General features: G+C 39.7%; 2 protein-coding genes across 2 annotated transcripts; one reads left to right on the plus strand and one right to left on the minus strand.

Moving 5' to 3' along the window:
• The first annotated feature begins 1,775 nt into the window (after positions 1-1,775).
• On the plus strand, positions 1,776-10,987 carry PTGER4 (prostaglandin E receptor 4). Its single transcript, XM_059834267.1, has 2 exons — positions 1,776-2,621; positions 10,394-10,987. Exons 1-2 carry the CDS (start codon positions 1,791-1,793, stop codon positions 10,985-10,987), a joined length of 1,425 nt encoding a protein of 474 aa, XP_059690250.1. The 5' UTR covers positions 1,776-1,790.
• Positions 10,988-16,165: 5,178 nt separating this feature from the next.
• Positions 16,166-60,642, minus strand: TTC33 (tetratricopeptide repeat domain 33). The gene is made up of 5 exons (XM_059833720.1): positions 60,609-60,642; positions 59,659-59,887; positions 39,562-39,643; positions 28,369-28,500; positions 16,166-18,980 (listed from the first exon to the last, which is right to left on the minus strand). The coding sequence occupies exons 2-5, from the start codon at positions 59,877-59,879 to the stop codon at positions 18,630-18,632; spliced, it is 786 nt and encodes a 261-aa protein (XP_059689703.1). The 5' UTR covers positions 59,880-59,887; positions 60,609-60,642; the 3' UTR covers positions 16,166-18,629.
• Between the last annotated feature and the right edge of the window lie 1,347 nt (positions 60,643-61,989).

Consider the following 61,989-nt stretch of genomic DNA (forward strand, 5'->3'; position numbering starts at 1 on the left):
TTTGTGTCCTTTCCAGCAACTGGTGTCACCTCATGTACGAGGAAGGGCATTAGACCAGCTGGATCTGAGTGTCTGATCCAGCATGGCAGCGTGAAGCTTCATCCCTGACCCAACAGCATTAGCACAGGTCACAAGTACCTTCCCCTCCAGCAGAAACACCCATGCGTGTACCTGTTGCGGTGGTAGGTTTTTGTGGACATTTCTGGATGAGGGACTCCACCACCTCTTGGGTGAAAGCCGCCACGCAGGCATCACATGAAAGCGACTGCTGTCCCTCCATCAGCCCAGCTGAAGACTGAACTATAATCTTGAGGGTTTGCTGGCAAGTGTAACCCTATTTCCAATTCATACCTGATCGTCTCACGGTCAAGACAAAACAAGTTCTTGAAGCAAGCACATAAACACTTCCCTTGAACGCACACACACCCCTCGAGTGTTCAGTAACCCCACTAACAGAGGCCAGATATAGGCAGTACACCAGGAGAGCTCCTCTTCAGCAGCAGGAGACACGGAGCATGCTTGCCTGATGCTGCCAGCCGTCACGGTCTGTGGTATCACCTTGCTGCATCCGCGCTTATCTTCGTGATAAATGGCCTGGCCGCAGCCTCTCCCAGCTGCCTCTAATGCATCAACAGCCGGTGAAAGGCGCCGGGGCACCAGCCCCTTCCTTCCCCAGGGCGCGGAGCTGACGCGAGCTCACCCCCTGTGCGAGGCCGCGTCCGGCGGGGCCCGGTTCCCCTTCCAGGGCTCCGCGTTGGAATATGGCGGGCCTGACGCGCGTCAAGCCAGCTCCTCGGTAAGCACGGCTCCCTCAGGGTGCCCGTCCAGCAGCTCTGCCCTGTAGTGGAAGGTGCGAGAAGCCCTCGCTCCCATCCACTACAACCGAGGGACGGGCCCACGGGGGGCGCACGGGGCCTCTCGGCCGCGGAGAAGGAGACGACCAAGCGGGGGCTGCGCGGACAAGTGCCCCTGGCCCGGCCGGTGCCCGCCGTCCCCTCACAGACAGCCCCCACCCCCCCGCCATCAACGGCCGCCCGCCTCCCCCTGCCAGCGCCCCGCCTCGCCCCGCTGGCAGCCCCGGGCGGAGGTGCCCGCGCCCGGCCCCGCGCAACCTGCCCTCCCCGGCGCGGCCAATGGGGCGAGAGGGCGGGGAGGAGCAGCAGGAGCTGCCCTCGCCGCCTCCGCCCTCCGCGGCGAAACTCGGCGGGAGCGCCGCGGGGAGTTAGACGGCGCCCGCGCCCCACAACGCAGCGCACCGTACCGCCGCGCCGGCCGGCGGGAGGGGATGAGCGGCGGCCACCGCGCTCCGGCACCTTCCTGCGCCGCCCCCGGGGGCACCTGGAGCCGCCGCCCGCCCGCCCAGGGCCGCCCCAGCGCTGCGCTGAGCCCTCCCCGGCGCCGGTGCGAGAGGCCGTGAGGCGGCTCCGCTCCGCTCCGCTCCGCTCCGCTCAGCTCCGCTCCGCTCGGCTTCGCGTTCGGGCCGCCCCGATCCCCCTCCGGGCTGGGCGGCGGAGCGCTGCGGTCTGCGCGGGGAGAGCAGCGGCAGGAAGAGGCAACCTCGGCTCCCGCGGCTGCAGTCGGTTGCTGCGGACGGCACCCCGCTTCAGCTCCTTTTTAGGACTTTTTTTTCTTTTTTTAACTAAAATACATCACTTTTTTTTTTCCCCTCCTTCTCCCCCATTTGAATTTTTATTTCCACGCTAGACTACCCCCTCCCTTCCCTTACTCTGCCTTTGCTTTTCGGACCCGCTCTTGCCTTCGCTTGACTCCCCAGCGGCAGCGTGGGCATCATGTCATTCGACCCCACCATCATGCCACCTGCAAACGGCTCTGCTAACGGGACCGCCAGTGGGGCTGAGGGCGGGAAGCCCCCCACCATCCCCACCGTCATGTTCATCTTCGGTGTGGTGGGCAACCTCATAGCCATCGTGGTGCTCTGCAAGTCCAGGAAGGAGCAGAAGGAGACCACTTTCTACACACTGGTCTGTGGACTAGCAGTCACCGATCTCTTGGGGACCTGTCTGGTGAGTCCAGTCACTATCGCCACTTACCTGCAGAACCGCTGGCCGGGAGGACCGGCGCTGTGTGAGTACAGCTCCTTCATCCTCCTCTTCTTCGGACTCTCTGGCCTCAGCATTATCTGTGCCATGTCTATAGAGAGGTACCTGGCCATCAACCATGCCTATTTCTACAACCATTATGTAGACAAGAAGCTGGCAGGTCTCACGCTCTTTGCCATCTATGCTTCCAACGTGCTGTTCTGTGCCCTCCCCAGCATGGGGCTCGGCAAATCTACCTTGCAGTACCCTTACACTTGGTGTTTCATAGACTGGCGAGCAAAGGAGGCCACCCATGCGGCATATTCCTACATGTACGCTGGCTTCAGCTCCTTCCTAATCATGGTCACCGTGATCTGCAACATTCTGGTGTGTGTGGCCCTCATTCGCATGCACCGCCAGTTCATGCGACGCACGTCCTTGGGGACAGACACCACCTCCAGCCGTTTATCTGACTTTCGCAGACGCCGGAGCTTCCGTCGGATGGCCGGAGCAGAGATCCAGATGGTTATTCTGCTCATTGCCACTTCCCTGGTGGTGGTCATCTGCTCCATTCCTCTGGTGGTGAGTAACGTTGTGCAATCCTTCTTCTTTTCCATCACTCACACCACTGGGTCTTTTCTCCTCCTAGTCTGTGCTTGTAGGACAGATTCCTATTTAGCTGGTGCTGCAAACTGGTACAATAACTTAAAGGCTGTTAGCATACATGCATGGTGAAAGAAAGTTGTGTTGATTTATATTTACAAGAAAAGAAACATGCTTTTCCCAAGTCCTGGGCTCCTTTGACTGGTTAAAATACAGCGCCAAAAATTCTCAATAATTTTTCCACTGTTTAACTGGAATTCACACAGCAAAAATCTTACAGAGAGCTAAAGGCACTTTAAAGTTCACTTCCACAATTAATTTGTGATGAGTGAGGTTTGGGTCTGGCCTGCATTTCTGGATGTTTATTGTGTTTTAAAAATGTGCATGCTGTTTCTGAAGGGTACAGCAGTCCCTGATGTGCGGAAGGAGGAGAGATCTCTGTTCACTTGGCACCGGCAATGCGCAGAGTGCTTCACACCCAAAACCTGAGCTGAGCTTTCCCTCCTGAGGGATTCACCCACTGTCTCTGGGGTAGATTCCACACTCTTAAAACCCTCCAGCAGCTTCCCCACTGTGAGAAGAGTAAACTCAGTGGAACCACCTGTCGGTGTAATTCTCAGTTAAATGAGAGTTGGAGGAATCTGGTGCACATAAACCTAGCGATGGTACCGAAATGTCAGAAAACATTACTGCTACCCATTTGCTAATTTTCTGAAACGGCTGATACAATTATCGTCATTGAATTGAACATGCAGGATCCACTTATTTCTATTCCTCCACCTTATCTCCAAGGAAGACAAAAAAAAACCCCACCAGGTGGAGTCTCAGTTCTTGTTTGCCACCCACCATAATAAAACTTCGTGAAATTCTCTCCTCTTCTGTCTCAGAGATACTAAACAAATAGCTGGCTTGCCTTATTCACCACCTTCCAAAACACAAGGTAGGGAGCCAAGCAGTGGTTGTCAGACTGAAGGCGATTTTAGAAGGATTATTTTAAGGGGGTTTATTGTCAGTAGGGTGATCGCTCTGTCATAGAGGGGATACAATGTTTGTGAAATACAGCTTGCCAGCTGGGGATGTGAAACGAATAGTGTATACCGCAGGAAGGAAGTTTAGAGAAGTACATGTGAACAGGACTCGAGAGGTCAGCAAGTCCGTCCCCCTGCTTCAGAGGAGCTGTAATCGCAAGGGTCGGGCCAGTTTTGCCACATCACTAACATAAACAGGAGCCCATGAATTGTAGCACTGGTGCCCCGGCTGTCACCGAAAGCTGTCTCCTGTCCTTTGGCGCTGTCACTTCGCGTTGCGCCATGGCATGACCAAGCACAGTGCCGCATGTTCGTTGCTCGACATCTGAAGGAAGTCAAGAGGTGCTGTCTGAGCTGCACACCGGGTGTCTCCGGGAGGTGCACGTGTGTTAGATGGAGGAACCGCGCACAACCTGCCCTGCAGTCCAGCGCCAGAAACCGCAGGGGTAAGCCAACTTGCTGCACCGGGAGGCATCAGGTCATGGAGTGGCCAAAACCCTGACAGTACCATGGGCTGACAGTACTTAATTTGATTAATTGAGTATTGTAACAGCTACTTCACAAAAGAGCAATATTGCGTTTTCAAAAGAGGTGCTGGTAAATTCAGAGAATGGGTTCTGTAATACAGTGTCGTAGCATGATACAGGGTATCAGCTGATGGACTTTGGCAGTTTCAGAAAAAAGCCAAACCTTATCCCGTGGAGGAGCAGCTAAAGGAAGGCTAAGAAGTCTGAACGCAAAATGAAATTGTTTATATCCATTTGGAGCTGGGCAGTCTTTTACAGAATATTAAAAAGCAAAAAAAGGGAAAGATCAAGAGGGAGGGGTTACCAGAAAGGGAACTGGGTTGTTGACAGTTAAAATTAATGAACCTGGGTGGGGCGAAAGGTTTATTATTTAAACAGTAGCTAGTGAGAAACTTGTATATAGCAGAAGGTATGTGAAGGTGCAGGTGATGAAGTTGTGTAGATCTCTCAGACCTTGATTTCACTACTTAAAAAAACAGTGTTACCTTGGGAGTGTTCATATAAGTTAGCTTTTCCCTGCTAAAGCAGCATGTCTTTTCTGTATCTAAAATGAGGTAAGAGACTGTCATTTCACTTAGATGGATGACTAAGAAAAAAAGGAAGCTTTCTTTCAAAAAAAAAAAAAACAACCCAAAAAAACAACACAACCACATATATACATATCGTCACAGTGTCCAGTGTGGTTAAATTTCTTCATCGTTAAGTAGCTTTTATAAGTCATTTGCCTCCCCCCTGCGGGAATAAGCTATAGCCATATATGCTTCTTTGTGCCATGATGTACTGCTGTGTATGCCACTGTATTAAGCTTTCTGGTTACATATAGACTGAGGATTGAGATACAAACTCAGAGAAGTGACACCTCTATGCTATAAATCCCTAGAAAGAGGCACTAGTAGAGATAGGTAAATAACTAACATAGGCATACATTTTCATGACTCAGAGGAGTTTTAGGGAGCTCTCGCCGAGCAAGAGGCTCATCTATAACAAGACAGTCTGGCAGTCATCAAGAACGTGCAAATGGTAAGGTGGCAGTGGCGACATGAATCAGATGCATAAAGCAAGCTCAGAAGGTGCTTTGTGACTGAAGTTTTCTGATAAGCTGACTTCCTACTGATGATTTCAGCTGAATAAACCATCACTTAAGTCAAAGCAGAGCAACTTCGAAAAGACAGACATAAACCTCTGACATTTTAGAATGAACACTTTCACAACATAATAAAATAGCAGACAGAGGCAATCCAGCAGGCTACATTTATTAGGGTTTGACAAAAAATGTTCAAGTCTTAAAATATTAAATAGCCCTGAAATACTAAGAAAGCTTGTCTTGATTTAAAAAGTGGTTAAAGAACAGCAAGCTGAGTCACACAGAACAGCAGTTTTTAATAATGAGATGCTCCAGCACTCAGTTTACAAGTAGGGTTGTTTAATGTCTTAATGATTTATCCATAAAACCAGCAAAATTTTGCAGCGACAAGTGCTATAACAAAATTATGGGGGATTGTGCAAAACGCTGAATGAACTTGACAAAACTGTAGGCTGATCAAATTTATCAAGGGAAGAAAAGTTGAATGAAAGACGTTAGTGAAAGGAGACTTTTGATATAAGCTGATGTGTTCTCAATGTGCAGAAAGTGATGTGAAGAAGAACCTGACAATAGTTTAAAAATGAAATAAGGAAAATACATAAATTGTGTGCTGACTCTTGTCTGCACTCCACACTGGTTATCTCTTTTAAAATATTGTGTTTTTTAGAAAGCAGAATTGGATAAAGTTAGAAGTAGGGAATAAGTTATATTAGGAGGGATTTTGTCAAGAATAGAGCAGAAATTATTATCCAGTCTTTAAAAAAAACCCAAACTCTTTCAAGAGTAAATAGGCACACACAACTCAAAGTCTGTAATTCACTCCAGCAGTCTGTTGGATACTCTTAAGATTTTTAGGTACGTGATCTTTTTCTGATCCTGACCACTGAACACGGTTGTTAAATTACGGTGAAGTGGAAAATAAAATACAACATTTCAAGGTATACACCTGGTTGATTGCATGAAATAATCAGGAGTTTCTAACCTAATGTTTAATTGATCTAAAAATTTGTATTTTTTTTTTGGCTTGGTTGGTTTCAAGTTTTCTCTTTAAATATCAGGGACGGACTGTCTGCAGCCAACAGCAAGGTGGCAGACATGATTTTTGAGGAATGAAGTAGACACCAGGCAGACACTAAGCCTTTGAAGGGCAAAGGTTATTGGCTTTTAGAGCTGAAAAACTTGTTCCTGCTTAGTACCGTACGGTTTTTAAATTTATCCTATCAGTATGTGGAGAGATTTTGAGGGCAGGTAGAACCTATGAAGACAATTACCAGTGTGACTGTAAGCATACAAGTTACTTTATAGTACTTCATAGGATTAGAAATCATGAATTGCATCTGTAGTTAGTAAAAAGGAAAAACAGCAAACAGCACACAGGACTCTAATCCTGCAAGTACCTATCACTTGAGCATAAACTCAATATACCTTGGAGCTATGTGTTTCTTAAGACAATTGCAAACAAACTGCTAGTACTTTTAAGATATGTTGCCTGAATTCTACAGCTACAAAGCTAACATACAGAACTCATTCTTTTGAGATCTGAATGGTTCTAGTTTGCTTCTTTCATTAATTAGGATTTCACATTGCACAAATTCAAGCATCAGATTAGCTGATTTAGTAGTGGATTCCACTTACTGGACGCTTACTTAGAAGATGCAAGGCAATAGCCTTTATCATGCTACCTCCTGCAGCAGCAGACTTGTAGCCAAAACAGGATACTACATCTCTTGCTGTTCTTGTAGATGGTACATTAGTAAATGCTGTTTCACCAGTATGTAAAGAAATTATAAAACTGACATTCCGACACAGATTATTTTTTACCTTACTGTGATTAAGATGTAATGCCAGCAAGAGGTCTGAATTAATAAATGCATTTGACATTCTGGGGGCCTTCTAATAAAGACACGGGACCTTTCTGGGAAGTAGAAACAGTTTTGTACACTCCGAAGTTTTCACTAAATAGATCCATTTTATGAATCTTTAACCTATCAGTGTCGCGTATTTGTCAAAAGGAAATAAAGCATACAGAGACAACATAAAGCAAGCTGCACTGTGCAATTAGCGATCGTCCTTTTCAGCCAGAGAGTCAGCACTTCAAGACATTTTTGCCTTTCCATAGTCTGCCAGGTAGGCAGAGAAAGGTCAAATAAGTACCTCAATTTCATAAGCTGCTTATCAAAAGAACAATCCCACTGTTGAATCACTGACGTGTAACTATAGCTCTGAGTTTAAAAAAAAAAAAAAAAGTCAGGTCTCCGAAGTTGGACTGTGTACTTCAGCTATCTTCAAAGTGTGCCTTCTGGTTCTGTGATCTGGATGAATTCATCAGCAAATACCCCTCCCTGTCACACCTCTAATCTTTCTGGTAATGACTGCATTTTGTAGCATGAGCTTCTCGAAGGGCTCCGCTCCCACAACACAGTCCTTTGGACTCCTGGCTCTCCGGGCATGTCCCTGTCCGATGATCAGCTGGTCAAATACATAGACCAGCATTTACCACGCTTCCAGGGTGTATTCCTCCGCATAAGGAAATCTCTGTACAGAAAAAGAAAAGCAGCGTTTGGAAAGAAGCGTTGTTGCGGTACAGGTTAAATCGCCTGGGGAAATTTGACCTTTGCATATTTATACATTTGCCCGCTTACCATTTTGGAGGGGAAAGAACCCTCGGACCGGGGGTCAAGTAGGTGTGTGAAGAACGGATTTTAACCCATGCCCGGCAACGTGGCGTCAACCGACTTTTCAGCCTTCCAGGTTCAGGAATCCCGACGGCTGCGTCCCAGGTGCAGCGCCGGTGTCGCGAACAGCGGCTTTACTTGCACGAGCCGATCAGCTGAGCCACAGAACCGCTCCCCGCCCGCCACGTTCGCCCGCGGCTGCCCCTCGCCCTCCGCCAGCCTCCGCCGGGGTGCGGCGGGCGGGGGGCGCTGGGGCCGCGGGACACCCGCGCCACCTAGCGGTGCGCGCAGGAGAGGTGCCGCGCCGCCGTGGGGGGGGGACTGGCTTCCCCGCGCCCCCTCCCCCGGCTACTGGCAAGCGATTGTCATTAAGGGCGTTCTCCAGGAATCGGCAATGAAGACCCGCCGAACTGTAGGCATTTAAAACCCTTGGCCGCTGGAGGGGCTGGTCTTCTCTCAGCCAGTGATACGTGGAATCGTGTAGTGATGGATATCGGATAGGAGGCTAATTAAAATAAATAATGAAAAAATATAAAGCAAGTAAGGCTTAGTAAAAGAAAAACCCATAAAAATGGGTTCAAGATGCGTAGGAGTACTCTTTGAAGTACTTGAATTGCATGTTTGGCTTAACAGAAAAATAAGGTCAGTAAATTAGTTGTCAAAAAGAGATCTGCAGTGTTAGAAATCATTAGGAAAGTAACTGAGAATAGAACTCGGATCATTATATTGCTGTAGAAATTCAAGATGTTCCCGTATTTTGAATTCTGGGGGCAGGTTCTGTTACCCATAAACCTAGAGAAGAGTACTGAGAAAGAAAATACAGGCAATGATCGATTCAACAGTCGGTTTGAGAGAGGCTACATGCATAGGACTTCCAAAGAGCGACTCTGCATTATTTTAAACATACTTCATTGATAGCTTTGGAGCCCCCCTCAGTCCCTGAATTCTGACAAGCCAAATGCCAGCCACCACATTGCCCTGCTGCAGGAAAATTTCTCCAAACAGAGTTGTGAAATTGGTCACCAGACTTGGGACGGCTTCACATGCAGAACTTCTAATAAAAGTGACTTAAGAGGGCTGTTCTAGTTTGGCTTGTTCATTTAAATGCTTGTCTGCCTCCTTGTCTATAACCTCCTAGCTAGGCAAGATTTGATTCATTTCAGGAGTCAAGGATGAGATTTTTAAAACCTCATAATTTTGCTACTAGACTTTTACTGTATCAGATAAGAAGATAATTAAGGGATTTATTTTGACTTACCTTAAGGAATCTGAAGAAAACAGCATCTTTCGTTATCAATTCTTTCCAGCGGCTTTCCTAGGCCTTCCCATAATTGGACACTGTGTAGGTCTTGCTAAAATGGAGAACAGCTATTTGAGACTGATCAACATAACAGACTCAGATGATGCCATCTCCTTAGTGACACTAGACAGATAACAATTGATTTCAAAGAATTGGACTGTACCTTACTCACAGTAGCATTTACAAAAGTGGCTTCTAAACCAGGAGGAGGACCAGGTTACTGTTTTTTTTCTTGGATTCAGAGGAAGACGCTGAAGAAGACATTTCTGTGTAGAAGACAGGATCCTTTAGTCTTAAATTTTGTGCATGATAAACTAAAATTGCTAGTTAAATAGTCACTTCATGCAGCAGCTTCAACATCTTAAATTCTTGACCGCTTCATCAGTATTTTTATGCTTTTGTAAGTAGAACCAAAATGCTGGCTCATATAGGAGAGCAGAGCATTCCAGTCCAGTGCTGCAATCATCTCACCATCTTGACCTGTTAAAAATCTCCTAGCTGGGGGACCTTTCCTTTTTTTTTTTTTTTTTAACATTTCTTTTTTCCAAACCATGCTGCAGCAAGCAAACAGCTGAGGGTATACAAACAATTCCAGTAAGGACAGGTGCCAGCAAAATGCATTTCTAAACTTGAGATCGACAGCTCTGGACTTGTTTCCAGAGTCTAGTATACTTGGATTATAGTCTGGGTTTCAGTTTGTTTCTAAACAAACAATTATTAGACCTTTGCTAGAGGAACTGATTGGCCAGGTCTCTTCAGTCAGGTATCTCTTTGCAGGTAGCGTAAGACTCAGGGTATACCAAGGAAGCACAATACATCTTTGCTCCTGAGTTCTATCAGGAAAAGAGAGTTTTTAAAAACATCTGCCAGAATTTGGAGCTTCAAGGATTCATTATGAGGGGAAAGAGAGAGAAAGAGCCATTCCTTTCCTACGTGTAACAAAGAAGGCCAATTTACAGTAGATTCATCTCTCTATTTTTTTTTTTTGCTATTTCCAAAAATAAACTCACGGCTGCCAATCTGAGATGCCTGACTTTGCCATCCTCTTCTCTTGTCATAGCTTGCAGTAGCAAATCTAGATCTCTGCTTTGAAATGTAAACTTTGATGTTTTTCTTTTCCCCCATCTCCTTGGGTAGGTCCGTGTCTTCGTGAACCAGCTGTACCAGCCGGAATCAGTGAGGGATGTGAGACAAAACCCTGACCTGCAAGCCATCCGCATTGCCTCGGTGAACCCCATTTTGGACCCGTGGGTCTATATTCTCCTCCGCAAGACTGTGCTCAGCAAAGCCATCGAGAAGATCAAGTGCCTCTTCTGCCGCATTGGAGGGGCTCGGAGGCAGCACTCGGGGGGCAATTTCAACTGCGTGGATGGCCGCAGGACCTCCTCTGCCATGTCAAGTCAGTCACCCTCCTTCATCTCCCGTGAGCTGAGGGAGATCAGCAGCACCTCACAAACGCTGCTTTATCCTCCGGAGTTAAGTGAAAGCAGTGTCGGGGGTCGCGTGCTGCTTCCAGGCCCCAGTGCCAACTTGGCTCAGTCTGACACCACGTCAGTAAGGACACTGCGTAGCTCAGAGACCTCGGAGTCTTCACAGGGGCAGGACTCCGAGAGTGTCTTCCTGGTGAATGAAATCAGGTCTGGTGGCGGGGCCAGCTCTACATCCAAGGGCAGCCCTCTCCAGGTCACCTTCCCCACAGAGACATTGAATTTATCAGAAAAGTGTATATAGATAGCCGTGAAAGGCATCAACCCTGGGGATACTTCCTGATACATTGGAAAAACTGGTGCAATAGATAGGTGTTCTGCCTGTTTGAGGGGAGAGGGGTTCAGCTGTGCTCTAAAGGGCTATTTTTCTCTTGCCATGTGATGGGTACATTTCTTTTAGACTACTGAGGACTGTGTGCAACAGACACTGCACTTGGGCCCTGCCATCAGAAATGGCACAAGGCAGGTCTAACAGGACTGGAAACATGAACTGCCTTGTCTTGTTCGGGGATACAGAAGAGCTACTGGGCCTCTGGAAATAGAAAGACCCATCACTTTCTTTTTTCTTTCTTTCCCTTTCCAAATCTGTTAAGAACTGTGTTTTCTCTCCCGATGGTTGCTCAGCTATCAAGAGTTTAAGCTTCTGGTACTAGAGCTGAATGTGAGGCAGCTGCTAGGAACTGGACACAGCTACTCTGAGAGCTGCCTGGGGCAGGATTTTAAAGTGTCTCACTAAAGCATGAAAATGTGAATTTTTACCGTTGTATATATATCAGGATTGAAAATATTTAAAAATCTATTCTTCTCTATGAGAAGGGTTTTTATTAATACAAGGTATATAGAAACGATTGCCAGCCTTCTCTTCCCCCAGTATTTCCTGCTGATAAGACGGTCTTGGTTTAGATTTTTTGTGCATGCTAGATTCACAGCTGATGAGCTAATTCTCTAGCTGAGAATACATAAGCACTTTCTGAGTGAAATGGGAATATGTACGCTATTAAGAGAAAAAAAGAAAACACATCCTTTCAGTTAAGAGTATTCTTTTTCAGTATATGTACATACTAAAAAGCCAGATTTTATTTATGTGCTGAGAATGTTTCTCTGTATAACACATCCGCGCCTCTCTGCGTACTTTGGCCCACATTCTTACACTTAGGCACACACTTAACATCGCCCATCAGAGTAGTCCCTCTGCTGCCAGGGAGACTCCTTACATGTAAAGTTAAGGACATATAGAAGTGCTTTCAGTATCAGGGCCTAAAACTTTCAACCCCTGGTTAGTAGTCTTAATATTCATTTTAGTTAAAGCATCACTGATGTAATAAAGGTATTTTTTCGTAACATTTATCATTTTACTTTAAATAGTAAATAGAATTTTATGACTGTGTAATCTGATATTCCATCAAATAAACATACAAAACCATAGAAGCAGAATCTTAATTTAAAAGTATAGGTTATATAGAAACATAACCTGGTCTTGCAGCCCTTGAAAATAATTTGTTCCTGGAGTTTTAATGTCAAACACATCACCAAAAACACATGTTAACCACTGACAAAAAGGAGTTTTCTGTTTTATGTTGTAAGGTTTAGATCTTGTTCCGGAAACACACAATTACAAAATAATTCTGTACAGCTATTTGGAGGATGTTTTGTCAAATACTAAGCATGTTATGCTGCTTAAAGTGTTCTCATGTGAAATGCTTTATTGTAATCTTGAGCCTTATGTTGGTATGTTTAAGCAGTTGTACTGACCAAAGTAATTTTGGAGATCACAATTAAATGAAAATGTTCTGCTTGATCTCAGAAGTTTATATGAGTCTGCCATTCCATGCCAATTCCTCACCTTAACAAGCCTCCCATCTTGGAACGCTTTGCGCTCAGCTGCTGTCAAAACATGCTTTGCTCTGTAAGTTTCCTAAACACCACAGAATGATCATCAGCAGGAGGCATCCATCTTCAAAAAATGTCAAGAGCACTGACACAGAGCCATGAAAATTCTTCATGCAAACAAATAAAAATAAAAAACTACACTCAATTGAACCTTGGGCCTGCTCCATTATTTTCCCTTAACATGGGAGCAGTTGAGCGTAGTTGCCTTGATATATGTAGAAAGTGAAGTTAAATTTCTACACAAGTATTTGCAGCAGTAGCCACTTTTCCACCCGGTAAGCTGGAGAACAGTATTACTCAAGTTCCTACTGCAGCTGCAGATAAAGATCTGCCTGAACTCTTTGCAATTAAACCACTTAACTATGGTCTGTTGCTTACTAGTGACCAACAAACAGAATACACTCATCGTACTTCCAAAGACAGGAAATAGTACCTGGCAGAGTGGGAAGGTGGGACTGCCACCTCCAGATACACCACCTATACCAATACTGGACCACACCTTTGCAGCTGGCCCAAAGCAGCACATCAATGTTACTGGTACTGTATGCAATGACAGAATTAAATATCTATAGTGTATAATAAGTGTTTAAGTAAGCAAGGACTTACTATTTTTGGTTTTATTATTTTATTAATATTATTCTATTATTATTCTCATAATTACTGATGAGAAATACACATAGTCTGGAAGAGCTTTAAGCAAGAACAGACCATTTTAAGCAGCCGACCTAGCTTCCCTTAGCAAATACATACGATAAGCCTGAGGTGTTCCTCCTGCCCACAGCGTTGCTGGTGTGTCAGTAGTGGACTGGACTCACAGCACACAACATCATCAACGCTAACTCCCTCAGTAATGAACTCAAGGATTTCCAATCAGCCCACAGATTACAAAGTCTCCTGACCAATACTGGAATTGCCTGCCACAACTCAATGGTAGTGCACAGACAAAATAGGAGCAGCTCTACTCCTAGTGGCAAACGCATATGGGCGTTCAGAAGTAGCCTGGCTTAAAGGGCTGAGTAAGCGTGCCTTTGTTTAGGGTGACAGACTACTGCATCTCCCTCACCTGCCCGCCCGTCCCACTCAGCTTTGGCACTCTCCTCCATGCTGACCACAAACACATTATTGAATTTCTTTCTCAGCCTCCCTGAGCATAACAAGTCTACTAAAATAAAGCTGCAAGTTTGTAGAGATTAATTTTCCATAGAGAAGTTAAAAGGTTATTTTCCTGCTAGGCATTATGAGTAGTTTCCATAAAGGGCTTCCCTTCTCACACATTATAGCTCCCTGCCACTCCTGGCCCCCCCGAGATCCATATACTGCTGAAACAGCCTGTCTTCCGCATCCACTTTCCCCAGTCCTCTGTGTTCACAGAAAATGCACTGACTTGACATTCAAAAATTTTGTCATACCAAAATTGTATCTCCCTGACTCTTACCCTTCTAGTCCAGTGACTGGCAGTCCCGATCCCTCAGTTCCAGCAGTCTGTCCTGCCCACATGTCCCAGACCACTGCTCTGGAACTTTTTCCATCCAGAAGTACCACTAGACATCCCATCCCATTACCACACCCCAAAACCCAGCCCTAACTCAATTTAAGACCCTGTCCTCTGGCACAGGCAGGATGACAGCCAGTATCTGTAGGAGACAGTGGTTTCTATGAGAATTTGTAGATTAATTTGAATCTCTGATCAATAATGTAAGTTAGCATTATGATTGGGCCCAGGTTTAGGGTGTAGGATATACTGACAGAGGGCTTGGACTGCAAGGGTGGGCTGTAGGGCCCTGTTTTAAATCAAGCTTACACATCTCTGCTGTCTGCAACACTAGTGCTGCCTAACCCAAATTGGTGCTATAGCAATATCAAAAGCACTAACGAAATGAATGTAATCCACCATCTTCAAATGGCACCAGCCATCATCCTAACCAAGAAGCTTTCTACCAAGTGTTTAGTACTGCTCCTAGACGCAACTGCAAGTCTATTCCACTTAAGGCAGATTTACTATTAAAGCTACTAAATACCCCCAGACCTTTCCACTCCTAGGCCTTGTTCTAGACCTGCCAGATGTACTGGATCTGGAAACCAACTGAAGTCTAAATCACCTGCTTTCTGAACCCAAATAGTCAACTCATTCCCCACCTCTGACCTTTCCCCTTGATCATTTACCCTCTACCACCCTCAGAGCTCCTAGAGCTGCAGCTCTTAGAAAATGAGCCCTCAAAACCAGGCCAGCACATCTGGCAGGATCCAGCAATCATCCATGCTCATAAGCTCCTCCCGCTTCTAAACTAGCCCTCTCTGGAGACACCACAAGCCAAGGACTCCAGTCCGTTCGAGAACATGATGTTAACATGATACCAACCTACAATAAACACATGGTCTCTGCAACCTGCCAATAAACCAAGCCCACGTGCTTCTGCTTTCCTGTGCCCCAGTCCTTACTACACTTAATACAGTTTTATAGCTATTATATGACCTCAAAATAAATTAAGAGAGCACCTGCCCCCAACATTATATGGGGGGCTTTTGGCTTTAGGACCTGGGGGGCACTTACCTTGTATGGCCAGGTAAGTTTCCAATGCTACCTCTCTCATCTGGATCCCCAACACCAACAGATATTCAAAGACAACTTTCAGGAACTAGAAGAGTAGAGGAAACTGTTACATTTGCTTTATTCTCCTTCATAACTACTTTTAAAATCCAATCTCTTTTGGTATTATCAAATTAGAGTCACTGTTGTGTTATCTGATCCACACTTTTTTTACCCTCTAGTATTGTCAGAAAGGATTTAACTCTCTCTCAGTATAATCTGTGTTTAATTTTTTAAAGATACTTATCTCCATCTATAAGAGTGGAATTCATCTGCCCTGTTTCAGCATTTGAAGTTAACTGCCAGTCAGTCACCTTCAGCTTCCTTTGTAGTCAATGGAAATAATTAGGCACCTTGGGAGGCTGATTCAACTCATTCTAAGATACTTATCTAACAAGGCATACAAATGGGCCTCTGAGGCTGTGTATTTATTTCCACTGGATATAAAGGGATTCAAAAGGAAAAAATATTTAAAAGTTTAATTGTAGATTTTAAATTAAGCAAAATTAATCCACCTAACCTACTGTTGTTATTGAGATTTCCTCTTTAATGATGTTGCAACACTTCAGCATTTTAATGCAGAATTCATATGGAAGGCAAACACATGGCAGCTACTGCACCCACTGCCACTAGTGATGATGAAGAAGAAGAAAAATAAATTCTTGCTGGCAAAGTGGGAGTGTGCTTCACAGATATCCTATTTTTGATAACAAAGGCTTTCTCCTTTAGGTCCCTCTCATTTGGATACCCCGAGAGGTTTAAAAGCACTGACCACTACCTTTTATTAAACATTTTTCCTGAGATGTCTTTTTTTTTTTTTTTTACTGTAATACTTAACATGTTCAGCAGAGAAAGAAGCACCCAACTGATTAAATGAGTAACATTCTAAAATGGTCAATGGTAACCCTTATTCTTGCTACAACCAAAAGAATAAACAAGCATCACTAAGGAGCAGAGAAGTCAGTATTTTATTGAAACAGACCCAAAAAATCCCATACATGCAAAACATGGCATGCTGTACAACAAACAATGTTGAAATCATCAATTTTTGAACTTCTTCCCAGTTTGAGAATAACAGTGTCTCGAGAACTCATCTGCTCTACGGTGCTCTACAAGACACTATGGTCCTGACAATACCTAGAATTCATAACCTAATCTAATCAGAAAGAAAACACATTTAGTACAGGGGATGGAAACAACCACCCCTCAAAGCCGGCATGGTCGTTCTGCCTGATGGTGTACACGCACACCCCTCCATTAGTTTGGCCCAGCAGTGCTGAAGTCAATAGGAATTTTGTGAATCATTTCAGTGGAAACAGATTCTGTGATAACATGGACCTCTGAAAGGAGGGAGGCAGTCCTTCCTGTATAAGTAAATACGTAACACTGACGCAAGTATAAAGAGCAAAGAAAGAAAAGATGTGTTGGATTATAGCCACCTCCTTCAAAATGAAAACATACCTTACAGCTTCTCGCACATTTCCTTTTCTAGCCAGAGAACATCCCTTCTTTGAAGAAATCTGTCCAAATTCTTCTCATACTACCTCTTCCTATGGCTGAATAGATTGTATTATTTAATACGTTAGGAAAAATAAGATTAAGAAATTCTTCAACAGTGACAATTTAAACCATCTGTCAAACCATATCTTAATCAAATGCCTATTCAGTAAGCATTTAAGATCTATTTCTGAATTGAATGAACAAATAAAAATGTAGCATGGTGATGTTTTACATTTCTTAATATATTTTAGTTGCTGTAATTATAATTATTTTGAATACTCAGGAGATGTTAAAAAGTGTAAATTTTTTGTGTGCAAGCACAGATCTGAAAATTCACATATATACAAAAACATATTCAGGAAGAATCTTGCAAAAATTAGTGGAAACTTAGTAAGTACAACATGGCAATCAAGTTTTTGAAAGGGATAATTAATTTCTGCAAAGACTGTGAGTGTCCTCTTAAATAAAGACACTCAACTGATCTGGGATAAAAAAATTTTCTACAATACACTTTCTATTGCAAAAATCACTATGCTTCTCAAGCAACATTATTTCCTTTAAAAATGTGTTATTTTGAAAATAGAAATCAGATAGGAAAAATACAAAGATGACTGATTTCAAAAGGTTTCACTTGTCTACAATAGTATTATTCAAATGTTTTTATCATGCAAAATGTCATCAAAATCAAGTAGAAATGACGTGTTCCCAATCCTGAATTCTCCACGAATTCCTCAGCTGACCAGTTTTTCCAGTCCAGTTAGGAGGTGACCATGTCTACCATGTCTCCAAGACAATGAAAAGAATGCAGTCTCAGCACAGAGAACATCAAAGAAACAGCCTGACTTTGTTTCTCTGAACTGCCCATGTGAGGAATCAATGGCCACCCTCCCCCTAAAGAAAGATGAACACTAAACAAATCTCCTAAGTTATGCCTCCAAGTTAACACAATGTGAATACCCACCACAGCATCCAAAACCCAAAAAGGATAAAAAGGGAGACTCAGACAATGCTGTCCTGAAAAACTGGTTCACTAAGAACATACTTTAAATGGCAGGTCGTAAGAATTAGGAAAAACAAATTGACTCTCTTTATCAGATTAGCCTCATTAGGAAAGAAAAGGCTAAATGTAATACACTTCAAAAATACCTGCTTCCAACTCCCACCATTTTACTTTTGGTCATGTCTGTAGCACAGCACTCAAGATAAGCAAAGGCCAGTTTCAGCCTCAGCTGAATGTTCTTTCTTCTGGTGAAACATTTAGTAGTAACTAGGGGGCTTGTTTGGTATAGCATTTCCTTTCAACTAATCAGAAAGTGTTTAACCCATTCACCTATGAAAGCAACACAAAGGTTTCCACTGATTTCATCTGACTACAAATCAGATTCCAGATCTATCACACACACAACATAAGAATCCATCTCTGCTTCATAGGAAATTTCCTCATAGAAAAAGTAATCTTAATGAAAATAAAGACTTCTGATAACAGAGAACAGTTCACACTTTAACTGGAAGATAAATACTGTTAATGAATAAGGATTGAAATAGATTTTTAAAAAATCCCTTTTACTTTTACAGTTTAAATAAAAGCTTATTAATTAGTGCGGAAATGTAGACATCAACTTGTAAAATTATGAAATACAGAAAGATGAAAGCAGTTGTTAGAATGTAGTTAAGCATTTTAACATTACATTCATTTGTTCATAAGATTTTTAGAATCAACTCTTGGCTTTCTTCTCCAAAAATATGGATGGAACAACAACTCACGTCATTGCTTTTTCAATTTCCAAAAAAACCCCACTCCAATCCTTTAACTTTTGTAGGCTCTCCCACTGCTTAAAGAAGAAAAGCAAGCCCAATGCAATAAATAACACTAGTTCTTGAAACAGTACTGGCAACTCATAAGGTTGCCCTATCGGGCTCTGATGAAAAGAGTTTCATCAGGAGTCGTAGGACAATTCTCCTTCTCAGTAACAGTCTCTACTGTGCCTGAAGCAGACACAATCACTACCGTTTTAGCTGCTGAAAGAGCTTTCTCTTTCTCTGCGATGGCAGCACAGACTGCCACAATTTCATCACTTTCAAAGTCATAGTCTGGGATTGATTCTTGTGCAAGCTCTTTTTCTTTTGCCAGTGCTTGCACTGCCTCAGTCTTTGTTGCCTTCTGCTGTTCATGTAGTTTTCTTGCCCAGGAAAGGTCCTCTTTCCATACTTCAGGGTTCATTGGAAAGATGTGTAAGGATACCTGGAAACTTCGGATTGCCTATAAGCAGAATAGAGAAGAAACAAGGATTGGAAACTTCAAAGACTACGTATTTCATAATATAAATTATCAACAACAACAACAAAAAATTATGTACATCATTCAAGCAAAGACAAAAGTGATTTTACTCCAGTCTGTCATTAGTGGAACAATCCTCCCGCAGCTGTAAGTTCAATAGCAGCATTATCCCCAAACAACTGCACATACAAGTGTCTGTAAGTACCAAGAATGCATGAACAAATCAGATACCTGGCAAAAAGGGCACAAATAAGAGTTCACATGTCAAAAATAACATTGTAATTAAAAAGGTAAAAGCAAAAGTATTTTTTGCTTTGATGATTTTTCCATCCCACTTTTCTCCTGTCATCAGATGTATGGGAAGGCAAAAGCAGACAGGTATGGTTTAAGAAATACAGGAAAGGGATGACTGGGATTTAAAGTATCACTAATGTTGCTGCTTTTAAATTAGCATGTAGTCATTTCACATGCAGACCTAATACTACAGTAATCCTAGCTCGATGTTAAGCAGTTTCTGTAACAGGTTTGTGGTTGCAAACACACTAACCTGAACAGGCAAAAGTAGACAAATAAACTCCCAACTTGGAGAGTTCCTCTAAGAAAGATCTCCTATAATCTTATAAACCATGTAATATTAATACAATTCAGTATAGTCAATATTGTTTCTCCTGTCTTTCAGCTCAATTGGGTAAAGTTGCACAAGTACAAACACTCAACACAGAAGTTGTTAAATACAAAAAAATGTGACCATGTAATCCAGTAGATGTGAGATTCAGCAATAAGAAGAGATTGCTACAATACTGGAAAAATGCTAGACCAAGAATTACAACTGTGCGAGATTTATAGTTGTATTAACAGTGAAAAGGTCAAGACTGACCTTATCTACTCAGACTTATGTGTATGTACACACAGGTATGTCTGTATTTCACATTTATGACTGTATGGTCAGTTATGGAAACAGCTGTCTGGGTGACCAAACTCTATGTGATGATATACAGAAGCCTTCCTGAAGTGTGGGAAAACAGTGATGATATGGATTTGGATTATATTTGGGAAGGGTTCTAGCCACTCGCATATAAAGACTTTAAAGATGTATGAACAACCATCAAATTCCATATTCTGTTGTAATTTATAAATAGGTAAAGCAAATTGATTTGAAAAATCACAACTTCTCATCTGCATTGACAGAAACTGCCAATTCATCCTTCTGCTGGCACAGGTTAATATACAAACTTTGTATGACGTGAACTCAGCAGATATGAGATACAAATCAGATTTCAGAAATGCTGATTATGCTATCAGTATAACTGCTGTTGTAATAGGCAGCCTTTCAGTTCCAGGAAAAAAAAATAATACTTTATTATTGGTCCACAGCCAGCTCTGAAGTGTAGGAGCATGCTGAACTTTAAACAGGAGGAGGAATGCAGTTTAATTCTTGCAAAACAGTGTCATTTTATTTAACTTTGCTGGCTTTTAATTTCCAGAGGCAGATGAGCTACAGGTAAACACTAAATGCTCTTTTTTTGTATTTCTGTTGAAAACAAAATATAAAAAAACCCCATCTGCTTTTAAGCTTTCCATGAAAGAGGCACCCTAATTAAAACCTCTCTATATAGTTACATTCATGCACATGAAACAACATTAAACACAGTAATCAAATATAAGGTAACATTTAATAAGCTTAGAAGATGCCTTGATGATTCATACAATACAGCATGGAACAATCATCTTTGTAAATCTATTAGAAAAACACACATTGTGTGTGACATTTTTATAAATAAATAATAATAACAGTAAAATAATAAAGTAAATTTGAAGTGCTGCAGAAGGTCAGAGGGATTTGTTTTAAAGCAGCAATGTAGTACTGGAAAATACAGAATTGTCATCCACATAAAATTTCATGTTGTCACTGCTTCTGCAGCCATTAATTTCTATTAAGACAGAAGAAAAGAAAATAATAGTGCCAGTTTTAATTCTTCCGCTGATGGAAATGTAAATCTCCCTCTCCAACTGCCTGTCTGGCATTATAAGAAAATGTGGCGGCACTAGATAAACTTGTATTTCTAGCCTCATTTTAAAGGGCAGGTGTGGTCTTGGAGACCCTGCATGTAAGGACTATAGGATTTTAAATCAGTACATATTCACATATCTGCTTTTGCTTCTGTAGGGAAGAGTACTATAAAGTCTACTGCAAGACGTTCTCGCTTGCTGAATTACAGTATTTGAAGAATTTGTATTTTTAAAATATTTTACATTTCGTCTCACTATAGGGTATTCTGTAACAATCTTTCACTTGTCCCATGAGAAGAATCTCTTCTACTGGTCTGCAGAGCCTTTAAATGTGAAGGGCAGTTTTGACAGACTACGCTTTTTATAACATATTTTTATAACACATGGATCTAGTAATTGTCACTGTACAGTGGCCTCCTAAAAAAGGTAAGGGAGCATTTTAAGCAGTTATGCACTTCGCATCTACCCCCAAGGCTTGTATTAGGCCTTTATGTTACATCTGACAGTGACCATCTGACCTATTTCAAAGGATGATCATCAGTGAAGATAAGTATACATCTATAAGTAATCTTTTTCTGTGTTTAATGATCCGTAAGTATGGATTTTTTTTACAGCATCCAACATAATACTTGGGGGTACTGGTGGATGAAAAGCTGGATATGAGCCGGCAATGTGCACTCGCAGCCCAGAAAGCCAACTGCATCCTGAGCTGTATCAAAAGAAGGGTGGCCAGCAGGTCGAGGGAGGTGATTCTGCCCCTCTACTCCACTCTGGTGAGACCCCACCTGAGTACTGCATCCAGCTCTGGAGTCCTCAGTACAGGAGAGATGTGGACCTCTTTGAGCGGGTCCAGAGGAGGGCCACAAAAATGATCAGAGGTATGGAACACCTCTCCTATGAGGACAGGCTGAGAGAGTTGGGGTTGCTTTGTTTGGAGAAAAGAAGGCTTCAGGGAGACCTCAATGCAGCCTTTCAGTACTTCAAGGGGCTTATAAGAAAGATGGGGACAGAATTTTGAGTAGGGCCTGTAGATACGACAAGAGGTAATGGTTTTAAACTAAAAGAGCGTAGATTCTGGCTACATATAAGGAAGACCTTTTTTACAATGAGGGTGGTGAGACACTGGAACAGGTTGCCCAGAGAGGTGGTAGCTGCCCCATTCCTGGAAACGTTCAAGGTCAGGGTGGACGGGGCTCTGAGCAACCTGATGCAGTTGAAGATGTCCCTGCTCATTGCAGGGGGATTGGACTATATGACCTTTAAAGGTCCCTTCCAACCCACACCACTCTATGATTCTATGATAATATTTTATTCACATTTAAGTCTTATTTCTTGTACTACTCACCGTGAACATAAATAACCAATTCTTAAAGAAACTTTTAGCATAGAGACAGTCATGATATTTTAGTATATTTAAAGACTTCTCATTACATATCTCTTCTTTAAACAAAAAAAAATCAAATTCTTTCAGCTATTTTCACTCTAGTTAATATCATATAAACTATTAATCTGAACGGTAAATGTCTTATCTATTTTAACTTTAAACTGTCACGCTCAACTTTTCTATGCAACTTTTCTGTTCAGATTATTTCTTCTTTTCAATGAAAATTTTCTCTCTGGCAATTTTTTATTCAGCAAAAATAATTCTTCTGTCTTCAAAAGTGACATGAACACTTCATATTTTGAGGTTCTTATGTTTACAAGTCCATTTTATTCAAAGGTTCTGGTGCTCTCATGTTTTGGAGAAAAGACTTGAAATGTAGTAGGCAGTTTTCCAGATGTGAAAGACTATTTTTGCCTTACACCTATTGGAATTTGGTCAAGTTCTAAACCCATAGAAGTCTTTGTTCCCACTTGGTAGATGTCTGTGAGACGATGCTAGCTTAATTCTCCTATGCTGGACGTTCTCCATGGCAGAGAATTTATGCAGCACGGATGAAGATGCATCACCCCCAGGGGTAACTCAACACAGGTCCTCCCCGGGGCGCAGTGCCTGGTACTGGCACAAGAGGCCAGAGGACATGTGCCTGAGCCTGGAGGTATGAGAAGAGAACAGGAATGTAACAGGCTGTGGCAACTGATAGAAAAAGCCCTCCTCAGTTTCTCTGGGCCCAGGCACACATCTCTGTAGAGACTAGTTTCAGAAAATCTCCTGTTAGCCACTGTGTCCACATCAAGTTTCTCTTCAAGGTGCCTCTTCCTCACTTCCACAGCTGCCTTCTTCTTCTTCTTTTGAAGAAGTTTCTATCCTCCTCTTGTACTTTCTTTTGCTTCAGTGATGTATTCCCATTTCCCAGATCTCCTTTTGAACCAAATCACTTGCTTCGTTCTTTCCTCACAAGGCTTACTGCCTGTCTGCCTCTACACCTCAGTCAGCATACCTGCAAGACACTGCTGCATGCTCTGCAGAAGTCACTGCTTCAGGCTGCTTCTACCATAGATATCTCCACTCTATGCTCTACTACATGCATGGACATAATCCAGGATGATCGCGGGAACAACAACAAAAAAAACCCTATCTCATCCTAGAAATTGACATATTTAGCCCAAGAAAGTAAAGCCTGAAGTGATATGAGTGCTCTTAACTTGTAAATCAGGAAAATCCAGGATGATGCAAAACATGTACCTCTCTATTACCAAATTATACTGCTAAAATTATTACAAGGAATTTTAAAATAGTAGTAAAACAGCTTTCTCCCAATCCCCGTTTGTCATATACTCTGCATCTGTTTTAGCTAATGCTTTTAATTACAAGGTTTAAATCTAGAGAAGATGGACTTCATCATCATGGTTAAAGCCTCAGAAGTTCTGAGCTTGAACCGCTTGAACTCTTGTCAGAGTCACTGACAACAGTAACTAACAGGAAGCACCAGCTAAGTCCGTGGGGAACGCTCGCAAGCACTCAGTACCCCTGGTAGAAATGTAGCGGAAAGGGCATTTAAACTTGCTCGCCCTTCTGCTTTCTTGACTGAAAATAAAAACCACCTCTGAGTAGAAGATACTTTTATGCATTAAAAAATCATTAGGTGGGTTATCAAAATATATTTATGACTTCCAGCAATGGTTAAAAAAAAATTATTACACTGTAGTAGTTGGAGACTGCAAGACTAACACAGGACCTCTGGAGAAGCTAGTATTACTGGGTATTACCTGTAAGTGGATAGGACCGTTTAAAGCTGTTGAAAAGAATTTAACAGAAGCCCACTTTAACTGACAATGCATTTTATTTTCTCTCTAACTTAGTACTTCTGAAATACTATGTGCTAGAATGTGTATGTGGCTGGAGTGTAGTTCGAGATGGAGTCAGCAGGACAGAAATAGGCCCTGTCACATGTTTGATTTTCAAAAGAAATGTCCTTTATCAAATCCTGATCAGGAAAGACCAAAAAAATAAAGCCCTTGAAATTGTGACACAAAAACTGTAAATGGAATAACAAGAAATTCTAGGCAAAAATTGTAAATCAAATAGCAATTTAAAAAAATTTAATTGCTTTTTTCTTTTAATTTATGCACATAAGTATCAACTATATTAATATAATGATAAACTTAACTATTCCATCACTATAAAATAATCCACACATTTTGTTGTGCTTAGAAGGAAGATTACAACAGCAGTGTAATTAAATATTTTAACCTCATATAAATCCATAAAAATAAAATCTGAGTTATTTATACCCTCAAGTTGATAGGAACACAATCTGAAGCACAGACTTGATTGCTTTTCAATGGAAAGCCAACCATCAGCCTCCTTTTGATTACCAAAATCTTTGTTTCTTCACACTGACATAAGTAAAATTTTGAAAATTTCTCTCAATTTCATAATTAGTTATGTTACTTAGCTGGATTCCAATAAAATGCAGTAATTCCTCTCTTTGCTAGTACATCACTCCCATCGTTACGTAAGAAAAGGGCTGATTTGAGGATTCATATTGTCAAGGCTTGATTGCTTTTACAAAACGTAGTATCACACTTAAAGACTGCTAAACCACTAACGACTTAGTAAAAAGATAGCAAACCACATCCTTCAAAACATCAAACAAAAAGCATGCACAATTGGTTCATATTTACATATGTGCCCAGTTAACTTTGTAATCTTCAGTACTCCAGATCTGACATGGAGGCACCACCCCACATCATGGTAAGCTTAAGTCACAGAATCACAAAACAGTTGAGGTTGGCTGAGACCTTCCGAGTTCATCTGGGCCAACCCCCTGCTCAAGCAGGGCCACCTGGAGCTGGTTGCTCATGACCATGTCCACATGGCTTGTGAATTTCTCCAAGGTGGGAGACACAGTCACTTCCAGTTGGTCTTTTTTTTTTAATGCTGCTTTTGTTTTGGGTTTTTTTGTTTGGTTGTTTAATGAAAGTGTGGGGCCTACTCTGTCTCATGGGAAGAACTGTTCTAACAAAGATACCAGTGTGCAATTATTACTGCTTAAGTTGTCATCACCAATACAGTACATATAATTTGTAAAAACAAACATTTACAATTAAATGAGAGAAATATTGCAAGCCTGGCTACATTTCTACAGTTTCTACATTCACATTGCAAAGTTTACTTGGGTGTGCTCTTGCAAATTGATTTGTACAATTTAAGGAATTTCTGCCTTTACAGAAATAAAGTGCTGCCTGCTCACGTTTAAGTATTACTGCTGAATTACCCTATCCAGAAAAAAAAGCGAACAGCTTTGTAAAAGCTAAATAAAAAGGGGCTAATTTATTTCACTCTTTCTGTCACAAGTTTGACAAAACCAAACCAAAACAAATCTTTGTTTGCAAGAAATGAATATATTATGCAGCTCACAATATAAATTAGATCTGTTTGGAAGCTGTATTTTAGACCTGGGAAACCTGAAATTAAAATACAGTAAATTGTTTTTTCATGAGAAAAAGTGCATCATTCACTGTGAAGTAATAAAAATACTTACCAACAGACCATTTGGCAGGATGTGGGTAGAGAAGACAGACATTGGTGGGGAGAAATGAAACAAAGACACAGAAGAAGCTGCTCTTGAGAAGGGCAGTAATTCCCAAATCTCAGACATTATTAAAAAACCCTGACATTTATGCTTTATTAATTTTACTTTGTAAAAAATATAAGACAGTGAAAAATTAGAAAATCATGGTAATCAAAGGCTAATGGGAAAAGGATAATTATGACTTAGATCACCTGGTCAAGAAGCCTCAATGTTCAATAATTATGAAATAATTTAACCTTTTAAGACTCCTCCGGTCTTAACCTTTTAAGAGTCCTTAAAAATTGCTTGGTTCAAAAATAAATAGTAAACATTATCTGCATTTTAGAATAAGTCCTCAAGTTCTTCTTTGTATGTGAGAACACATTCATCAGAGGGCAGCTCAATATGCTTTGAAGACAGAAAGGCAAAAAAGTAGAAACACTCAGTACTAAAGCACAGGAGACACCAACAGGAGCTTACCCACCTCTGGAGTCCCTACTCAGAGACAGACAAAAACATTCAGACGGCAAACTGCCTCATGATAACTCATCCTCCCTCTCTCTTCACAAACAGTAACATCAATACAACAATTACAGGAGCACCTCTAGTAGTGCTTTGTTTCAGATGCATAACGTGCTTTGATGCAAATCTCTCACTGTTCCCACTTAAAATGCCTTGGTTTGCATCATGGAATAGTCTCAGACTACATAAACTAGATGCCTTTCCGATTAAGCTCGACAATGCACTGCAAGAGAGCACCTGAAGTGCTCCAAACAACAGAGCTACTCTGAAGTAAAACAAAATTAATATAATGTGGACATTGGGTCCCCAGCACTATTAAGATATCCACTCCTGTTGGTGTGATGTGATTTGCCAAGGTAGACGAAGCTTATAGGATCTGGTGAGCAGACCCGGTGGTATGACTAGTATTGGTATATCAATATCTGTAATTCACATTACAGTAACTGTAGTATTTTTTATAGAATAAGCAGCATCAGTAACCTAGGATTCTTGCAGGAAATAAAATTTTGAATTTCCTGAGACTAATGCATTTAAAAATCTCAGACATAATTTACAGCAACAATTTCAGGCACTTAAAAGGAAAAAAAAAGATTTATAGACTGTAGATCCAGACAGGACAGACTGTCTACTCGTACCTTCTACACCACAAAAGCCATGGAATGTCACCAGTTATGTGATGTGATGCAGATATGCATGGATTTGTATTAAATATTTTGTATTATGATACTGCAACAACATAAGGTAGCACACTACACATCTTCAACACACAGCTTTTGTCTTATGTTATTCTCATCACTTTGGGTTTTTTGTTTTGTTTTTTTAATACTGCCCCTTACCACATTTTAAAAAGAAATTGGTTTTGCATGATCTGTTAGCCTTCCTCGAAAAAAAATCGTAATTATTTTTTTATTCTTGAAAATCTTCAGTCCAAACATTGTAACTTTGCAAAAACACTCTCAATTAATGACAAAATTATTTGTATCAAACCAGCACCCAGCTACTTCTATTAGAAATAAAGTAAAACCAGTATCTATTTTTATCTGAGAGCTCATGATGAATTATTTTTCTAATGGACTTTTGTGAACGTGTCTGAATTAAAAAGTTCATTCACTATGTTTCCACACTAACTAGCACAAAACTATGACACTATATATATTACATTATTTACAGGTGTATAGCCTATTGGCGGAGGCTGATCCGACATGGGGAAAGAGTATCCCTTTCCATCAAATCATGTAGCCAAGACAGCACCATGGCATACAGCTGCAGCTAGAGAAAAGATGCACTCCAGCTACTGGAGAGCATCCCAGCCTTTTTGCTGTGTTATTAAGAAAAGAACCAACTTCAGCCATCATTTGTGCTCAAGAAGCCAGAGGGAAGCATGAATGAGTATACATGATTTGCTGCACCTGACGCAGGAGAATAAAAGACAGTGAAAACAAGATACAAGAATTTTTTTAGCAGGCATGTACAAAACTGAGCCTAAATATCAACTAGCACTTCACAGTACCTTCATCTTTAAACTATGGCGAGCTGCGCTGTAGCAGTACAGTACCCAGAATGTAGTATGTGCAGTTATCGCAATGTAATTATTCTATTGCATAAAGCCACCACATAAATATGGTATATAACACAAAGGGCTTTGAGCCAGGCAGGTCTTCCACAAGCCCAGCAGCAAAACCACACAGGAAGCATTTGTGAAAAACAACAAAGTAGAGGGAATACCGGAGATAAATAACAACCACCTTTTTCCTAGCCTACTTTCATGTTACAGAAGGATATTCAGCTACCTTGGTATTTCTGCTACTTTCATTCTCTCACACACAGTTCAGAGGAAGTGGTTTACAAGTTTAGCATATCAATGTGGTCCATTTTCCTACCAGTGCTATCTCTCCTAATCCAAGCTGGGCACGTCCCAAAGTCTGCCAGGCATCCCAGGAACGTGGGTTTCTCTGGACAGCCATTTCTGCTGCATGCACTGCTGGGAACATTTCATGTAAAGACATTAGGACCTATGACAGAAAAAGTAAAATAAGAGGAATAAGAATAAGCAAAATTGAAAACAGATTTAAGTTTTCTGGGATTAGCCAGGCAACCACCATTGTTTCAATAACTAAGGACAGGTTCACCCTACCTAGCTTTTTCTAGTTTAAAAATTAGTTGTCTAATCTCAGATAGTCACCCAGACTCATTCCATAGCCCATGGAGAGAAACAGGCATGCTAGAGGATGATTCATCTGAACTATTTAAGCAACTCTATTAGAAGTAGATTAATTGCTTCTGAAGGTGTCCCTCCTTTTCCCTTCCTCCCTACAAACCCCACACTCTATAAAAGTGTGACAGAATACACTGAAGGACAAACACATTGAGAATTAAACACAATAAATAAGCAAGTATTGTTGAAAAACTCCTGAGTTGTATTTTTTCTTTTTAATAGAAGACTGGAATCTACCAAATACAGTTACAGCGCACATGATACAATTATAGAAACAATCCCTGTAATTCAGCATGGAAACAGCCCTTAACAATGAACGTTATATTTGGAGAGTAAGCATTCTGCAATACCAAAGCCTAACTTAGACATGAAGTCACCTACATTAAAAAAAAAAAAAAAAAGTGTTTTCCAAATGTGGAAATCTTTTACTCAGCAGCACAGGTTAGTGTCAGCCTGTTACCATAGAATTCTACTCCTTGCATTGAATCTCTGTAACTAAGCCTATAAATCATAGTTAACGATACATAACATGGCTCAAAGCTTGCCATATTTTTCCAAGACCACCATGAGACTGGCACATTACCTGAAGACCTGCATCACTCTGAGATCATGATTTCAGACACCCACATGCTATGGTGACAGATACCAGTATAAGAAACAAATGACAACTGCATTCCTACAGTATGATGAGAATGTCAACCACAAGAGTAAGACTCATGTGTGGGCAACCACTTTCATCCCAACTGACCTGCAAGCATGATGAATAATATCAGAACATATTAGGACTATTGCTGAAGTGCAAAAAGCATATATTTGACCCTACTGTTCTACGATATATTAAATAGATAAATATGAGTGTGGAGTAGAGGATTCAAATGCAATAACCTTGAGTATTTAATTAACATAAAGTACTTGCAAGCACTGGGGTGAGTACAGTACAAAAAAAAAAGCTTTCTTTACTACAGAAAGCTATCCTCCACTCAAGAAACACAGGAAGCATAGCTTCCTATAAACCCTTTGGATCCATACTCCTACTGTTTTATTAAGACTGAATTTTTCTAGAGACTACTCCCATGGCTTCTCTTTAATTCCATTTAATAGGCTGGAATTTAGAAGTACCTAGAAATCTTTTAAAAACAACCTACAGCTGTATGTCATGCCATTTTCCCTTTTTTCCTCAACAGTTCTCAATGACTGTGCTTTGTAAGCAAAGTTTGTAATGAATACTATGTATTTTTCCAAAACTTTCAGTTCAACTGCATTTTTGTGTGCAGTTTCTCTTATCTGCAGCAGATCTGTGAATTGAATCAAACTGTTACTATTGGATAGGTGCACATCCTACTAAGATTAAGTGATTCTGCATCTATCAGCTAGCTTTTACATTACTCTCTTAATGTGTTTATTCTCATAAGAGAAAACAAATCCAAGTATACACTCACCTGAACATTTTTATACATCCTGAGTGTTCAGTATTTCCTACCAGTACTTTCTACTGCAACACAATCCCAAAACATCTACATAAGTAATTAGGAAATCTTTTGTAGTTTTTAACTAATTTTACTGCTTTGTTTACTGAACCATGACCTCACTAATAAAAGACAATTATTTAACTTTCATCTATTTATGACTGTTGTGTGTACTAATTTAGACAGCTGCTTTAAAAATGCTCTTTCAGATCATGGTGGTAATCGCCGTATTCCTAGTAACTATGGCATCAGTTTCTCAAGGTACATTCAAACAAATACAAATTTGAATGTATATGCATCTTGTGCAGCACTGACTCAGCTATACTTGTTTGTCATTGTAAAAGAATAAACTTATTAATGCACACTATTTTTCTACACTTTTGTTTTCAGGGAAAGAGATCATCAAAATGAACATACAATGGCAGACCTGAATGTGTGCAGCCTTGCCTTGGGCTACTCTACCCATGGTATTATCATCACTTTAATAAAATACCTCTGCATGCTAGATACCACTGCTACTTGAAAACTGAACCAGCAAACACTCAGTTATTCTACATCTGGGAAAGTCATGCTGAAAAATTAATAAAAACCACCACTAGCATAAAGTTTTCTCCTGCACAGATTTGACAAGAGGTGCTCAGTCCTTTTACCCAGGCAGGCCACATGGACAAGCTAAAGCCAGACAGGAACCACGTGTTCTGTAGCCCCTTTTGTTGTACAATGTGCCTGTCCCATGCTCAACATGCAGCCACGTCAAGCACCAAATCTATGTGAATATACATCATCCCCCGATAACACACAGTCTAGTGTGGTCTCCACTTCACTAATATGGTTAAGTATCTAAAGGGTTATTGTCTCTCCTTACACATATTTCCCTTAGACAGGGGGTGTCCTAAAAGGGGGAAGCCAGGTAGTATATCATGGGAATTATACTGGTGGCCTTCAACAAAACATAGATTTCTCATCCTGAACTAGCTTAACATATCAGTCTAACAAAACCCCACAGCCATAGTTCTAACTCCATAGATGGCATTTCATGAACAACATATACTTCAATATTTATACATACTTGAATAATATAATCATCTTGAGTTCTGCATGACAATACAAGATGTGGGGCTTGTTTTCAAGGATGCAGCTACTCTGACATACTACTTGTCCCTTTGACTTAATAAAAAAATTATAGACACTCAATGAACGTCTTGTTCAAAGTCTTGCTCCCACTTTCTACTGCGTACAACTTGATTTTCTCCTCTTGGTTTAAGAATCTATATTATTTGTTTCCTTTTATTTACCTCTTTTTGAGTAAGTTAATCTTATTTTATTTGCACCAACAATGGCATCAGCATAATGGTTTATTTTTCTGCTTCTTACAAAGATGCCCCCAGGTCTTCTTTCATTCCAGCCCATATGCTTGAAATACTTGAGCTGATCAGAAAACTATTATGTTTTCATTCAGATGTATGACTGAAACATGAATGTGGAAGCCACTAGCAGTCCTTATACCCAATTTGAGCAGAATGCTTGCTGCTACTCTTACTTTTGCTCAATTTTACCTCATTGTCACAGTCATTTATTTTCTTTGTAAGTTTGTTTACACTTAGATATTTAACTTCCCTAACTGTTTTGAAATAGCTATTCTATAGAAAACAGAATAAACAGAACACACTCCCAAGGGCTCCCTCCAAAATAAGCATGTTCTTTGATTTGGTTGAATTCCTTTCAAACGAGTGAACTCCTCTGTGTGGGGAGGGTTTCTTCTTGGGAGCTCTATTGTGCTTAATACAACAAACTCTTGACCCTCTTTTAAACCTTTATTGACTACTTCAGTACAATGTACTCTAAACTGCAAGCCATCATCAGTATCAATCCAGACCCACATACAATTACATTACTTCATCAGTAACTTTGTACATTGTTTTGATTCAAGCTACATTCACAGAATCACAGAATGATAAGGGTTGGAAAGGACCTCTGGAGCTCATCTAGTCCAACCCCCGCCACCAGAGCAGGTTCACCCAGAGCAGATTGCACAGGAATGCGTCCAGGTGAGTTTTGAGTATCTCCAGAGAAGGAAACTCCACAACCTCTCTGGGCAGCTTGTTCCAGTGCTCTACCACCCTCAAAGCAAAGAAGCTCCTCCTCATGTTTAGATGGAACTTCCTATGACAAAGTTTGTGCCCGTTACCTCTTCTCCTGTCACTGGGCACCACTGAAAAAAGACTGGCCCCATCCTCCTGGCACCCGCCCCTTCAGTATTTATAAGCATTAGTAAGATTCCCCCCTCAGTCTTCTCAGACTAAAAAGACCCAAGTCCCTCAGCCTTTCCTCACAAGAAAGATGTTCCAGTCCCCTAATCAGCTTTGTAGCCCTTTGCTGTACCCTCTCCAGCAGTCCCCTGTCCTTTATGAACCGGGGAGCCCAGAACTGGACACAGTACTCCAGATGCGGCCTCACCAGGGCAGAGTAGAGAGGGAGAATAACCTCCCTCGACCTGCTAGCCACACTCTTCTTGATGCACCCCAGGATGACATTGGCCTTCTTGCCCACACCGGCACATTGCTGGCTCGTGGTCATCCTGCTGTCCACCAGGACTCCCAGGTCCCTTTCCACAGAGCTGCTCTCCAGCAGATCAGTCCCTAACATGTACTGATGCAAGGGGTTATTCTGCCCCAGGTGCAGTACACCAATTTCACACCTATTTCAATGTGGTTTTGGTGGGTTTTTTTTGACAGCAGAGGTAATTGTCACCCTCTGCTAGTTACTTCCTGCAAAATATTCAGATTACTAGTCAAAACAGAAACAAGCAAGCATTATTCTAGAAAGGTCACAAACCATTATAATAAAGTGGAGTAGTCAGACGTAACATTTCTTTTTTTTAAACAGATGTTTACTTTTTAGAGAAACTAATTCAGTTTCATTAGGGTATTTTTCAACAACCAGACAAATACCATAATGCTTCACAGAGGAACTATGTATCACTGAAAACTCCATTCAAATCCCTCTTCCTCAATGTTTTAGCATCAACTTAGAGTCTTTAGATGGCTATGCATTCAGAAAAATGCACAAATATAACCTTGTCATCAGAGAATATGAAGACATTAACTTTTACTTATCAAAATTATGCTGCAGAAAACCTTCATAAGAGAGACAATCCTACCAGCAAAATAGGTCTTTCATCTATTTTGAAGCAAGCTATGACAGAAAAGGGTTATTTTGCCAGAACCACCTAAGGGAAAGATGAGGACGTGTGTGTTTCCTTATGAACACCCTTTTAAGAGATGACATACTAAGATTCTATTCCTTTCCTGTTGCTCTCAAATTAATTTCTCAGATGAATTTTTGTTTGCAAACTTCATTAGCAGGATGGCACTCAAGTTTCACAGTTAAATAATCTCTTTGCATATTTGATTTATTTTCCAATTATAGTGTTAACAGTTCATTAGAAAACATTCTTAAAACTAATCAAACAATTAGAAAAAAATCTTACAAAACAGAAGAAACATCTCAAGACTGTCATGTACATATATATTAAAAATTACTAGAGGGAAAAGTCTTATAAAGATGTTCAGTAGCTGGATTTTCAGAACTTTATTCCAACATAGACTTACCATTATCATATACATTAAAACAAAGAACATCCATGTCACTACAATGACTTAGTTTAATAGATCTAGCTTTAAAAAAAAAAAAAAAAAAGAGACAGATTAGAAGAATTAGGAGAACTCAGTGGCAAAAAAACAATCAAACATAGCAACTGTCATCAGGAGACTGACCAAGTATAAAAATGCAGGCAGTAAAATGATCCATCCTGTCCTACCCACACTATTTTGGAAGTGTTGTGAGTCTGAGTAAGTCCTGGTTTTAGATGAGCTCACTACCTTGAAACTGAATCACTACATATAGAAACATTCCAAGTCCAGTGAAACTGACCCAATTCCTTCTTCCATCTAGAAACCCATTTCAAAAGACTGGTGAATAAAATTATTCCCAACCAAAAGCTTTTACATTTATCCATGCTATAAAAAGCAATTACTGTTGCACCACACAGCAATGCTTTTTTCTATGGAGCTTGCTGGAGTTTACATCAATGTTTTCATGGTAAACTCTTCTCACTACAGTAAGAACAAATAAAAATTAATTTGGTTTAAATAAAAAAAACATAACATTTAAAAATAATCAGCAATTATTAGCTGATTTGTTATAACCTAAACTTGGGATTGTGAGTCTGGTCATGTCTTAGGAACCTTATAATTTCTTAAGCAGGAAGAAGGATGGGTGGAAGTTGATACTATTTCTTCACTAAATTCAAGATTAAGAAAACCTTTAGAAGAGGAGAAAGGGAATGATTTGAATACGAGTATGATGGGTTTGGCCTATTTAAAAAAAAAAAAACAGAGACATACATCTGAAATCCTGGTCCTGTTCAATGAATGCAAATGGAGGATGCAGGGTTGTACAAAAACTAGATCCTCAGACAGCTGATGACAAACATCCAAAAAGCTTATTAAATGGAGATAAACCTGATTGTTTGTTTACATTTGTATTTACTTGTTTCTATAAATATCTATAAACAATTGTATTGTGTCCTTTAGGAGTCCTGTCATAGTTGCACAGTGTGTTTGATAATGTTATCTGAGATCTGAGGTGGAAGTATCACTGGATGAGCAACATGAACCAGGTAAATTCTCAGGAGTGGTGTAGAATAGCAGAGTGCTTGATTCCCAAGGGTGTTGGTTATATATATTACAATGTAATAAGTCCTTTGATAGCTCTCTTCACCCAAGAAAGAGTCCCTGTGGTCCAGCATACAAACGTTCAGACCCAAATTCCAAGAATTTCTCAAAGCCTCTATCTTTGTAATTCAAAGCAGCAATGAAATAACCCAGTCAATATTTAAGAAACTTAGCCCACAATTAATTTAGTGACTGCATTAATATAGGTAGTCTTCATACAGCCCTTTGAATATACTTATGATACTACTATCTAACACTAGGCTCGACACTAGGCTGTTGTTTTGTGGGGGTTTTTTTAAGATTTTTTTTAAGCAAAAATATAGATGTGAACTGCTTGCACAAACATTTACTTGCCACTCATTGTTCTAACAATGGGGGAGCAGTTTAGGCTGTTAACAGAATATCAAGTATATACACTGAAAGATCTTGCACGCAAAGAACAGTTTAAATGCACTCCTAACCTCTCCACACACCATAACAATCTGTTTTTAAATGGATCAAAGTGTAGCTGACAGCAATGGAAAAAAACCTCATCAACTTTTACAGGTTTTTGAAGCAGTTCAGCAATTCCACAATTCCCGTATGATTTTCTGGAAACACACTTACTGCAAGTATCATTGACAACTGGGAACTTTAAACACTGTTTCTGCTTTTCAGAAATGCTGAAAGACATTTGTCCTACATCTGTTGAAATATACATCTTAAGAACTTACCATAAATATTTACAGATTCCTACTGTGCCATTAGCATATTTATCTGAGCTGCATATTAAACAACAGGGTATTTAAAATGTCAAGTTTGCTGCTTAAAAAAGAAATACTAATGAACTGGGAAGCTGCTATTTAACCCAACATAAGATTATCTTAACAAATGTAACAGGATAAACAGATATTCAAGCCTGTGCAAAACACTCCATGCAATGTTAATTGTCAAAAGAAATTACTTCATGAGGAGACTTTTCCTCACTGAAAGAAAATTAGGATAGACCATAAAGAATCTTTGCATATTACACAAAGTCATTCCTAATATGAATCACCTCCTCTAGTATGTGACTTACATACCAAGACAGGCAGATTTTCACAGGCCCAATGCTGGTCAAGCCCTTGCTGAAGTTGATGAAGTTCTTCCCAATCTGGAGCTATGAAAACTTTCTCATTTAGCTACACAATAATAGCTGTAGTATTTGTGCTGGTATGCTGGATTGGAATAACACAGTCAGCTCTAAGACAGTATCATTTAAATATTAACCACAATATTTTTGGAATGAATTACGTATTCCCATTTTGGCAAAGAAGTATTTTTACAGCTTACATTAGTGCCTTTAGAAGTAGAAAGGTATCAAATTACACATTATAGTAATCAACTTCCAGTAAGCATAAGTCATACCACAAAAAACATCTGTAATAATTATTTGCATGTAAAGAGATGTTACCAATTTAAAGATTAGAGGTTTTGTTAAAAAGATTCATGAAATAATTTTATAAATGCGTATTACATAGATAAACTTTTCTTGTATTCTCATTCACAGCATAACTGAAGAAGTGTTATGCAATATCAGAAAGTGAAACCAAAGAGAAACAGTGCAACTGCCCAGCACTTCTCTCCTCTTTAGGAAAGGAAGCAAAGGCATGGTAGAAGCAGAGGCCTGGGTTCCTTTATTCTTTCAGCTTTCATTGCTCTCCAATGGTTTCATTAGACAGGCAAAGACATTTTACAAGACAAATCAGTCACACAGCTGGTTTCTCAGCTCCTCCTGATCAGCAGGAAAGCTGTGTGCCCTATTCCTCCATCTCACCTTTGCCATTTAGCTGAAATAAAGGGACTGGGGTGCCAAGTAAGCAACCACCCCTCAGTATTAGGTACTGCAGCTGAAGCACCGACGGAAGGATGTTGTACAAAGTATCCATTTCCATAGGTGACTGCATCATAGTTCAGATCCTGGTAAGCTAACTAATTCCCTGTTCTCCTGTTATTTCCACTGTGAAAATATTTTAGTATAATTTCAATTATAATTAGTACTTTTGGAGAGGTAGCTCAATTCCTGCATTCACGTAAGACCATAATAAAGAACTGTTACAGGAAAGCTATTCACTAATTTGTTGCACTGAGCATAACTGTCTTTTTCAACAGCTTTCTCGTGACTTTAAGCCAAAAAAGAAATTATAATTGCATATTAAAGGCTACTTCAAAAACGCCCTGTGTTAAGGAGCCAGCATCAGAGCACATGAACCATTTCTTTCCAATCTAGAAGAAATCCTACTAGGTGGTTTGTTTTATTCAAAACAGAGTAAAATCTTTAAACTATAGTAAAAAAAAAAATCATACGACTGATACCACTTTTCACATCTTGACAGAATTTCTTTACTAGTGGAATTAAAAATCAAATGCACAAATGAACAGCTACATAAGCTCACAACCTTTACAGCAACCTGGAAAGCTGCTAATTAAAGCAGAATTATTACTCTCTCTCTTCCAACAGTGCATAATTAAGATTCAGAATTCTCCGGCACATAGCTCTGCAGATGCTAAAAGTTTACACAAGAGCAAAAAGCAATGAGACAAATTTGTTGAAGAAAAAAATCTTTCAAGCACTTCTAAACACAGAGAAGTCCCAGGGCCAAAGCTTGCTGGAGGCTGGAAAAGTATCGCTGGGGAAGTACTGCAACATGCTTGTACAATTTGTATGACTCTTTCCCAGCCATCCACTGTTGTCATGATTCTAGGCTAGACAGATCTTTCATTTAAGCTAGCACTGATGTAAAGACATCCAAATACAAGTAAATATTCAAAGTAGGTTTACACGTTTAAGATGGTTTATCACCACAGAACTCCAGAAGTATGAAGGAGTCAAGCACCTAAATCATATAGGAGATCTGTAAATGCTAATACGCTATCTAAATAACATATAGATCTGATCCTAAGCATGCCCAAGTTAAGAGAAGTTCCACTGCAGAATTTCCATTATGTTTGAACAACATGCATGAAGACTTTTTTTTTTTTTTCTGAAAAGATATATGCCTCCTGTTATAGAAGTTACAAAGAAATAATTGATTACAAATCTAGCCTGCTGAGAAAGCAGGGAGAACAAATGCCACTTTTCAGTGTCATGCAGAACACAGAATGAGAGAATTGCACTAGAAAAATTCAGCAATTTAAAAGTAAAAACAATTACTGCATCTTATTACCAACACCATTCAAATTAACGAACCAAGTCAGAAATCAACCCTTCATATACACCCCTCCCCGAGTTCTTCCTAATACAGTCTATCTGGATCCCTTATACACATACGATATGTTGACAAAGCAATTCAACAATACACTTCTCCCAAAATAATTCAAGAAGAAAAACCATTAAAGCCATAAAGTATTTCTCAAACCAAATGCAAAACCTAGTAATATCTAAACCTTCTGCAGCTATATGAAACGAAAGTCTCCTTCAGCATTACTGTATTAAAATGAGCTTACAATTATTCAATTAATTATTTTGCAGAATCAAACTTTCTTTACTTCACAGACAACATGACTGTAACGAGGAGATGTGATAGCGCCCAGGAAAAAAAAAGGAGCAGCCACCACACCTTGGAAAATAGCCAGCTTAGCTTCTTAGGTTTTGTTGGGGTTTTTGGGGGGTTTGCTGTTCGTTCGGGTTTTTTTTGGGTGGAGGGGTGTGTGTGTTTTTTGTCTTTTTATACAAGAATTACAACAACAACAAAGATTTTAAAACTAAACAATATAGCAAGCTTCCTGAAAGTTACATAACACATTCACTGAAGTACCATGATTTTACTTTCTCTTTTCCTTTCTCCTAACTTTAAACAATGTATTTTTCAGCTATATTTTGAGTAGCTACCTTCCTAAAAATAAATTTTCCCATTCTAATCTGTCCAGCTGGTTGAAAGAAGCCATACATTTCTTGTTCTCATCCTCAATCCAAATTAAAATCATTTTTGCAAAAAAGCATTTTTATTTAATACAGAAAAAAAAAAGTATTTTTGTACCTTTACATATAGGTGGAAACAAAAGCTTCCGAATCTGAAAAAATAATGGATTCTATCACTTTTGCTATCTAAGCCACACAAACACACTGAAATTACAAGCTAATCTATAACTTTAGTGAGGTGTTGATGGCTGCAAGCCTTTTTCCTCAAAACAGCTTTAAAATAAATGCTTTGATGAACTGACATCATAAGTATAGTCTGTTTAATGCTCTTTTCCAAGACTAATCTATCTATGTAATACTTAATATGAAAACAAACTGGAGCATATCTTTTGCATACAGTATCCCTGTTTAATGTTGACAGCATTAAGCCAACTCTTTAGAAAGAGCAGGAAGATTTTTAATGGTCAAATTTGCCAATCTATCACAGCAACACTCTCCCTGCTCCTCCCAATACAATTTTTAAATATTTCAGTTACTTTTTCCACATTGTAACATCCTAATTCATGTCCTAACAAAGATGTTGTTTATTGTGATTGGCTGGGATAACACCATTATTGTAATTCCTGTTAAAAGATACCCTCCTGTGTTGGGAAAAATGAAAAACCTAAGTTGTGCTGTAGTTTACGTGCACAACAACTACACAATGTTGCACAGTGTCTGTTCACAAGCACAATGTTTTTTAATGTCTGAACTGATAAAGAATTATCATACTTCACCTGCGATTTCATCTCATAAAGCGTAGCATCCTCTGGAGTTAACTGAAGTGCTTCATCCCATTTGTGAATAGCCTCTCGGTACCTGTAGTTAAAACAATATTGCAGTCTCACTATATTTAAAGATATTAGATATTTCTGTTTATACCCTGATATTGCCCTAAATAAAATGCCATGGTATCTCATTAGCATTAATAATTTTTCTAACCACTTCCGTATAAGACATGCTGAATTCTTTTCAGGAACTGGCTACTCGTTCTGAGCAAATGGATGCTAAGTACAACTGTACAACTGTCCTCCAGTGAATTTACAAGTCAACATAGGAAACCTATGGCAACTGAGTTAAATTCCCCTCATTGTCAAAATCACCCTTAGTCAAGCATAAAGAAATATCATCTGAAGCCAACATGCCTTGCTACAGTCATCATTTAAAATTTCTTTTCGGCTAAAAAGGCTGAAACCTAGGAGCTGCCCTCCTGCATTTCTGTACTGTAAGATACTAAAGACATCTAAGTAACTTTGGTATACAAATATAAGAAGGAAGTTGAAAGTAAACAGCTATACTGAAATCACTCAACTTTGGGAAGGTATACAGTAGCTTCATAATGTGTCGCCCTTCCCTAGAAAACTTAGAAAAACAGAAGAGTTGACCAAAACCAATAAAAAGTAGGTCTTTGTCTTGAACAAAGAGGTAAAACTTGGACAAATGCATACTAGGTTTTCAACCATATTGAAAAACTGTTAACAGCATAAGACACAGTTACAGGGGTGCAGTCTTTCAGCCCTAAAGGTGGCCTCAGAGTAACATTAATGAGTCTGTGGGGTGCCACAAGTTCTCTGAATCTGTTTCAAAATCCACCTTTGTTATGGAACTGCATAGGAACTCCTATATTTATATTAATTTCACTGCAAAGGTATGAAAACAGTTACTCTTGACAGATACATATACTGCAATTTTAATATAATATATATAAAACTTAAGTAATTTTCACACGCACTTCATATGGAAACAGTTTTTATCTTCCCCTACTCCCCATTCTTCCTTTTCTTTCCCTTCCCCATTTTTCAGTCCCCCAGCTTGTATTACACCTGCAGGTTATGCAGAGCAGTCTCATGAAGACTTCAGAAAGTTCTAAACCAATTGGGAATAGAAGAATAGACTGGAAAAGAAATGCAACTGAAGTCAAACTCTCATTATGATTCAGGTATTATCAGTTTGTAAATGACACTGCTTAGCATTCAAATTAAATATCAAAGCATGTTTCAATAAAGTTTCAATATTTTCACATTTGCTCAAAATTTAGCCACCAGCTGTGCATTTGTCACATCAGTTCAGTCCCCATGGGCAGGTGTTCACGCTAAAGGAAACATCACCACATTTTCTACGTATGTCAGCAGAAGCCTTAAGCTGTCATTTAATTAGAAATACCTGTTTTTTGAGTAGAAGATTATAGTTTTGTTCAAGACCTAGCACAGACATGGCAAAACAAAAACCTAAATAACTAAAGGAAGTCCTCAGCTCAGTTAGGTGGTGTCCTGACCATGCAGCAAGGTGCAATACTGTCAATGTAGCAAAAAAGTTCAGAAACAGACAATTTTGGAAAACAGAGCAAACACAGTAATGACATCAGTAACCAGAAAGAAAGTAACAACACTGTCATTCTGGAAATAGAAAGTTGTTAAGACAAAAGTTGCATTTCAAGAATCTCCATTTTTACTTCTGTGGAGGGGACATCACTGCTCGAAGTCTCAACCTGAATGGGATAAACACTCATAGCAAGAACACGCTACCTCTGAAGGGAGCACTAAAAATAGGCAAATATTCCCCCAAATCCTGTTGGGTTTTGCTGCCAATTCTGCCAGCAGAATAAAGACAGGCAAGGGAAAAGAGGTTGTCCATTTACAGAAACGCTGTGCTACATGTGTTCTGCATATAAACAGTAAGTTACTCAACTCCACCTGTGAGCCTCAGAAAGCGTGATCCAAGAGAAGTGACAACAGAATGCTGGAATCGCTTCCCAAGACTGAGAACACAAACAGAAGAGTGCTAGAGAAGGAAGATTCTTCTACAAGTACATGCTGAACCACCTGCTCAAAAGACTGATTGCTGACTACCAGTTTACAATGTGGACATACCAACGTTGCTGTGAAACATCGACCTTTGCAGTGCATGTACTTCCTTACGAAGAAAGTCTGATAAAGTATGACTGTTCTATTCTTTAACAAATTCTCAAGAAAAAAGATGTCTCCACTGTGGTTTCAGGAAAACCTAAGGAAACTGTTCTCATTAAAAGTAACTGAGCCATGCTGCTTGCAAACTTAGGAAAAAATTCCTTTCTGTAGTCTTTTAATAAAAGAATTTTCTACCTCATTATTTTGAAGGAAAATATTATATACCATATTAAATATCGAATGCCCTACTGAAAAAGTAGCCTGGGCATATAAGATACAGTTGTAAAGTCAGTGTTCTGGTAAATATATCTGCTCTGGGTTTACTTAACACAAATTTAAGAGGCATTCCATTTGCTATTCCCATTTCTTTTCTTAACAAGTAAATAAGCTCACACACAGTTGAGTGACTAGCTGGTAACAAGTGCATATGCATCAGCTGAGCTGCAAAAACTACCATGACATAGCTGGCAAAAGTGAAGTAACAAATTTTAGCTTAATGCTGTTGCACTGAGGTCTACCTGAACTTCTTCCCATATGCCTAACATGGGAGGAGAGCACACATGTTCACAACACATGCTATGGCACAGCTGATGCACAGTAACATGCATTTGAATCTTACATCATTTCAGAAAAAGGGATATGAAACCCACCACTTCAAAAATTAAAGTAACTTGTATCAAAAATAACATCTCAGAAACAAGAATGAGACTGAAAAATAGCAGATCCATCCACTGATGAGGCTATAAACCTTTTTCAGAAACATCTGACATTTATCAAAGTGGAGATTAATCCCAACCAACAGTTGGCTGGGGACCTACTGACTGGAAAGCAGCTTTGCAGATGAAAGACCTGGGGGTCCTGAGGGACAAGAACTTGAGTACAAGCCAGCAACACGCCCTTGTGGCAAAGAAGCCCAACAGCATCCTGGCCTGCCTTGGCATCACCAGCAGATGGAGAGGTGATCTACCTCAGCTCTGGTGAGACCACATCTGGAGTGCTGGGTCCAGTTCTGGGCTGCCCAGTATGACAGAGAGATGGACATACTGGAGTGAGTCCAGCAACAGGCCACAAAGAAGATTAAGGGCTTGGAGCATCTGTCATTTAAGGAGAAGCTGAGAGAGACAGGACTATGCTGCCTGGAGAAGGCTCAAGGGGGATCTTATTGAAGTGTAAAAATACCCAATTTGGAAGCCGGGACACGGAGTAAAGAAGATGGAACCAGACTCTTCTCAGTTGTGCCCAGTGACAGGACAAGAAGCAATAGGCAGAAATTGAAGCACAGGAAATTCTGTTTAAACATATCTCCACCGTTGGAGATATCCAAAACCCAGCTGGACAACGACCTGAGCAACTTGCTCTAGTTGACCTTGCTCTGAGAAGGAGTTGGAGTAGAAAATCTCCTGGGGTTCCTTACGATTATATGATACTAAGACATCAGCAACCTCAGTGATAAATGATTTAAAATGAAATATGATTATCTCTTGGCTAAATGAAAACAAATTTTAAGCAAAATATAATCTTACAACAAATAGACCCATTAATTTTTAGATGTCTGGGAGTACTATAAAAACTTTTTTAACAGCAGTAAAGAAGTCACAGAATATTGATATCTTGATTTTAGAGAATATCAAATTAGTATTTCCAGCAAAACTAAAACCCTAATCCGTATATACTTTGTAACTAAGCATCTAAACTCCAGTAATATAAAGCATTTTTAAGAAAAGACTATATTTTGAAGTATTAAATTACTACTTATGTGACTATAGAGATACAATATACTTAATTCTATCTACTCACAGTGATTTCAGTAAAATAGTACACCTCACTACAAAAAATTATACAATTATAACAAGAACTTAACTATCATTTTCTCTTCCTTATTTCAATGCCATAAAAAGGAATATATTATTGAGAACTGGATACATCTGGGATGGCTTCAGTGTAGAAGATTTGATGGATCTTGCCAATTTTTCTTTAATAGCATATGAAATCCCACAGCTCCCCTAAAGCACTAAAACTGCTCTCCTCAGACATGCTACTGACCATCTGGGAGCTATACAGTCTTGGCACATTTTACTACAGCTTGCTAAACTTTTGAAACAAACATCCCATGCTTACACTTCACTTTTTCAACACCACTTCTGGGAAAACAGGATCTCTTGAACTCTTAAAATCACTAAAACAAATTCATATTTCCATTAAAAATACTTAATTGTAGGCTTCTGGGTAAAAAAAAATACCAAACCCTGTCCAAGTTACACAGAGATCAGTTTTTGAATCATACATACATATACACATATATACACACATATATATGTGTGTGTATATATATATATATATATATATAATGCTAAAAACCATCACTGCAGATCGCACAGGATCTAGAGTCGTGGAGCTTTACTCCAACAGGCTTGCCACAGTTGATGCTCCAGGAACAGACTGAGACAGGGCATGCTCAGAGTGACACTGAAAATATAGGAAGATATACTGGACGAGGTGGTATCAAATTCAGACAAAATAAGACAGGCCTGCAGGACAGAGGCAGAGCACAGGAGTACATTGTCAGAAAAAGGGATGAGGCAACATAACTCCTGGGAATTCTTAGAGACTTGGCAGAACGCTCCTACAATTTGATGTTACAGGAGGACGAGGAAAAACACAGTTAGATGGGGCTAAGGAAGGGAAGAAGAAAACATTGTAAAAAGAATACAGCTAATTGTCAAATACTTATACATAGAGGATGAATGTGAATTGTCTGTGGCCATCAGAAACACCAGCTAGAACAATTTTCATCTAATGTAGGGTCAAATTCAGACTTTGGTGGAAGCTAGAGAAAAAGAACACTAGTCAGTAATTATACAGAGTACATAAAAAGGAAAGAGAAATGAAAACCAAAGCAGAAGTTGATTACAGAAATAGACTTCCCTTTTTAAGTTGGGAGATGATGCAGGGCTGGACCGTGGGAGAAAAGATTCACAGAACAGGTGAAGGAGGAAACTAAAAAGAATAAGGGAGAATGAACGTAACATGGCTTTTTTGTGTTTAACAACTTCAGAGTCCTGCAACCCAGAAAGTGTGCAATATCTGAGAACTTCTTTACAGACAGGCAAACCTTTTATCTGTATTTCTCCAGTATCTATAGTTGTAAGTTGTACAATACCTGTTTATCTTAAACACACAGTAGAATAATTATTTTTCTATTTAAAAAGGCAGTGCTAACAAGAGAGTTGTTGATACAGAGGAAATAACGGTTATATTCACATATACCGAAAGTCATATTAGAGTGCTTCAGAACAGAAATTGTCAAGACCTTCCACACCACTGAGAAATTCTCCCACAAGAGAACATTTAGTATGTCGTACAACTACTGTCCTCATTTAAGAGTATTAAAAAGAACAAATATGAATTATATACATATAACTAAAAAAAAAAATTCCATTTTCACATGCTTTCATGTTCAACATTAGCATCAGATAAGACAACAACTGGTAAAAAAGAAAACACCTAAGGAATCTTCTACAGGGTCCAGAAGCTGCTTTGCAATTATCTATAAACACATGGAGTACTTTGTTAAATCCCAGCCTTACAATTTAACATTAAAATCGGGTATTGACTGTCATTTTACGGGTGAGAGCTGTGTAGGAAGCCAAAATAAGCAGTGACAAATAGGAGCAGAACTGAGGTTTACATGCGGAAATTCAAAGGAAGTACAGGAATACAAGTTGTATTACTCCTGAACCTACTATTTCATTATTTAAGCAGTAAGAACACACTGTAATAACCTTACAAGCTTCAAAAGAGAAACAGTTGTATAGTTTCAGTAAAATCAATTCATCACTTCAGTATCCTAAAAAAAAGCTGCAAATTAATATAAATCAAGTATCAGATATTGCAATAGTTATATTATTTTAAGTATCTACAGAGAAGCAATGTATTTTCTATTGCTGAAATTAAGTTTTAAATACAAAGCTTTAGTTCCTCAAAATAGTTTCAACAGTAGTTCCTCTGAAAGCAGCAGGAAGAAAAATGTAGAAGAACTGTTATGCTGCATTTGAAGCAATTTTGACGTTGTATTCTGGTCTTGAGAATTATTTGTTCAGATAGCCTTTAGAAATATAGTAGTAGAGCTAGAATGATGGATACCACCTGTTTTCTTCTTAGTTGAGTAGGCATTTAACCCTTTTAACCTTTTAATTATTCATCCACAAATGGCTGACAGCTCTGTCTTTCTAACCTCATGTTACAATCCCACTGGTTCTCAGAAATCAGTCACAGAAACTAAGGCAGTAAGTCAAAAGCTGTCAACACCACCACAAAAAGCACCAAAAAAAGTTTCTGGGATTTAAATACCAGAATTCCTCCATCTTTCTCAAAATTACTATATGTCAAAATATGATGCTCAAGGGTAGGTAACAGGGCAAAACATTTTGGGAGAGATGATACACAAAAAGCAATAGTCTGCTCACATTCTATTCTGAGCAGTTCCGTTTCATCTGTTGACATGCTCTTGTTATCTGTACTAAATAATGTAATTCCCCTTCATTTTCTTTTCCCCTGCTACTTCTGGCCTCTTCAAAGTGTTTGCTGATGTCAATGTCACAGAGTGACAATGGCAGAAGTTATAGACAAAAACAGAGAGAAAGAGATAAAGAGAGAGGAAATGTAATTCTCTACGGCATTTCGAGACTTAAACGGCAATTTTAATTTACTTTTCGTGAAAGTACCAGTAAGTTAGGTAGGCAGGTACCCTATAAACCTCCCAACATAGCTGAAACGATTAGAAAGTATTGATGTAAAACTACTATGAAGTACCAATGCAAGTATTAGTCAGCAAAACCCACCAAGCCTCCTGAAATAAGTGAAATACAGATGTGTAATAAACAGTATGATCTACCTACAAGGACATAATATACACATATACAGATTGTATAGAGACTGGATGTCACAATCCAGAACTAAAGGAATGTATCAGATGCTTCTAAATCCCAAGATGACTAACATGCAAATCATATACATAGAAGTGACAAGAAGAGTGGGAACTCTCACTACCAGCACTGCAGAGACAAGAGAAGTGAGCCTCAGCATCACTAGGCAAAAATGTTCTGTAAAGGGACAGATGAGGCAAGCTGAAGTTTGTGCTCCCATTTCCATGACAGAGCTAGTTAGTCACTTGCAATGCTGTTATTTTTCTACTGATAAGCAACCTTACAAGAACCAATAGGTTCAGACTGATGATTTTTGTTGGCAGTGTGATTTTGCATACACACAATAGTGCCTATCGAAAGACAGTAACAGCAAGAACTGTTTGAACTCTCTCCTTCAATTTTTCCCATAGCACAGCAAGAGATGCAAAATAAAACATCAAAGATTCAACGGAAGATTAATATTTCAGACGGTTTTATCTACATTAATTACTGGATAGGAATATGTAAGCTATTTAGTCCACAGTATCATATGCTTCCGAATCCTAACTTCTAAAATTAATTCCTCCTCTGCCTCTTACTGTATGACTCAAATCCTATGCTCTACCTAGCAGGGAGCATCCACAAAGAGTATTTTGAGTTCTGGAAGGACTCCCTTTCCATTAAACTACCCATAGATTTACAACACACCTTCAGAAAAGTAAACAGCACAACAGACACTAGTTTGTTGCAATAACGCACACATCTGTAATGCATATGTGAACTAGAAGATCCCTTCTGAAGAAAAAAAAAAAGAGGGAAACACTCAAACCTTGATAGCTTCAGCGTTGCATCTGGAGAAAGGATGCGTGTCTCAATTAATTATAAAAATATACCCTTTAACATATATTCCTTACCACCTTCTTTCTTTAAACATTAGGTTGATCCCACTGATCAGATAAACATAATTAAGTCTGACTTGCAAAAAGCCTTATTATATCTCTACAAATCTTTTTCCTGGATCTAACGAAAGCTACCATCCACAAACTCTAAGAGTGTCAATGAATTTTCTTTAGACTGAGAAATATACTCACCTTGGTGGTTTTTTCCAGTTTTGCTCAATATTTAAAATTTCTCTCTCTCAATCTCAATTTAGTATCAGAATGTGATGACCAAAACTAAATATCTTGGGCACTCTCACAGTCAGTTAGAATATATTCAAAAACTGTAAATTACTCAGAAAAAAAAGACAGCTTAAAGATTTATTCAATAGTTACACAATGCCCCATGTAACAGTTGTTTATACTAGTAACTTCCTTAGATGTCATGACAGCAATTTATTCTGTAAATTAATTAGGACATTTTAATATTTATGATTCTAATTTTAGTATTTATTTCTTTCATTTTGTATGTCAACAACAATTCTGAAGTTTTTTTCAGTATCGCTTGGAATTCCTTTCTCACTTTGAATCCCACAAAAGAAATCAGCTACTAAAATAAATAATTTCTGAAACCTCGCTCATTTAATTCCACCCACAATACAGAAGTATTGGAATTCTGCCACATTTTTGAAAGGCAAATACAAATGTCTCAATATAAAGTTGTAGAGTCATTCTGCGTTTCCAAAAGTTGTTCTGCACCCTCCTCATCTCAATCTACTTTCTTGCCCCTCCTTCGCATCAGTATAAAAGCTTTTGCTTCTTAAGCCAAGTCAATAGTCAAATCCAGGTTATGACCTGTCCAAACATTAGTTTGTTTTAAAACACCAAACAGCTCCCCAGTGTAATTCTCCATTTGGCTGCACGAACAAAAAGAAGAGAGCTTTATTTAGGCAGCAACGACACCACTATACTGTAATGGTTTCACATGAGAGCTAAACTTTAACATCTCAAGTTTATGTTTGGATGTTGGAGAAGTTCACAGTCCTTACTTTACTGAACAAGACAAATGTGTGATAGTCATGAAACTGATACATTATAAAAAAATGGCATCTTTAGCAAATAGCTTCCTAGCACCTTCATACTGACAGCTCTACAAACAGGTTTTTCAATTTGGCAGTAACAGAAAGTGGTCTAGCAAGGATTGACTAAAACAAAATTTATTTTCTATATTGGAAAATTTTTATTTCAATCTCAACATGTGATCCTACCCCCCAGAATGCTTTATACAAACCTTTTCTTTATTAAGCCCCTATTTAAGTCCTTTCTGAAGACTCAATAAATATTAAATCACATTCAGATCAGAAAAGCTCTCTGAAGACTGAAAGTTGAAATACTTCACTGAACTACAATTCTATTTCAGAACATGCAATACCTCAAATAATATGTCCAGGAGAATAAGTTATGTGTGAGCAATACCCTGGAAAGTTAACCTTCTGACAAACAGAAGAGTTTCATTGACAAACTAGATTAAAGACAACTGAAAACATTGATGTCAACATCCAAGTCCACTGAGGGTGAATTTATCATCATCACAAGAGCCAACTGCCAGGAAGAGAAAAGCTTGTATTAAAGCTTCCAAACAAATACAACTTCCTACAGAGAAGCCTAAGCTGCAGAACTCCTTTCAGTAAGTTTATGCTGTTTAACATATTTAACAGGTGTCTTCCATTTTTAACAGCAAAATAGGACTGTGAAGCCAGCTGAATACAAGCCATTATTCATTGCCAGCATCTCTTAACCAAAGAACCTAGTTTAAAAAAAAAAAATCTACAGCTATAAACTGCATTTTATCTTAGCTGTAATTTCTTAATTTTTGCAGAAGACAAAAAGCTTAATCCACTGTCTACTACATTAGATTTCTATTACCAGCTGACAGGTCAAAGACAAAACAAACAGTATTTTTTAAGATTTGCCATTTAGTTGCTAGAATAAAACTCCAGAGACTGGCATGGAAACATGTCCAATACACACTAAGAATGGCAGCCTGTAAAAATTATCAGTTTGAACTAGCTTCAAAAGAGACAGCTTCCGTTCTTGATGAAAACGTAATTTCTATGATTGTTTTTCAGAAAGTAAGAAAGAGGGGAGGGATGCATTTTAATTTTAGAAGATATGGACGACAGGTACATACCATGTTCAATGAGGATCATGCACGGGATACTGAATTACTGTTTCAAAATTAAATTCCACGAACCATAAAGACAGTTAAAACAAAGGGGGTGGAAGGGAATATTATCTTTGTCAGCAACAATAACTAGGCTTTGTTTAAGAGCAACTGGACAAAGGTATTAAATTAGGAAACCACTTTATTTTTTTCAGTGCAGCTTCCCTTGTGAAGAGAAACAATATTATGAAAAAATAATTTCTAAATATCAAGGCTTTATTATTCAAGTAAAATCAACTAGGTATATTTAACAGTAGATCTGGACAATAAACAAAACCACAAAACTGTAACTTTAAAAAAAATTAAATACAATCATATTTCACAGTATCCAAGTCACCATACATAATGTCAATAATATAGGGAATGCTGGACACTGACAGCAGTACTTCAGCAAAGCAAGTCTTGCCAGTGTCTGTCATGCAAAGGATGTGGAAAAGGCCTCAGGTTGTATTTATCTGTAAAAACTGCTTAGATTATTAATGTAAATTACTAGATGCATATAAATAATGGAATTCTCTACATTTAAAAGCTGCATTATTATAATGTCTAACTGAAGTTACGGGCAAAATATATCAGCTCAGGTCAGAAACATGTTCTTTAATTTGCTAGATGGTTAACTTTTGCATTAAAGTTTGCATTTGGTTTCTGCAGGATGGCAATAGTGCTGGTTTTGCTGCCACTGTGTCTACGATTTTAAAAGACGGTCCCTGTCCCAAGCAGTTTGTAACAGCAATGTGCAGCAAGAGAAAAGGAATGAAGACAGTTTCAGAGATCAACTCTGAAAGCAAACATGCCAACTGTGAGAGAAACTCCCAGTGGAGCACTTCATCTCAACACAACACTTAGAGGAAATGAAAGTGCACCGGGTGCACTCTGCTGGATACACCTCTTATCCCTCCTATGCAGCAACAGCTTTAAGTGTTGCTGAGAAAAAATCTCTCAAAGGCTGCATGGCATACACACATCAGATTCAAAGAAAAAAATCACAGACTGTCAAAAGGATAAAGTAAAAAAAGGTAAAAAGAGCAATTAACTCTATTTGTGTATCATTTAAAAGGCTGAAATATGCTAGCACAGGCGCTTTCACATATTTTCAAATATTCAAATACTGTCATAGTAAGTAACAAAAATAAAAATAATAAAATAACAGTATTTATATTTTCATAGTATTTATTTACTGTCCATTATGTTACGTAGTTCCTTATAGGTACTTAAGTAGTACCACAGAGTTATTCTGAGATTAGATGCAAACATTCTATTTGGTCATAAACAAAAGCTGTCTAGGAGAAGTGCTAGGAATTAAACAGAAGCAACAGAAGCAGCTAGCAACATAAAAATTCAGAAACTACCAATTCCTGCCCTAGTGATTACTAAGAAGAAAAGCCAATTTTTTAAAATTAAATGTAAAAATCAGAGGCAAGTATTCATTATTTTCCAGTAATTTCACATGCATTAGAAAGATAGAAGAAATTAATTGTCAGGCATGACTTCTCTATATAGAGATATTAATATATACATAAAAATTAATATATACGATTAAATTTTTATTTAAGAACCAATTTTTTTTTCATGTTTCTTCAATTTCAGAAATATACGCTACATATTTAAATATAAGGGTTTTTTTTTTTAAGTAAACAGACACATTTTGAAACAGTTAATTTTAAAAACCTGCATAGCACATGTCCAGTGAATACAACAGTTTTTCACTTACAAAGTTCTGCATATTATATTTCATGCATGGAAGGAACAGACCCTCTAAACTTAAATCCAAAGACAGATAACACACAAATTATCCTTCATCTCCAAACCGGTATTAGCAGTTAGGTCCGATTCATCCCACCCAAGTTTAGGTAACTAACCTCAAGCATTTACACAAAGACTTCAGTCACCCAGTAGCCTCGCAGGCTGCATATATACCCGCACACTCACAGCACCGGGGAACGTTCCTGGGCACTGGCACCTGAGCAGCATTATTCTCAGTCTCACAGAGTGGTCCTTGGCATGGCTGTGGCCAGCCAGCACTCGCCCAGTTTGTCCACAGCCACCCTGTTCAGGAAGGGCACCACAAAATGGTCCTGGTACATCTGTAATGTATCTGTAGGGTTAACAGTCAGCTGAATTATGTCAATACCTCTTTCTCCTCACACTGTGAAGAGACTTCGAACAAATATAGATTCATATCTTGGCTGACTCCGCTAAGTGCCTGAAGTTATATAGGATGATATTTAGGCATCAACTAAATTATGTTTTCCACCCAAGGAAAATATAAATATATATATATGTTTCCACAGTCTACAGTTGTTCCATGAATATCCCTTCTGTTTCTTTTTACAAATACATACCTATATAAATATGTACACATTCAAATACAGATGGATACTACAATGTCACAATTCAATATCCTCAATAATTAACAATACAGTAACAATAATTCTAGCAAAAAGATATTCTTAAAATTATTCAAACTCTGTGAACAGTTTAAATAAACTACAATTCTTCTACATACTCTCAGAAAAATTTGCACTAAATTAGTAACAATTTCAAAACTGAACTCCTGCTTTGCCAAATAATAACCAGTTCTTGGAAAATAAAGTTTGCCACAACAAAAGGAAACAGCTAAATTAAAGATAAATTGCATTTTAACAAAAGGAACTACTTAAAACAAACATTCTGCAAAGAACTTCATCCTCAATGAGAGAAGACAAGTAGGTGCACCACCAGGAAGCAACAACTCTATCAGTAAGTGTGGAAAAATAACAAAGCTAGCAATAAAAATTAACTTAAAGACAAAAATTAATGTGTTACTTCATGCAGCAGTTTACAGGAGGGTGTTCAACACTGTAAAACACTCTCTGCACCTTTTTTTAAATTCTGTAGAAAGGTTATGAGGCCTGCAAAACAAATCATATGTACTGACTAGTAAGAGAGAAGCTGCAACATGTGCTTTTCCCAAAAAATGGAGGTAAGAAGTCCACACTTATTCAGAGTCTTTTCTGTTTCAGCTCATGTGTTCTGCACTCAAGAGTTGCAGTTTACATATCCTTAGCCTCTTTTAGTGAGCATATCATGTGCAAGGCGTTCTCAAGGAAGCTAAGAGCAAGAAAGCTACATATATATACACACACACACACACCAGACAGTAATGCTAAACACTGAAAAACATTAAAAAGTGATCAGGTATTTTGACTAGAAGTCATGACCATTTTAATCTAGCCCCTATTTGTCCTACACAATTTTACTTACAGTGATAAGCCTACCTATTTTTTCTGCATTTTTGCATGATTGAGCTTCGAAAACACTCAACCTAATCAAAGCTAATAATTACTGAGATTAAAAATTTTAATTTCATTTGAAGAACACTGGTATAAGTCATTCACTCTGAAAGAGGTAAGCACTATATGGAACAGCTAATTATACCTGGCATGCAAATTACAGCCAAGACTGATACCAAACAGTTATTTTCAATCTACAAGGAATAGTAGGAGTAAGCACTTACTACATTCTCCTAGTTTCATCATAAGCATTTTCCAGTGATTTCCCCTACACTTAATTCCAAAAACCCAACTCTGTAAGGCTTTCAGATCACTCTTATGAAAAGTCAACTTTCCCAACACAATTTATCAGCAGCCTAACAGAATTTTAGACTTTATTCTAGGAGTCAGAAGGAAAAGCAGGGTCAGCTAAAGCAGGTTGCTCAGGTTATTGTACAGTCAGGTTCTGATTACCAACAAGGATGGAAAGTCCACACCATCCTCTGGTCAATCTGTCATGTATCAGGTTGGCCAAGCATGATTTCCCCTTTGCTAATCAATGCCAGCTACTCCCAATAATCTTCTTGTACTTCCTGTGTTTCAAAATGGTTTCCAGAATTATTTGCTCCATCACCTTCCCAGGAACAGATTTGAGGTTGATAGGCCTGTAAGTCCCTGAATCTTCCTTCTTACCCTTCATGAAGAGAAGCAGCAATGTTTGTTTGCTAGCAACCCTCAGGAACCACCCCCAGTTGTCATGACCGTTCAAATGCAGTTGAAGAGTATTTGCAATGACATCAACCAGCTCCCTCAGCACTCATGGATGCACCCCATCAGGTCCCATGAACTTGTACATGTCAGGCTTGTTGAAACATTTCATAGTCTGATCCTCCTCCACCAAGCGTAATTCTTCCTTGCTCCAGACCTTCCCACTGGTCTCATGGGCCTGGGGTTCCTGAAGGCAAGTCTCATCAATAAAGACTGAGGCAAAGAAGGCATTGAGTATCTTGACCTGTTCTTCATCCTTTGTCATTAGATTCTCTACCCTGTTCAGCAGAGGATCCATATTTTTCCCAGTCTTCCTTTTGCTGCCAATACACCTGTAGAAGCTCTTCTTGTTGCCCTTCACATCCCTCACCAGATTCAACTCCAGGTGGGCTTTGGCTTTCCTAATACCATCCCTGCATGCTCAGACAGGGTCTCTATGACATTCCGGGATCCCCTAACCCTGCTCCCACCTCTTGTACATTTCTATTTTATGTTTGGATTTTGTCAGGAGCTCCCTGTACATCCACACAGGACTCCTATCACCTTTTCTTGATCTCCTCCTCATTAGGATGAGCCATTCTTGAGCTTGGAGGAAATAACCTGAAAAAATGCAATCAACTCTCCGGGACCCCTCTTCTCTCTAACATACCCCACTCATCCTAGGATACTCCATAACGTAACTCAGCCTATTAAACTGCTGAAATGTTTCTGCCGAAGATAGCTGTTGGATCTTCTGGGAAACCCCTTTAACAACACTATATTACGTAAGTAAGATCAGTTTTATTGACTGAAAATTGAAAGGCAATTTCGACACAATTATCTTTGCCCTTTGCCACGTTAGTTGCATCAAAATGAATGATAAAGATAATTTGAAAGTAATTTTATTACTTTAGCGCTTTCGTAACTCATTAGTAGTCAAGGGCTTATCACAATCTAAACCTGAAAGACAGGTAAACTGAACAAATACAAATGTTATAAGAACATGACAGAAAGGCTTTTCAACTTTATTTAAATTGGTATCACTCTTCTGCTCCATCTGATAAATATATTATTTTTTTAATAACACTTAACTTATCAGTACACTAAACACACTTAAACAAGTGTGCCTCATCACCTGACACCTTACAACGTCTAGTGAAAAAGACAAGCTCAGTTACAGCTTATATAGCTAAGGAATCACAAACTACACATGTTGAAGTGAAGCTGGCATATTAGCGTCAGGGGAAAAAAGTCTCAACTGCTAAAACGTGGAATAAGTAGCACTTCACAGAAGTTCTTTTAATAGGTAAGAAAATTAAATTAAGTAATTCTCAAAGATTAATTCTTCTAGAGAAGTAAACAGTTTGACAAAAATTGACCTATTGTCAAAGTGCTATGAGCAGACCAGATATGTCCTCATTTAATTTGCTGCTGCAAAAGCTAAAGCAAAGAAAGAGTAAAACCTTGTTAATCAGTCTAATTTAGACATCAAGTGACATCAAGTGACATCAAGTGACATCAAGTGACATCAAGTGACATCAAGTGACATCAAGTGACATCAAGTGACATCAAGTGACATCAAGTGACATCAAGTGACATCAAGTGACATCAAGTGACATCAAGTGACATCAAGTGACGCAACTCTTTATTTTAACATAGGTGACTCTATAAGCTCAGCCAAAACATAAGAGTGTTCCAGTTGAAAACGTGACCTTCCCAAACCAGTACCAGCTTCAGAGATGGAGATTTTTTTTAGTGCAATATGGAATAATAAATAAATACAATCAGAAGCAAGAGCAGTATTAACTTCTATTTAGCAAAATTGAAAAGTTAAATGCAAGTCAATAAGAATTTAAACCATAGAAGTGTCTATTTGCAAAAGAAAACGAAGTATTTAGATGAGCATTTTCTGCACATCTTCAGGGTACATTGAGAAGAACTCTATCTCCACCTACTGGACTCGCTACAAAAATGTTCGTGGTTTGAAAACGGCACAGGGGCATTGCAAAGCCATCTATATGAATACACAGCTCAATTATGTTGAAGATACTAGTCTGACAGAAGTTGTTCTCCTCCTTGCTGTTAGCTCTCTGCGTGCTATACGTTTGAGGACATTATACTTCACTGTTTAATGTCACCTAAACCTGTTCTTAAGCTTGTGTCCACAGCCAAGGGCTACCTACCTACCAGTCAAAATACACTAATTGCAAACTGAGGCTGAGCACATGAACTTTTACCCTTTTGGACTATGCTGGATTTGAAACAGTGTAGGACTGTCAACACAAAAAACCTAACCTGGATTATGGTTGTTGGTTTTGGGTTGGTTTGGGATTTTTTATTGCATTGTTTGTGGGCACATCCATACTGGTGTCTCAAGTTGGATAAGCCACCAGTGTTGTAAGTTTCATATAAGTAAAAACAATTTCTCCTCAGGAATATTCTCCATTCTTTCCACCAAAAGATAATACTGTTTCCCAAAAGACTGTATGCATGTTTGCACATGTTTGTTTAATTGCTCCTTCCCCCACATCAAAAGAGCACACAATTGTGACACTTCTTCCACATATCTGCCTTTTCTTTCTGTTCTGACAGCAAGATCACTCACTCACAAGTCATCTTCAAAACTGCCTATTGACCAAGTCTCTAGGTCAGAATTTCCTAAACCATCTATTCCACAATAACAGACCCCCTGGGATAATCAACCTAGATCAACAACTGTTTCTGGTAGTCTCCCCATCTTTTTCCCATCCCACAAAAAGACTAAATACGGATAAGAAACTGTTCTCTTCAGCACCATTTTTCTTCTGTCTGTGTCTCAGTCTCAGCTTAACAGGTTCATGCGCACACATTACAGCAGGTACAAATACTCCTCAAGCAGCTCCCACAAAAGCTGAAAACCCACAGAGGGCTGCCACCTCCGAAACAATTCACCCATGCCACTCCTGAGTTTGCCAATGGGCAAAGACAGTAGGCTGTACAAATTCTGACCCCCAAGAAGCCCACTCATTATTCCTTCCCCCCAAGAAGCACTGAGACTAACTTTACAAGCACAAGTCAATCAGATCTCCCTCATCCACAGAAACAGACTTACTGTATACACAGAGACTAACAAAACCACAGTGGGGGTGTAACACCATCACTGCCTTCCCTTACCAGAAAAATAAGCTAATGGATTAACCAAGCATAAAGGTGGTAATCACTACTCTAGCTAAGTAACAGTGGATCTGCTTACAAAATTCATCTTTCATCATATTAATTTTGCCATGCACATTACCTCAGAGTCTCTTTTCTATAAGAAGTGCAGCTGAATTTATTACTTTCCATTCTTTCCTTTACTTAGTCTCTTGCTTCTTCCCAAGTCTGTTTTCCTTCAGGATCCCCTTCACACTCCACACCACCAACTAAAATGCCACCTTAGTCATCCTCTAGTGCTCAGTCTTTGTTTTTCTTCTGAGTTTCTTCAGTGGAAGAGATACCATCCTTTTACTTAAATGCTACACAATCCAACTCAAATCTTTCTTTGACTGTTATTATGCTTTGATATTTCAGGAAACAATTTACATTAAGCATTTAATTATTTATCTGAGTTTGCTTATGTTGTACAAATGTATATTCAAGAAATCGACCATGTAAGTCTGAAACTCAATTACAGCAACCTCTTTCCAGCAGAGAGAATAAACATTCCTTTCAGTCTGCTTCCTCAAGTTCCCTGTAATGGTATATGAACTATTCCACCTGTTTAAGTAATAAAAGCCTCCCACAGTTAAGTTTAGCCTCCAATCTATGTGAAATCTTTTTTTAAGACAAAGATCTGCCTGAAAGTTATGTGCCCTCACAGCACCATACTACCATAACTGCCCAAACTGTACAGAGCGTGCTAGAGTAATTGATGGAAACTACAATTTCACGTTAGAACTTCTGTTAAGCCTCGGATATAAAAGTGTTAACATGAAAGAGTGTGATAAGCCTCCCAAAAGCTGCATTTTAATTTCTTGTTACTTGTTATAAGCCATCCAGGGTTTCTCAGCAGCTCTCATAAGCACTTCTGATGAGATATAGTTCTCACTAAATTCACAAAAAAACCTTTTGCTACTACTTATGGATGGGTTAAGCTTTTGTATTGTTTTCTAACTGACAGATAAAGGAAAACTCAATCTCTAAGACAAATTTATTAAAAGCACCAAAAATTACCCACTACTTAAAATAAATATGCAGCAGTCTGTATCTCCCTGCCCTAAACCACATATGCAACAGATAGATTATTTGTTGCTGTTCAAGAGATTTATTGCACTTTACATAATACACAAAACCAAAAGATCAAAAAAAGAACACTAAAATCCACAGAGAAAATATATACAACATCCAAAGCAAAACACAAGGAAGGAAAAGGTAGAACAGAATATAATACAGAAATAAAAATTAATCTCTGTTTAATATATGTAAGTACAGTAACTATTAGTGATTACCAGACGCAGAATGAAAACATTTAGTAATACTTCTGTTTTCTCAAGCTTAAAGACACAATCTCATACAGATCTGAAAAGGACAGAATAGACCTACCTTTCTGTAGACCACTGTATGATTTATTTCCAGAGTTAAAAACAAAGATGTTAATAGGCTCTTAATTATTCTGTTTTTTCAGCTATGAATATTAACGTAACCAACTTATGCAGCTACTGCATTGAAGGTATTGATATAATGGCAGCATGCTTAAAACTGATTTAGCTTAATCTGGTTTAAATTTAAAGTCCCCTTTAAAAGGCTTCAAGATTTTATTCAGGAGTTACAGAACTCAGGAACACAAAAGGATGCAAAGAAGTGAATCACTGCCCCCCTGAACAGTGTCACTATTCGAGTGAACAGTAAAAAGAGGAAACTATTCAAATATTTGAACAGAAGCCTTTTCTCAAAGACATTATTAACTTATTTATTATTTTTTAAATCAGACCAGAACACACACACAGTGTGATTATTATATGTAAACTTGCCTGCTTTAAACTTCTAAGTTGATCTCTCCTCTGTATTGCCCAGGGAACCCTTTTTTAGGATGAAATTTCTTAACACAAAAAGTTTAACAGCACAGGAGTTCATACGGACTTATTATGGAATTGTTTCTACCAGGAAAATAATGTTATCTCTGATCCGGGACAATGAGATGGTTATACAAGTAAAGTCAGGATACAGATTTAGATGTCAAGCATTCTGAAGATTTTAAGGGAACTATTCTTGGAAGTGTTTTTTCCCCTTCTAGAGAAGATCTAGGCAAATTATGTAATTAATACACCATTTATAGTTCCTCTTCCCCTCTTCTAACCCTCCTCTGCTCCAAAGGTACTTTCTGCTTGAAGCATAATAGGACAATGGAACCATCTTTGCCATATCCTTCCAAAATTGCCAAAGTCTGAACACTCACTACTGCTATCAGAAGATGTTCAGAGCAGCTACCTGAACCAGAAGTTCCAAAGGCATTAGATTAACAGTGCATTAGCTGCTTTGCAGTATTTGCCTAGGCACTGTACACATGCAAATAAGCTTACTCTTAATAAGAAGACACATTTACAAGAGAGGAGAAAGCTACCAGAACAGCTAGAGCATTAAGTACAGGGTGGCTTATCTCACTGTATCTTATTTACCCTTTCAACTTTCAGATTCAATCAGTTTCTCATCTCCCTCCTTCTATTGTTTTTGTTATGCGAATACACAAAAATGAGATGGAATACAGACTTAATTTCATAGCTGCCCACACTACCAAAGGAAACAACTTATTTAGCATCAGACAGTAAAGGCAGAATGAAAGAAATGATCACTTTTTCAAATATGAAAAATGTGAATGCAGCTGCTAGCAAATTGCCTAGTGTATAGAAAAGGGATTAAAATACCATTTAGCACTTAATCAATGAAAAAGAGTAAGATAACATTAGTACCTCCTATTTTCAGCCAAATTAGCACCTTCATCCTTCAGCTCCTTACTTTTCTTTACACAATCTTCTAAGAGAATTTCTTTTCTTCTCTTAGTTGCATTCACCCAGTTAGCATCATCATCATCAGCCAGATCCTTGTCATCTGCAGCTTCTGCTTCAAACTGCTGAGAAGTAGCTTTTGAAACTTTCTCACCAATCCTTCTCTTCCACCCAAAAGAAGCCATTTGGAGAACTAGAAAAAAAAAAACGTATTTTCAGAGGTTAGGTAAGTTAGCTTTTAAGTATGTAGAAAAAAAAATGCACCTTGCTCATCGATTGTAAAACAATAATATGTAACAGAATGCCACTCCTCGACATAAATTCTGCCCATTGGCTTCACCAGAGCTGTCAGTCAGGCAACTATAATTTTGAGCCCGGCTAGAAGATGTTCTGTAGCGGGGGGGGGGGGGGGGGGGGCGGGGTAGAAAAAAAGAAGCCAGAGCTCCGACACACCAGAAAGCCTTAAAACGTTGAAGCCAACACACCGGAAACCAGACAAAAGCAGAAAGGAAACGATTCGGTCCAAGGTGAGCGACGCATCACAGGCATGGCCACCACCCCGGACCGCTGCGAGAGGCACCGGCCACACAGACCTCCCGCTGCACAGACCTGAACGCCTTCGGCCCGGCCACCTGCGGGGAAGCTTCCCGGCACAGCCGCTCCCCAGCCAGCAAGGCACCCCTGGGACGGGCATCTCCGGCGGGGCACGGCCCGCCGCCCACCCCGGCCGGGAGCGAGGCCCGGCACAAGCGACGGGGAGGCGGCAGGGGCCGAGCAGCCCGCAGGGCTGAGGGAGACCGCGTCCTGCGTCGGCTCCGCCCCGCCCCAGCCCCCCGCGGAGGAGGCCCCGGCACCGCCCCGCATCCCCCCGTGGCTGGAGCCGCGGGCGGGGGCCTGCAGCAGGAGACCGTTACCTGCCGCTCTCCTCCGGGCACTTCTACCCCGGCTGGAAGGCCCGCACGACCCGTGACGCCCAGCCGGCAGGAAGCGGAAGGGCGGGGCGGCAGCAGCGGGAAGGGAAGGAGAGGCAACGCACCGGCAGGGACAATCAGCGGCCCCGCGGGGCATGCCGGGAGCTGTAGTTCCCCGGGAACGGCTCCCGTCCCGGAGCGCCCGGCCCGGGGGCCGCTGGGTTGTGTGTGTCAGTGCCGATGGAATCCAGCTTCCGTGAGCCGACCGGGCACCGCAGGGGAGCCCCAGCTCGGTAAAGGAGCGGCCTGGGAGGGAGCCCGGCTGCCCTGTTGCCTGCTGCACGGCGGGAGGTGCGGGACGGGTGGAGCGGCTTTGAGGACTTTAATAACATCAGCGCTAAGTGCGTCACGTAGTTACGTACAGAAGGAGCGCTTGTGCGAGCGCGAAGGGGTGGCAACGCGCAGCTCTGGCGTTGGCACCGGCCCGCGATGCTCAGGTGCCTCAGAGGGAGCGGTGAAGGAAGGCGGGAACGCCCGGCGGGTGTCACCCGCAGCTCGGCAGTGGTGGCTGCTCCCTGCGGGAGCCCGCACCTCCCGGCGGGAGGGGCCTCCGGGCGGGAAACACTGCAGGGAAGAATGAGGAAGGCTGAAAAGGAGGGGTTTATCCCTAAAAGAAAGAAAAATGTGACAGGCTGCAGGGTTTAAAATTGCTGCCTAGTCACAGGGGCAAATACCAAGGCGAAAGAACCGTCCACGGTGCATGAAAAGAGCAGAGAGGAAGACGCGAGGTAAGGCCGGTTGTTACCGAAAATCATAACCAAGAAAAGTCTCCAAAACAAATGATAGTTTGGAAAGCCGACATTGGTTTATTACAGCACTGGGTGCATGGGGGATTTTTCCTCCTAGCATGCACACGCAGTTGAAATCATGACAAGTATTTAAACAGTTAACAAAGTTAGTTACACCTACTGGTCCCACCCCTTAACGAACTATTAGTTAGTACCTTTCGTACTTCATCTTAAAGATTCAGTTCTCTTTGAATTCACTACGCTTGCCCTGAGAGCAGGGGGCTTATTTGGGTTGGGGGCTTTTCTAGCTCAGAGGTGTGTTTTTTAACATTTAATGAGGTAGGTCAGCCTTAGGACACCCTTTTAGGGCATTTCACTGACTTCGCTCTTTGGTGTGTAAAAAATACCAAGTCTCAAGGTTGTGTATCAGTCATTATCAGGAGACCCAGAAGCTCCTCCAAGGTGCTATATCTCAGTATACCACCTATCTCCAGGTAAACATCATCAACATAACCCAATACAGCCAGTCACCACAGCCACCCCGTTTCCAGGAAAATTAATGTGCATTTCAGTTTATGTGATGCAGTATCTTCTTA

The sequence above is a fragment of the Gavia stellata genome, chromosome Z (genome assembly GCF_030936135.1).
Source record: "Gavia stellata isolate bGavSte3 chromosome Z, bGavSte3.hap2, whole genome shotgun sequence".
NCBI lineage: Eukaryota > Metazoa > Chordata > Aves > Gaviiformes > Gaviidae > Gavia > Gavia stellata.

Excerpts from the sequence above, each read along its gene's own strand:
- TTC33 (XM_059833720.1), bottom strand. The coding sequence starts at position 59,879 with ATGGCTTCTTTTGGGTGGAAGAGAAGGATTGGTGAGAAAGTTTCAAAA. Across the intron at positions 39,644-59,658 it reads AATTTGGCTGAAAATAGGAG|GTACCGAGAGGCTATTCACA; the intron begins GTACTAATGTTA and ends TTTTAACTACAG. Across the intron at positions 18,981-28,368 it reads GATTAGGAGAGATAGCACTG|GCAATCCGAAGTTTCCAGGT; the intron begins GTAGGAAAATGG and ends TTCTGCTTATAG.
- PTGER4 (XM_059834267.1), top strand. The coding sequence starts at position 1,791 with ATGTCATTCGACCCCACCATCATGCCACCTGCAAACGGCTCTGCTAAC. Across the intron at positions 2,622-10,393 it reads TCTGCTCCATTCCTCTGGTG|GTCCGTGTCTTCGTGAACCA; the intron begins GTGAGTAACGTT and ends CTCCTTGGGTAG.